The 71267-nt window shown below is 46.1% G+C and overlaps 5 protein-coding genes, 2 long non-coding RNA genes and 2 pseudogenes across 7 annotated transcripts; 3 read left to right on the forward strand and 6 right to left on the reverse strand.

The window, feature by feature from the left end:
* Nucleotides 1–1773: 1773 nt before the first annotated feature.
* Nucleotides 1774–22872, reverse strand: LOC136538061 (uncharacterized). Its single transcript, XR_010779190.1, has 3 exons — nucleotides 22735–22872; nucleotides 8748–8872; nucleotides 1774–2144 (listed from the first exon to the last, which is right to left on the reverse strand). It is a non-coding gene; the product is annotated as an uncharacterized lncRNA (long non-coding RNA).
* LOC136538060 (uncharacterized) lies at nucleotides 21873–23484 on the forward strand. Its single transcript, XR_010779189.1, has 2 exons — nucleotides 21873–22404; nucleotides 22805–23484. It is a non-coding gene; the product is annotated as an uncharacterized lncRNA (long non-coding RNA).
* A 2463-nt stretch (nucleotides 23485–25947) lies between these two features.
* LOC136538062 (uncharacterized) lies at nucleotides 25948–28654 on the forward strand. The gene is given in 8 exon segments (XM_066530051.1): nucleotides 25948–26099; nucleotides 26856–27172; nucleotides 27248–27322; nucleotides 27324–27371; nucleotides 27460–27615; nucleotides 27980–28152; nucleotides 28229–28334; nucleotides 28419–28654. Coding segments are annotated over 7 exon segments (828 nt in total). The 5' UTR covers nucleotides 25948–26099; nucleotides 26856–26932; the 3' UTR covers nucleotides 28449–28654.
* Nucleotides 28655–29992: 1338 nt separating this feature from the next.
* LOC136518723 (transmembrane emp24 domain-containing protein p24beta3) lies at nucleotides 29993–34144 on the reverse strand. Its single transcript, XM_066512414.1, has 4 exons — nucleotides 33749–34144; nucleotides 31205–31391; nucleotides 30893–31000; nucleotides 29993–30327 (listed from the first exon to the last, which is right to left on the reverse strand). The coding sequence occupies exons 1-4, from the start codon at nucleotides 33959–33961 to the stop codon at nucleotides 30194–30196; spliced, it is 642 nt and encodes a 213-aa protein (XP_066368511.1). The 5' UTR covers nucleotides 33962–34144; the 3' UTR covers nucleotides 29993–30193.
* Nucleotides 34145–38113: 3969 nt separating this feature from the next.
* On the reverse strand, nucleotides 38114–39447 carry LOC136538063 (heat stress transcription factor A-2a-like; annotated as a pseudogene).
* A 5808-nt stretch (nucleotides 39448–45255) lies between these two features.
* Nucleotides 45256–46011, reverse strand: LOC136536161 (uncharacterized). Its single transcript, XM_066528544.1, has one exon. The coding sequence runs from the start codon at nucleotides 46009–46011 to the stop codon at nucleotides 45256–45258; it is 756 nt and encodes a 251-aa protein (XP_066384641.1).
* A 3203-nt stretch (nucleotides 46012–49214) lies between these two features.
* Nucleotides 49215–50901, reverse strand: LOC136538064 (probable UDP-glucosyl transferase 73B6). The gene has a single exon (XM_066530052.1). It carries the CDS (start codon nucleotides 50803–50805, stop codon nucleotides 49312–49314), a length of 1494 nt encoding a protein of 497 aa, XP_066386149.1. The 5' UTR covers nucleotides 50806–50901; the 3' UTR covers nucleotides 49215–49311.
* Nucleotides 50902–51239: 338 nt separating this feature from the next.
* Nucleotides 51240–52892, forward strand: LOC136536162 (uncharacterized). The gene has a single exon (XM_066528545.1). The coding sequence runs from the start codon at nucleotides 51240–51242 to the stop codon at nucleotides 52056–52058; it is 819 nt and encodes a 272-aa protein (XP_066384642.1). The 3' UTR covers nucleotides 52059–52892.
* Nucleotides 52893–55569: 2677 nt separating this feature from the next.
* On the reverse strand, nucleotides 55570–58744 carry LOC136536163 (hydroxycinnamoyltransferase-like; annotated as a pseudogene).
* Nucleotides 58745–71267: the final 12523 nt, after the last annotated feature.

Below are 71267 nucleotides of genomic sequence, written 5' to 3' on the forward strand. Positions count from 1 at the left end.
CAAAACACAAACAGATTTGGTCAAGAGCTAAGTTTTCAGGTGATTGCAAGGTTGACTATGTGAATAACAACATATTAAAAAGGGATGCCGTGAGCCCCCTACTGAACTTGCTGCTGAATTACCACCATCACTTCCTACCAAATCTAGGTAAGTTGCATGTTTTTACTAATATGGTTTTTCCCCACATGCAAAATGATTTGATTACATTGCTGTTCTGTAGTAAAAGAAAGGGAGGATGTGATACTTCAAAATACAAGAATGCTTCTAAAAAGTCCAAGAAGAATGCTACAGAAACCTCTACTTCTTGTGAGCCCCCTACTGAACTTGCTATTGAACCTGGATAAGTTGAACTTCAAGTTTCATGTTCTAGCTGAATTACCCTACATACAAAATGACTTGATTACATTGTTGTTATGTAGTAAAAGAATGGAAGGAGGTGGTACTTCAAAGAATTGTACAGGAATAACCTCTACTTCTTTAGTCACTCAATCACCTAGTACAACTACCGCTAGCCCCCTCAACTTCCTTAGCCATCCAAGCACCAGTTAGTCCAGGACCAACAACAAGAAGGATGGTAGCTTTTGTTTCTACACCAACAAGACTACCAGGCACACCAGTGAGTCCAGGGCCAATAACAAGACGAATGGCAGCGTAACCGGATACATCACCAGGAGGCATTGCTAGGAGGGTCATCATAAACTAGGCTAGTGTGATCCTGAATCATTTTATTGAACTGTTGTTGTATGAAAAAGTCATGTACTGAATCTATTTTGGGCATGTGTTGTTCTGCATGTGTTGGACCAGACCAATATGGTTCCTGTACAGTGAACCTATTTGGCCATGTGCTTGCAAGATGTGTTGGTCAATATTAGTCCATGTGTTGAACCAAAATATTTTTCATGTGCTTGTTCAATATTTAGTGCATACGGAGACTTGTATGTGTTGAAATGCTGTCAGTTGATGCCCAGTGCTTCATTCTTATGTTTTTAGAGCTCCTGCACCGGTTTGGGGCTTGATTCTTATGTTTTTAGAACTCCTGTACCGGTTTGGGGTATTTTGGTCTAAATTAACAGACCTAACGCTCAAATCTAACAAAATGATACTTTCAGTTCACGTGTACACCTTTTAATGGTATTTTACGGGGCCGATGTCTTTCAGTCGTATTTTACGGAAGTCGCGATCTTTCGATGCTCCCGAACCAATTTTCCTAAAAAAAATCGACTGGTTTCATTCGTATCCGTCGCCACCACATGACCTCAGCCCCCCACGACCACCCCTATGTGCTGGTCGTGGGAGAATCGGTTGCATCCGGCTCCGTCGCTCCCGTGGTCCGTGGAGGCCATGCTTCCCCACTGCCATCCTTCCCCACCGCCCGTGTGCCTCCGCCGGCAAAACTCCGGCGACACCTGGTTATATCTGCCGCCACCGCACCCGAGGCGACCATCCTCCTCGCACCACCGCCCTTCCGTTCCTTGCCTCGCTGTTGTTGTGGGCACATCCAGCACCACCGTCTTCACCTCACCCAATCAGCTTGTCGTCACCACGGACCGTGACCATTTCTGTTATTGTATGATTTGTTTTGGTTTTTTTTGCCTAAATCCAAGAGATTAGTTGGATGATCCCCTCCCAAATTCATCTATATGAAGTGTGTTGCATCCTTTATCGCGGAGGCAAGCTTACGACTCTTTCTTTCTTTTTTGTTTCCGTTAGAACCTAACATGATTATGCAACAATATGATTGGCTTGTTTTTTGTGCAGATCGCCTGTGAAACATCAACGCCAGGATGGCCCGTGAATTTCTCCCATCCTCCTGGCGCTGCAGGCCCGATCTGCATGTTGCTTGGCTGCGCTGGTCTTCTTTGCCAGATTCGAACCATGCATGAAGTTGATTTTTTACACAAATTTCTACATCCTCATGGCCTGCGCATAATGGATGTGCAAGCACCAAGGTTCAGGAATCATGCCCCTCTTTATTACACAAAATACAGATTTACAAATTGATCATGTTTCTGCATTCAACTACATTTGGAGTACGAATGCATGAGCTCGATCAAGCTGTTGTAGTACCGCCAGGCTCTCTCTTCTATTTTGGTTCTCAAGTGTCCAAGTGTCACCAACTTGATATGTTAGGCAAAACATATTAGCTGTAGACGGTCAAATAAACAATTGATGGTTAACCAATTAGCTATCACCATAAATATTCATTTCTAGAAACATATATTAGGAATTTAGGATTGTTCCAGAAAACAGGTGGTCATAGAAATCCTAGCCTACTAAATAATAATAAAAATTATTATTTAGAAACACAACAGTGCATACAGATTATGTGTCTCTGCTTATCACTGTTACCTAGGTCAATGTGAGTATTAGAGAGCATAGGTCCAGTTTTGCATTAGTAAATTTCATCAGTCAGCAAACTACAGTTCTAGCTTTCACTCCTTGTATGTATGTTTGTACATCACATGAATAAATAGTTCAGTCCCGATTTGGCAAGCCATTAATATAAACTGATGAGATTTCACCCATCACTAATACATGGGCAGTGTGCTTGCAGTAGTAGCTCATCTAAGGCACATATGCCTGAGAAAAACAGAACTTATAGAGTAGAAAACAAAGCAAGGCCATTAGAGTAACCTTGCTTGGTACCTTGACACTAGCAAATCACTTTTTAAACCTGATTTTTATGCTTTGGCACTAACTTTAAACATGATTTTTGTGCTTGTAAAATTGTACTATGATTTAGCATGATAGCTAATACTTTATTCAGTATGGCAGGAAATCGGCAAGCAGAGAACTCTAACAAGGGAAGACTAAGTGCACTACAGAGGTCAGTTCCACTGCACTTCAACAACTGTAAAGTATCTTTTTAAACCTGTGTTTTCCAAGTTTTTGCATGTCACTAACGATGGTTCCAGACTTCCAGTTGATCCATTTATATGAGTATAAGTATAATACTTTAATTCGGTGACTATGTTTATCTTTCACCTTTTTCTATAGTATGTAGAATGTATCATGTGCTTACTGAATTATTTTTGCATACTTATTTCTCATTTATGTCAGCTTGAAGGTCCTATAATCGTATCATATTTGAATGGTTAGTGGATGTTGTACCCTTCATTTACTATGTATTCAATAATGGATTAGAAGTCAGGAAAAAGTATTTATTCTATATCAGATAATTCATACTCATTAATTTTTTTTATTTGACAAGAGAAATTAATTTTATTGTGTTCAGCACATAGGTAATTCAATATAGCCTATAGCTCTTTGAGATGAAAGCATCAAATGCATTAGCTAATTTTGATTTCAGCTATTTTGAAATAGTTCAATACTCAGCAATGGGACCGCTTGTTAGGCAAAGCAGTGATGTTTTTGTTTTTGTTGGGGAAGCATGATTGCCTGTTTGGCATGGTGGCCTATGGTGGTGTTTGGTCCAACTTTGTAACACCTCGGTATTAAGCATGCATTAACATTTGGCAAATCATGAACATAATACATCATCAAGCATCATAATCATACATGCATAATCATGTTAAATAATAACTGAAACAATGCTTTGAAACATATGAAACATGCTCGTGAAACATGTATGTTGCATTACTGTTTAAATGAATCTGGGTCGTGTTTGTGCTTGTAATGATGTTTAACATGATTGTTTGAGAGTACAAATGACTTAGAAATGTTTCACGTGCATTTTGGAGCAAGGTTGGTATTCAAATTTTCCCAAAATTTGCTTTTAAAAATATTATTAAAAAATGGTCAAAATACCCTTTATTTAGCTTTTAACTTCCATCTCAAAATCTGTTTGGATTTAGACCTTGCACCTTTTGACAAAGTTGTAGAGTTTAAATTTCTAAACAACTTTTATTTTGGGTCCAACTTTTGAAACTGCTTTGAAAAGGTTCAAAATTTCATTTGAATGAATTTGAAGAAAATAAAAAGGAAAAATCGGTTTTACCTTAGTTGGGCCGCCGCTCCGCTTCTGGCCCACTCGCACAAGCCGGCCTGGCCTGCCTCTGCGCCCGCTGCTCGCTCGCCCACGCCAGCTCGCTCGCCAGCGCCGCCTGCCGTGGCAGAACTCGGCCGTCGCGTGGCCGCCGCTCGCCGGCAACAGCGTACGGGTGGCACCCCGGCGGGCCCCGCCACTCCACATGCTCGCCTTCACCTGCCCGACCGCGCCGCGCTCCCCACTCGCCTCTCCACTTCGCCAGCCGCAGCAGCAGCAGCTCCCGCGCGAGCAGCGAGCTCTGCCACCGCGCGCCGCGCCTTGCCGGAGTTGGCTTGCCTGGCCACCCCAGCTCGCTGTCGATCGCTCCGTCTCGCCCTGAGCTCCGCCTCCACCTCACGCACCCCGTGCTCACGTCCTTTCGCTTTGGTAAGCCTTCACCGCCCGGGAATCGCTCATCAGAGTTGAGCTCCTCCTCGCTGGAGTGCTCCGCTCTGTGGACCTCGCCCCTCCGTCCTCCTTCTCGCTCTCTTTTCACACGCACCAGCACCGCACTGACGCGGTGGAGCTCGTCAGCCATTCCCCGCGCCACATCTTGGCCGAAGATGGCCGGCCGGCGTTGGGCCACGCCACCACGCTGCCATGGACGCCGGTGAGCTTGCTCCCGAGCTCCACTAGCCACGGTAGATGTACCAGTAGGTCCGCCTTATCACGGGGAAGCCTCCGGTGGTGACCTCACCGCCGGCGAGCTCACCGGCGGCGAGAACCGCCACGGCCGAGCGCCTCCCCTACCGTAGTGACTGACCGGTGGGGCCAGGGGGCCCACTGTCAGCCGCTGGGGTGCACATCTGCGTGCAGATCTAGGTGGATCTAGCATTTTTGAACCGGGATTTTCAGAAAGAATAAAAGAAATGATTTACAGATTTTGTTTAAATGCTTTGGAAATTCATAAATTGACAAATATTGCTCCAAATTTAATGAAATAAATTTTGCTAGGTTTCTTGTGACTAGATCTATCTGTTAAAAATGTTGCATGTCAGCTTTGTGATACTTTTGTATAGGGTTTTATTTAATTCTTGTATTTGCTGTTATCTTAGAAAATGTCTAGTAAATAGAATAATTATCAGAAAAATATGGTTCTAGTTTTGTTAATCTCCTTTAGTGATGTACTTTATAGGAAAAATATATGTCATGCATGTTCTGTAGAGAAATATTGATGTGTAGTTCAAGTGCCTTTAATTGATGATTTTTGTTATTTTAATAGGGAGCAAAAATTGTATAAAACATGTGTATGATAATTTTTGTGTAGTGATTGTTTACTGTGTAGAACATAGGAAAAATACCAAATCTGTTGTTTGACACTTTTCATAGTACAAAGTATTTTCATGCTCATATTTATGCCATAGCTTGTCATTTTTATGTAGGCTATTTTACTTATCCAAATGCCATGAAAATTTTATGGTAGTCTACTTAGAGTAGTACTATGCTACTGTAATTTTCTCAGATGTTTATGAGCACTAGAAATATATGTTGCTGTTGTAGCCCTAGTTTAAAATAAAATAAAATAATCTTCTTTAATGCATGTTTAGTTAATAATGTTTGCTTTGGTGTATCTTTGAAGCATCTTAGCTTGCTATGGTGACTTGGCATGTTAGTACAGTGGTTGTAGTAGTAGTATAGTAGTACATGTTCTTGGATGATGTTGGCTACCTTGTAGAAGAGCTTTACTTCTACTATGTTCAATAAAGTTAAACATGTTCATCTATATTCCATGCATCATGATCATTACATGTCATCTCTCTGATGCACCTATGCATGAGCACTTATATATCTGCATCATACAGGATCGCTGGAGGAGTTGCTAGTAGCAGTTCAGAAAGAGCAGACCGGGACAGATCCACAAGAAACCTAGGCACATGAGGTGCCAGAGGAAGAGGAGCAAGGAGAGGACTTGCCCGAGTGCGTGGATCATCAACCTAGTTCGTTTGAATGAGGCAAGCCCCAGAGCATTCTAAGTCTCCTACTTTATAAAAGCAACTCTTTCTATATATGAGTTTATATATTGTTGCATTAAGTTGTAGGAGTTGATTGAAACCGTTAATGCATTTATTACTATCCTTGCCTACCCTATTACCTTTTCACCCTGTTAGGTTGGGATCGAATAACTGCTTAGCCTTGCTTAGACCGGTAGCGATCGGTGATTTACGGTCACCTACATTTATAGGTGGTTACTGGAAGAATTTAGCTATGGAAAGAATGATATCCTGGAATTAACCATGTGTGATGGATAATTGGAGATCGGACAGAAAAGTTGGAGGCAACCAGACAGGGTTCTGGGGTGCTGTTAGTTTTCCGTCTGTGTCGATTAAGGACCGATCGTTGCTCGTCCCTCTTGTCATGTTGAACGTATAACTCACATTTAGCTGGCTGAATAAAGTACCTTTCGACCGCGAAGCTAGTGACACTATTCGAGCCGGGATAAACTCGGATTGGCAGACTAGTGCTGAAGGGGGTATGACGGGGACGCGAAGAGTGAGCCCAAGGTGCGTCCTGGCTGTCGGGCGGTCCCTAGGTAGTGCGGTCCATGACTGTTATCCCGCGGCTATTTGGAAAGTGTCATTAGTGATCTGTAGCTCACTTGATCGGTGAGTGTGGTTTGTGTGAGGAATAAATCATCAGCTGGTTAGGAATCGATTCGAATCGCCATCGCTCCTGGATAGTGAGCACTTGACTCGAGTTACAACATCGTAGTAATTATGATGGAACACTGATGGTTATTTGGATGGTATGGGATATGCTAAATCTAAGTGGGTAACTGGATGTTATTGGTTAATCAAGTGATTGCTATAGTATAGGTGCTTACCTAGATGGATAGGTCATAATAAAGATGATGCAAAGTACTTAAAAATGGTTTCTTTATGATAGCTTATGCTTTTCGCAAACGAGTTAGCTAGCCCACTAAAGAAAGCCTTGCATAATCCTTGGTGTCGCTTTATTTTGGTTTAAGACGGGTAAGTCTAGCTGAGTACCTTCTCGTACTCAGGGCGTTGTTTCCATTGTTGTTGCAGATGGTCAAATGTACTACGGTTATTGCATTAACTGCCTGTACCCGGCGATGGGTGACAACTAGGACCAAGGGCAATGGTCACTCCGTATCTCTCATTTGATGCTTTTGTTGGAGATGACTACCTACTGGCACTGTATATGAACCAAAAGTGTGCGTGTGGCTTTAAAACTATTTGCTTCCGCTATTTCAGTTTGAACTTGGGTTGTAATAACTTTATGTTCTAAACTCTGATGTATCCAACTGTCATTGCGAACTTTATGTAACATGTGACGGTAATTGCTAAACTTGTACGCTCTTGGTTTGTATGTCGATTGGTTTGAAATCCTTCGTGGTTTCACGGACTACCGGGTTATACGGGCTTAAGTTTGCTAAATTATCTGCTTCGGCGGAAGATTTCCTTACTTAATGTCGTATAATTGGTCGGTTCGGTTATAAACTTTCTCTCCCTGGAGAATATGGAGTAGTACGTGCCCAGTACTATCGAATTTGCCTGGGTGTTCTAGTTCTTTACTCGGCTTGGATCTTGTATTTGTTGATTTTAACTCATATAACTAAAATTGATTTCTGTATCACATCACTTGACCTTTTGCTGGTATAGTTTTCTCAAATTGGTTTGTGATTTTGTTTCACTGAAACTATTCCTATTAATTTAGTCATTCTGCAAGGTATGTGTTGCATGGAAAATGTGCATATCTCTTTACCGCATTTTAAAACCTTCATCGAACAACTTCATAAATTCCCATGGTAAAATCTTATACGTTATTGTTCTAATAGTTTTTTATGCTCACGCTACCTCTAGATCACAAATATTCCCACTCTATTTAAATATGCATATCTCAAGTTAGTTGATGCTGTATGTTGCCCCATGTACCAGATATGTTGTTCCTTTCATTACTCAATAGGCATTAGCTAGGACTAGGACTATATTTTCATTATACACGATAGAGTCATTGATTTCTGCACCATAGTCAAAATGTTTACAACGATCTGATTTGGTACTCATTCCTTGCAGAAATTGATCTTTCTAAGAAACAAGAGTTTTAGTTTGCTTATATGTGTACCAAATCTGTTTGCTCATATTTATTTGACAAAGATAATTGCTTGGTCCGTTTGGTGCTGCTTATAAGCATTGTAGTTTGTCCAGTAGAGATCTTTAGTTGGTTGCTGTTCATTGTAGCACAAAGGTAGCAGTGATTGTAAGTAGCTTTCTCATGAATTGTGAAGTGGGTGTCTTTTGGAATCAGAATCAGAAAGGACTAATAGTTTTTATGCTCACGCCACAATCACCATACTTCGCTTATAAAAATATGTTACTGCTTCTCGTATACAGTTATACAATTCAGATATTTACTATCTTTTGCCGATTGATATGCATGACGTGTACAAACAAGCATGCTGCTGGGACACATGTTGCAGGTCTGAGGGAAGATTATTTGAGATAGCATGTATGACACATTTAAGATATACTCAATTGAAAGAGATATTTTGTATATATATTCTTCTCTCTGAAAAAGACAAGACATTCTCCATGGATAGCACGCTTTTTTTACCATATTCATCTAAAAGAAAAAATATAAATATTTGTAGTTTTCACAATCTTAAGCAGATATTAGGGGGAGATTGCTCTACAATGAATAGTTTATATTTTGTTTGCTATTTTTGTACTTAATTAACTAATTGTATTATTACTTATAATGGTTTTGATCAAGCAGGATACATTCGGGGTTGTCTAACCTGTGCTTGCAGTAGGGTGGTTCTTCCTGTTTCATGCCCTGCTCTGCTTCTGCTCCCTATACAGTGCTACTGCTGCAGCATGTCCTCCTCACGGTGCTCCTGGATACCGATAATGGTTCTTGCAGCTGTATATTATTCATACATGGCATGTTACAAAGAGCAGTCAAGTAGCCACTAGAATTGTATTAAGTTTACAAATTTCCAAGTCACTTTGGTTAACAAATAATGTTTGTCACCAACTTACTTTTATGCTTTGATCCTAGACGAGCATAAAAAATGCTGCACATACTTTGATTTGACAATTTTATTGTTAACAATTTTATATTTAACTATAAAAAGCCATTCTTGACGGGGATTAACAATTAAAAGCATATCTCAATTTTATACTGATAACAAAAATTCATTGTTCTTGACGGCGATATAGCGTGAGCACTGCCAAGAAAAATGCAAAAAAAGATGCAATAAAGAACATGAAAAGTCCACGCAAAAGAGATGCAAAAAAAAAAAGAATGTGAAAAGTTCACGACAAGAAAGTGAAAAGTCAACGCAAATAAGGAACAGAAACTCAGTCAACACAAAACAAAACAGAAAAACGGGTCCATGTGTGGAAAAAAACACGGCCACAGGAGGAAAAAAAGCCACGGAAAAAAACCACACCTGAGGGCGTACAGGAGGGTGGTGGAGCGGAGGGGCTCGGGTACTAAATATTATTTAGTACCTGGGTACCAACTAGCGCAGTCATACACACACACACACACACACACACACATATATATATATATATATATATATATATATATATATATATATATATATATATATATATATATATATATTATCTTGCTGTTCAAAATAACATTTGTAGAAAAAGTCAAGTTTAATTTAAAAACACTATCACTTGTATTTTGAGAAAGAGTCACCCATAGGTTCTCGTAGCCTCTAATCCAAGAGACATGACATGAATTCATGATTTAACCATGCGCAGGTTTGTATCACTTTAGCCATAATTACCTCGATCAATTATCTATCGCACTCCCTTTGGTGCGACTCATGGTCAAGATACCAAACTTTTCCCATTTCGTATAATTATACATCCACATCTATCCACGTGCGCTAATATATGCGCCTAGGTGTTCTTCATCGACACGTGATTGGGGATTTCATCACACAACCCTCTTCTCACTTATCATAGGGATTATACAACAACTCTATGGGTACTAAAATCGGTCCGTCCCAAACGAGTTCAGGGTTGACACGAATTTATACGGCCCAATAACACAAGTGAGAGTTGGTTATTAGTCCTACCAAACTTTTCCATCCAAATATACAGTAGCGAATTAGCTACTCCATCAGCTAACCCCATGTCATCAAATTCACATATCATCCATACACAATCAATTTCAGAAAATAATATTTAATGCAGGTTACTTTTATTTTTCTCAAACTTTGTATAAAAACTCAAGGAGAGAATGATCAAGAATTCTTGCCCGAGTTGTTAGGATTCAACACCTGACTTTACTCGCTTCCTGTAATTAGTATAAATATATATATTGGTATTTAGTAAGATGAAAAAGAGTATATATACTTAGCACATACGTAGCCATGTGTGGCAGAACTGCCCGAAAATAGCATACTTACAGAGGCGCTCATCTTCCACCAGACACTAAGCATCCCGAAAGCAAGCTACAACGAGCGGTGTCCGTCAAGCACACCCCGAGAGAGAACCCGAAAGATCCACGTTTTTTCCAAGGATCCAATAATGAGAACGAGTTACAACACAAGTACATTTCATACATTAGAGTTTCTTAAAAAGTACATTATTACAATACCAAATACCAGAGTGCAGAATGAATAACAGCGGAATTTAAAAAGACAATGTCTAGCGATACGGGGTGAGGATTCCGTCTGAGCCCACTAGAAGGATCCTCCACACAAGCTACTCTTCAAGCATCACCTGCAACAGGAGTAAATAAACCCTGAGTACACAATGTACTCGCAAGACTTACCCGAATAGTGAGAATAATTTCCCGACTCTAAGGAATATGCTAGGTTTTATGGTTTGCTAGTTTTCTTTAGCAGAAAGTAATATTAATAGTGGGTCCTTATTTATGTATTATTATTATCAGCCGCATTAAGTGTTCATCTAATCAATCTATATAAGCACATGTTTTACTTTTAAGCAAGGGTTGAGCAATCAGTTCTGTTCCTTCTCTCTTTTCATTTTCAGTTCTTACTACGGTGCTAAACCGTAGACAAGCCGTATCGGATAGCCCGGCGATTCGTGAATCAATGTGCCCAGGTGGGTGCCCCGAAGACACACGTCCCACTTGTACCCTAGACACAAGCCGGACTAACCCGCCACTCTCCTGTCCCGGATGTCCAGGTCCCCGTCTAAACTTAGACTCTAAGCCCCCACCCCTGAGTCCCGGACTCAGTGTGGTGCAAGGACCTCCACCACCTCTTCTTCCCATCAGTTGATCAGGAAAGAGCAGGATCCACGACAAAAGAGCAATAAGTCTTTCCTGCGCTCATACCCAAGTATGTGTTCGGGATAATATTCTGTGACTTACCTAGAGTCATATGCAACGACCGGTCCTTAATCGACACATACAGGAAAAAAGTGTAACCGGCTATGCCCTGTTGGCCGCAGGACACAACCCCTCACACCCACCAGTACCAAATCCATATCCCTGCCCGATCACCATTTTCCTTTCCATTATTTCATGATGAGATCATAGTTTAATCACCTATTTGCGAGTAACGGTAGGTTACTCACGCTACCGTTATCCTGAGCATAACAGCTACTCGACCTGTACTAGTAGGACTCATGGGTAGATATACTTATACATGTAGTTTCCATAAAGTGCCTGTAACGTGTATATATATATATATATATATATATATATATATATATATATATATATATATATATGGGTTATGCACCGGGGCTTGCCTTGGGCAGGCGCTGGGTCAGCAGGGTCAGCACCAATAGGCTCCTAAGTGTCCTCCTGTGCGAAGATCTCCTCCTCGTACTCCTAAATCACCTCGTCGTACTCAGGCTCGCCAACGGGCACGAAGTCTACCAGTTCGTGATCTACATAAAATGATGATGCAATGACTAACAATATGACAACAACTCTTAAAATAATAGTACATCGATTTACCTACTAAGCTAGTGCTACCGACCACGGTGCTAAGCTATTTGATAACAAGTTTGAAATATGACATTCATTATTATTATAGCAACTACAAATATTCTTACTCCTGACGCTGATTTACGATATATATGATAAAGCAAGGGTAATAGCTACTTTATTTAGCACCTCCTTCTAAGGCTACAAAATTTACAGTAAATACATAATAACCTAGTTAACCTACTGTAAAGTTTTCATAGCTATAGCTATTACCGATTTACCACAAAAATTCCTACAAATATTAATTTACATAAAGCTAAGCTTTCTAATTAGAATTTATGAGTCTACCATCATAACAGCTAACGGCGAACTAACTACACTAATAGATAGATTGTATTTTTGTGAACCTAACAAACTTGATTTCACTATTTTTGGACCACTACATAATTTACTATAAATTATCAAAGTTCAGCTTGAAAACTAAATTGAATAAGCCTTAATACATTACAGGAAAAATGAACAAACCAATTTCTACTCGCGGCCCACATGGTCCGGTTTGGCCCAGCAACGGCGACGCGGACGCGGCGCAGGCCCAGCACGGCAACGCGGCCCAGCAGCGCGCGGGCGTGAGCGAGCGCGCGGGGGCCCGAGCGAGCGGGCACATGGGTGCGGCAGGCGCGCGCACGACGCGGGTAGGCGCGAGCAGGCTGAGCGCGGCGCGGCAGGCCGGCCGACGGCGGGACGTAGCACGAAAGCGAGCGAACGCGCGGACACGAGCGAGCGTGCGGCAGCGGTGGCAGCAGCGGCAGCGGGCCGAGCGCGCGCGACAGGCCGGCCCACGGTAGGGGCGCGGCGCCAGCGCGGGCAGGCCCAGCAGTGGAGGCGCGGGCCAGCTAGCCCAGGCGCTGCGGCGCGGCAGCAAGCGCGGCGAGCACGGAAAGCTGGCCCAGCGGCTCCTGCACGGTCGCAAGCCGAGGAGGCGTATTCCTACATATTTGAGATTTATTTTCCTACACGAAACTGGCCATAAAACGGGTGTGACATAGGGAGGACGTCATGCTGATGTCAACAAGCTAACATCAACAGTACGCACCTCCGGCTGCTCTGCCTTCTTGCTCGGACGCGGTGCGGTGGAGTTCGTCGGCGCTGCTACTAGCTCGACGCAGAATAACGTGATAGTGTGGATGAGTATGGCTAACTAGAAAATGGTGGAGTGCTGCTAGGCCGAAATGCAGAGGCGACGCCGTTCGGAACTTAAAGCGGCTGGTGATGACGAAAACTTGAATTGCCTCCCCGACATCGTACTACCGCACAGTGACGAGTTAGGCACCGATCTGTACTCCCATTCATCCTTCACACGTGCACAAAAATAAGGATGGGCCAGCACAATGGTTTGGCTAGCCACAGTCCAAGACAACGTGACGACAACTTTGTGTGGCTTTGCGTGCAAACATGAAGCAAGAGTAAATTCACATGCATGCGTTCATTAGCCTTTTTGTTTAATAAAAATTCGTTCAGGACCTCAAGTATTATAACGTGATATGCAATGTAACATTCATTTTGTGTTTCAAATAAACGTTTCAAGTTCCATAAATTGATTTATACCATATATTACATACATGTACACACAAGTAGAATGTTCATGCAATATTTTAGGAAAAAGCAGTACAATGTAACACCGAGGGTGTTACAAATCTACCCCCCTAAAATAAAATCTCAACTCGAGATTTATGTGCCTAGTGTGGGAAAAAGATAGGAAATACATTTTGCGCAATAACTAACTATCCGACCCAGAGAGGAGATGAGGGTAATGCTTTGAAATATAGCTCTCTTGCTCCCAGGTGGCTTCATCTTCTGAATGATTTTGCCATTGCACCTTGTAAAATTTTATCACACTATTCCTGGTCACTCTCTCCTTCTCATCCAAAATTTTTATAGGATGCTCCACATAAGTCAGATCAGGTTAGAGCGGAAGTCCTTCTATTTCCACAGATTCTTTAGAAACTCGTAGGCATTTCTTCAATTGCGAGACGTGAAACACATTATGAACTGTGGAGAGAATTTTAGGAAGCTGAAGATGATAAGCAATGGGGCCACACTGCTGCAACACCTTGTATGGACCCACATACCGAGGGGCTAACTTGCCACGGACACCAAACCGATGTACCCCTCTCATAGGAGATACCTTGAGATACACATAATCCCCAGCTACAAATTCCAAAGGCCTTCTTCGCTTGTCTGCGTAAGCCTTCTGTCGGCTCTGAGCTGCTTTCAAGTGGCTGCGAATAACACTTACTTTCTCTCGAGCCTCCTTTATGAAATCAGGCCTGAAGTACCCACGGTCTCCTACTTCAACCCAGTTCAGTGGCGTCCTACACTTCTGTTCATATAAAGCTTTAAATGGTGCCATGAGGATACTCTCTTGGTAGCTGTTATTATATGAGAATTCAGCTAGCTTCAAACACTTATCCCACTTCTCAGGAAAAGAGATGGTGCAAGCCCTCAACATATCCTCGAGCACCTGGTTCACCCTTTCAGTTTGACCATCAGTTTGTGGGTGGTATGCTGAGTTTCTGAGAAGATGAGTACCCAGACATTCCTGGAGTTTCTTCCAGAAACGAGAGACAAAAACTGACCCTCTATCAGAGATGATAGTGAGAGAAACTCCATGTAGGGTCATAATCTAGTCAAAGTATATCTCCGCATACTTCTTGGCAGTATATCTAGTATCTACCGAAAGGAAGTGGGTAGACTTGGTGAGACGGTCCACAATGACCCAAATAGAATCAAAGCTCGTGGAGGTGTAGGGTAAACCCACAATGAAATCCAAGGAAATATCCTCCCATTTCCAAACAGGAATGGGCAAAGGTTGCAGATATCTAGGAGCACGCATATGATCTGCCTTGACTCTACCGCAAGTGTCACACTCCACAATAAACTGGGTGATATCTTGCTTCATGTAGGACCACCAGTATAGTTGGCGCAGGTTATGGTACATCTTGTTGCTACCAGGGTGGATAGACAGCTTTGAATGATGGGCTTCATTCAAAATCTTTCTTTTCAGCTCTTCATTGGATGGAACCACCAGTCTATCCTTGTATCTCATGACCCCCTGCTCATCAATGCTAAAATGAGGTCCACGTTCTTCAGTTAGCAACTTCCTGATGTGAGGAATCTCTTCGGGGTCTTCCTTCTGCTCCTGAATAATTTGCTCCAGCAATTCTGAGGTCAATGCAATCTGAGCTAGAACCTCTATGTGGTGGAGTGACAAGGGTATTTCCTCAACCTGATGCGACTTACGACTCAAAGCATCAGCTACCACATTGGCTTTTCCTGGATGATAATGAACTTCCAAATTATAATCCTTTATCAACTCTAACCATCTCATTTGCCTCATGTTCAACTCAGACTGAGTGAAAATATACTTAAGGCTCTTGTGGTCAGTAAAGATATGCACTTTGTTGCCCAACAGATAATGCCTCCAATTCTTTAGAGAGTGAACTACAACAGCTAGCTCTAAATCATGGGTGGGGTAGTTCACCTTGTGCTTCTTCAGTTGGCGCGAAGCATAAGCTATCACATGCCCATCTTGCATAAGCACACACCCCAATCCCATCTTTGAGGCATCACAATAAACATCAAAGGGCCTATCAATATTTGGTTGGGCCAACATAGGAGCAGTGGTCAGAAAAGTCTTCAAAGACTAAAAAGCTTCTTCACAGGCTAGACCCCACTCAAACTTAGCTTCTTTCTGGAGTAGCTTGGTCATGGGCTAGGCTATCTTGGAGAAATCAGGGATGAAACACCAATAGTATCTAGCTAGCCCAAGGAACTGACGGATCTGGTGCATAGACCTAGGAGACTTCCAATCTAATACATCTTGCACCTTGCTGGAATCTATAGAAATGCCTTCAGGTGTCAACACATGCCCCAAAAACTGCACTCGATCTAACCAAAACTCGCACTTGCTGAATTTAGCATACAACTGGTGCTCCCTCAGTCGAGTCAGTACTATCCAGAGGTGACGGGCATGCTCTTCATCATTCTTGGAATAGATCAAGATGTCATCAATGAAAACCACCACAAACTTATCCAACTCCAGCATAAAAACTGAATTCATCAGGTACATGAAGAAGGCCGGGGCATTGGTGAGACCGAAAGACATCACTAGGTACTCATACAACCCATACCTAGTAGAGAAAGCTGTCTTTGGTATATCCTGTGGCCTGATCTTGATCTGATGATAGCCCGATCGGAGATCTATCTTTGAGAACACCTTGGCACCAGCTAACTAATCAAACAAAGTATCTATGCGGGGCAAATGATACTTGTTCTTAACTATTACCGCATTGAGGGGGCAGTAATCCACACACATCCACAGAGTACCATCCTTCTTCTTTACAAAAATAGCTGGGCAACCCTATGGTGAAGAACTCAGGTGGATGAAACCTCTGTCCATCAATTCTTCTAGCTACTTCTTCATTTCTGCTAGTTCTTTTGGAGCCATGCGGTACGGACGTTTGGAGATGGGGGCAGTACCAGGCTCAAGCTTAATGGAAAATTCTACCTCACGGTCCGGTGGCAACCCAGGAAGATCTTTAGGGAAAACTTCTGGGAACTCACATACTACCGGAATAGAGGTAAGATCAGGAACGACTTTAGCACGGGCAGCAATAGGTAAGACTGGTTCTAAGGGTATGATGAGAGACATCCTATCCTCAGAAGAAGGAAGCCGTAACTCCACACTTCTCCTCTTCATATCCAATACTACCCCATACACTCGCAACCAGTTCATTCCAAGAATAGCATCAATGCCTTGCCTAGGCATTATCATGAACTGTAGACGATAAGTGTGGGTGGCTAATACCAAACTTACTGTATCCGTACGGGTATTGATGAACATCTGTGAACCCACAGTATGGATCTTATAGGCATACAGTATAGCCAATAGTGATAAGTTGTGCCGCTCTACAAACCCCATGCTCATAAAGGAATGCGATGCACCAGAATCAAACAACACCAAAGCTGGATGGGAGTTGATGGTAAACATACCAGCCATAACTGTCTCCTGCTGCACAACCTATTGGGCATCCATGAAGTGCACCTGACTGGATTTGCTGGGCACCTTCCTCTTGATGATAGTCCTCTTAATAAGCCTGGAATTTGCAGATGGCTAAGATGACTGAGTTGCCTGCTGTTGAGGACACTCCCTGGCATAGTAGCCATCCTTGCCACACTTGAAACAAGCACTAGGCTTGTTCTCGAACCCCTGATGAGGTGGGACCTACTGTCCCTGAGTCTGCTGGGGCTGCACCTACTGTGGAGGTGCCTTGTACTAGGTAGAGGAAGTTTGCGACGTCTGCTGGGGTGACTGGAATGGAGGCCCGCCGGATGGTTGATAGGGCCCCTGCCTAACAATTTATACCTTCTATGTATAAGGGTGGCTAGAGGATCCAGCTGCCACTCGCTTCCTCTTCCAATCTGCCTGCAATGCTCGCTGAAAACTCTCAAGAGCAATGGCGGCGTTCATCAAAGCCCCAAAGTTCTGATAGTTCCCCAGATACAGTTTCTCCTGAAGAGCAGGAGTGAGACCACGAAAGAAGTGGTCCCTCTTCTTGTCATTCGTATCCACCTGACTGCCAGCATACTGAGCCAAGTGGTTGAACTTGTTCACATACTCCATCATAGTCTTGTTTCCTTGGCGCAGCTCTAGGAACTCGGTCACCTTCTGGTTGATAACACCAGCAGGGATGAAGAACTCTCTAAAGGTGGTGGAGAACTCCTGCCATGTTACCGAATGATCTGGCAGCTCCGTAGCCTAGAAAGTTTCCCACCAGGCACCTGCGGACCCCAATAGCTGCTGAGACGCAAAGTGCACCTTCTACTCATCGGCCACTCCGAGCAGCCGAAACTTCTGCTCCTGTGTGCGAAGCCAGTGCTCCACCTCTAGAGGCTTGTCCGACGGCGTGAATGTGGGTGGGTGAGTCTTGAGGAAGTCCTGGTAAGAGGACTGTCCCTCAGGACGGCGAGCACCACCCTCATTCCCACCGTTGCCCCCAGGGCCTCCGCGGGCAAGTCCCGCGATAGCCTGTGCCATAATCTCCATGGCACGAGCAGTCTCCTGGTGAGCAGCGGCTGACTCCCGGTGAGCAGCCAACAACTCTGCCATAATCTCTGCGGGGGTCATCGGCGACGGCGGTGGCGGCGGTGGAAAAGGATGAGGAACTAGAGGTGGAACCTCCTGAGCTCCCCCGTTGCCACGCTCAAAGGCCCGAGCACTGTCACCTTGGCCCTCGTTGGCCGCCCTTGAACTGGTGCTCCCACGTCCAGACCTCAGATTCATCTGTAAGAGAGATGAACCATCCATTAGAACACCTTTTCGATCAGAATCCAGGGATTAAAGAGATGACAGCACCAATTTTAAAGCATTCATTTAGTTAGTCCTACCAATTTACTACTCACTTATACATGAAGGGGAATTTTTAGTTCAAGTAAGATGCTATTATATGATGCATGCTTCGACCTATATGTTCACTCAAGCCGGAATATAGCGGCATTCGTAAAATTTTTGGCACACCGTACGCTCACTTTCCGTGTTCTAAACGATTTCTTACGCAACGTAAGTCAGTGTACCTATAGAAAACTGATTAGATAAAACCAGTGTCGCTATCCTAGATAGACCATATAGCTAGGGCTTAAACTTATGTAACTTAACTTAACCACATCCTACTTTTTGTAATACTTTTGTTGATCAAATTTTTAGTTTTGGAAAAGAGTGAGGAAACTCGTGACCATTATTGGCTCTAGTACCAACTATGGCAGAACTGCCCAAAATAGCATACTTACGGAGGCGCTCATCTTCCACCAGACACTAAGCACCCCGAAAGCAAGCTACAACGAGCGGTGTCCGTCGGGCACACCCCGAGGGAGAACCCGAAAGATTCACATTTTTCTCAAAGATCCAATAATGAGAATGAGTTACAACACAAGTACATTTCATACATTAGAGTTTCTTAAAAAGTACAATATTATAATACCAAATACCAGAGTGCGGAATGAATAACAGCGGAATTTAAAAAGACAACGTCTAGCGATACGGGGCGAGGATTCTGTCTGAGCCCACCAGAAGGATCCTCCACATAAGGTACTCTTCAAGCATCACCTGCAACAGGGGTAAATAAACCCTGAGTACACAATATACTCGTAGGACTTATCCGAATAGTGGGAATAATTTCCTAACTCCAAGGAATATGCTAGGCTTTATGGTTTGCTGGTTTTCTTTAGCAGAAAGCAATACTAATAGTGGGTCCTTATTTATGTATTATTATTATCAGCCATATTAAGTGTTCATCTAATCAATCTATATAAGCACCTGTTCTACTTTCAAGCAAGGGTTGAGCAATTAGTTCTGTTCCTTCTCCTTTTCCACTTCCAGTTCTTACTACGGTGCTAAACCGCAGACAAGCCGTACCGGATAGCCTGGCGATTCGCGAATCAATGTGCCCAGCTAGGTGCCCCAAAGACACACTCCCCGCTTGTACCCCAGGCACAAGCAGGACTAACCCACCACTCTCCTGTCCCGGGTGTCTAGGTCCCCGTCCAAACTTGGACTCCAAGCCCCCACCCCTGAGTCCCAGACTCAGTGTGGTGCAAGAACCTCCACCACCTCCTCTTCCCATCAGTCAGTCCGGAATGAGCCGAATCTGCGACAAGAGAGCAGCAAGTCTTTCCTACGCCCATACCCAAGTATGTGCTCGGAACAATATTCTGTGACTTGCCTAGAGTCATATGCAACGACCGGTCCTTAATCGACACAGACAGGGAAAAAGTGTAATCGGGCTATGCCCTGTTGGCTGCAGGACACAACCCCTCACACCCACCAGTACCAAATCCATATCCTTGCCCCGTCACCATTTTCCTTTTTATAATTTCATCATGAGATCATAGTTTAATCACCTATTTGCGAGTAACGGCAAGTTACCCACGCTACCGATATCCTGAGCATAGCAGCTACTCGACCTGTACTAGTAGGACTCATTGGTAGATATACTTATGCATGTAGTTTCCATAAAGTGCCTGTAACGTAAATGCATACCATATATATATATATTCAGTGATCATTTAAAAATAGGGGTTATGTATCGGGGCTTGCCTTGGGTCAGCAGGGTCAGCACCAACAGGCTCCTGAGCGTCCTCCTGTGCGAAGATCTCCTCCTCGTACTCCTCGAATACCTTGTCATACTTAGGCTCACCAACGGGCACGAAGTCTACCAGTTCATGATCTACATGAAATGATGATGCAATGACTAACAATATGACAACAACAACAACTCTTAAAATAATAGTACATCGATTTACCTACTAAGCTAGTGCTACCGACCACGGTGCTAAGCTATCTGATAACAAGTTTGAAATATGACATTCATTATTATTATAGCAACTACAGATATTCTTACTCCTGACGATGATTTACGATATATATGATAAAGCAAGGGTAATAGCTACTTTATTTAGCACCTCCTTCTAAGGCTACAAAATTTACAGTAAATACATAATAACCTAGTTAACCTACTGTAAAGTTTTCATAGCTATAGCTATTACCGATTTACCACAAAAATTCCTACAAATATTAATTTATATAAAGCTAAGCTTTCTAATTAGAATTTATGAGTCTATCATTATAACAGCTAACAGCGAACTAACTACACTAACAGATAGATTGTATTTTTGTGAACCTAACAAACTTGATTTCAATATTTTTGGACCACTACATAATTTACTACAAATTATCAAAGTTCAGCTTGAAAACTAAATTGAATAAGCTATAATACATTACTGGAAAAATGAAGAAACCAATTTCTACTCGCGGCCCACACGGTCCGGTTCGGCCCAGCAACGGCGACACGGACGCGGCGCAGGCCCAGCAGCGCGCGGCACGCGGGCTCGAGCGAGAGCGCGGGCGCGGGCGAGCGGGCATGCAGGCGCGGCTTGGCCCAGCAGCGGCAGGCACGCACGTGACGCGGGCAGGCGCGAGTGGGCCGAGCGCGGCGTGGCAGGCTGGCCCACGGCGGGACGCGGCACGGACGCGAGCGAACGCGCGGACGCGAGTGAGCGTGCGGCAGGCCGGCCCACGGCGGGGGCGCGGCGCCAGCGCGGACAGGCCCAGCAGTGGAGGCGCGGGCGCAGCTGGCCCAGGCGCTGCGGCGCGGCAGCAAGCGCGGCGAGCGCGGGAAGCTGGCCCAGCGGCTGTTGCACGGACGCAAGCCGAGGAGGCGTATTCCTACGTATTCGAGATTTATTTTTCTACACGAAAGTGGCCATAAAACGGGTGTGACGCAGGGAGGACGTCATGTTGATGTCAACAAGCTAACAGCAACAGTACGCACCTCCGGCTGCTCTGCCTTCTTGCTCGGACGCGGTGAGGTGGAGTTCGTCGGTGCTGCTACTAGCTCGACGCAGAATAGCGTGATAGTGCGGATGAGTATGGCTAACTAGAAAATGGTGGAGTGCTGCTAGGCCGAAATGAAGAGGCGACGCCGTTCGGAACTTAAAGCAGCTGGTGATGACGAAAACTTGAATTGCCTCCCCGACATCATACTACCGCACAGTGACGAGTTAGGCACCGATCTGTACTCCCATTCGTCCTTCACACGTGCACAAAAATAAGGATGGGCCAGCACAATGGTTTGGCCGGCCACCGTCCAAAACAACGTGACGACAACTTTATGTGGCTTTGCGTGCAAACATGAAGCAAGAGCAAATTCACATGCATGCGTTCATTAGCCTTTTTGTTTAATAAAAATTCGTTCAGGACCTCAAGTAATATAACATGACATGCAATTTAACATTCATTTCGTGTTTCAAATAAACATTTCAAGTTCCATAAATTGATTTATACCATATATTACATACATGTACACACAAGTAGAATGTTCATGCAATATTTTAGGAAAAAGTAGTACAATGTAACACCGAGAGTGTTACACCATGTATCCATCCTGCAGTCAAGAAATAGCTTTCAGGCAATTAGTATCCATTGTGCTATGATTTATAAAATAGGGATTGCGTAGCTGTTCTTAGTAAATTATTAAATTAATTTAGTATTGTTAAGCTCTTTTCATCCTCACGTGAGTTGAACCTGAAGCCCTCCACCGCACAGTACTAGTACTACTACTTTGCCTTGGAGCGCAAAAGCACTAGCAGTCAACAGACCCAGTGACCAACGCACGCACTTCTCTCTCCCTTTCTTCCTCTCTGCTTCCTTCCCCTTCCTCCATATCGATGACCATGGCTGCTGGGCTCTCCAAGGATTCCTATCCAAGATAAATCCCTGTGGTTTCTAGCTGCTATGCACTGATTTTCCCTTTCGATTTCATTTCTCTCGCTCATGTGTGCAGGTCGACGGCGGTGGCGGCAACGTGCTTCACCGAGGTGCCGAGTTCGGCAACCATGGCGCCCAGCCAGAGCCACGATGCTGATGTGCGGAGATTTGGACTCGAGTAACAACCCTCTCCAACCTGACAGTGAGTTCTTTCCCCTCACATCTTCCCGTTCTTTTTTTTACCTAGCCTGCAACTCTGTAACTCAAAGATACATACCTGAGTGCTCTAGATGTATAGGTTCTTGTGTTAGTGTTTTAGCCAAGGCTCAAGTATTTTTATGTGTAGCTTTTTACTAAAGAAGGAATGCTTGTTCTTGTTTTGATAATAGTTGGCATATCTCTCTTGGCCCAAAATATTATTGAGCACCTAATTGTTGTGCTGCTCTAGAACAGATGGTTCTTCCCATGAAAGCTGCTTTGCGTTTTTGGTAGAGAGAAAAGAAATATTCTAAGATGTGCCTGTGAACTTCACCTTAATCTTGATGATGTTTAGCTCCAACCTTGGGCTTATTTCCCTCAGACACTTGCTCCTTCTCTTGCAGGTCTTGATTGCTTCAAATGTGCTTCTGATTTGCTTGCAGCACTTGGGCTCTCTGCTGACTTCCTCTCCTGGTCAGCCCCCCTTCTCAGCCCATGTCGCTCTCCATGGTGATCGAGTCACCATCTTGTGCTGGTAGAAGAGTTGGTGTTTTTCTCAAGCAAAGAGTGCACGAGGTGTTTTCTGGAGTCCTCAATCCTAAGTGGGGAGCTAGCATAGAACTGAGTGACTGCCACTTCCATGGAGACAAGGCCCCTTTCACCTATACTGAGCCCTCCTCTCCTCCTCCTCCTCCTCCTACTCTCCTAAGATATTTTAATCTCAGTCATGGGCTAGTCAAAGAAATTCACTATTGCTCTGTTCGTAAGCCATGACTGAAAGTACTGTTGGCTGATTTATTGTGAGAGAAAAATATTGTTCGTTGACTGAAAAAATACGGCTTAAAAGCAAAGCTAACAGGGCTACGTTGATGGGCTGCTGCAAGTTGATTGGTTGGTTCCCTTCTATAGAAGGGCATGGCTACACCTCATATGTACCAACTGTAAACTGTAGGCATAGTGTTGAGTGTACTAGAGTATTTTAATATGTAAAAGAACCGTGGCCTGAGTTCTTTTTTGGAGTGAACTTGGTCTACCAGTGTATATAAACACCACCATGGATTAATATTTGATTTATGTATTTTAATATTAGAGTGTACTAAATTGTCCAACTTGTTGTAATTGATTTTTGTTTACTGTGCACTTAGCTGTCATTAACTATGAGCTAAAATGGTGGGCCGTTACCGTCACTGGGTCAGGGCCATAGTAATGCATGACAGAAGCCAGAAAAAGGCCGGTGGTTGGGGGTTTGGGTTTCAGCCTTTCAGGAGCTGGGTTGCTGAATCCGGCGGAGGAAGTCCATTTCAGCGTCGGTGGCGGGCGCTAGAGCGAGGCAAAGGCAAGGTGGGACGCCGTTAGTCGAGAGGTGGAGGAGCACAATCTTTATTTGGTTGCTCATGGTCTTGCTCTTGCTGCACTAGCGGCTCGTTTGGTTTGGGGTAATAGGAAACAGAGAATGGGAGTTTAGATATAGGAGTTTACAAATCTTTTGTTTGTTTTATGAAAATGAAAGTTCTGGTGGAAAGGGGAAGGGGAGTTTAGAGGGTCAACTTCCACTAATCAATTCCTTAGGAAAGGGGTGGGAATTGGATGAGAGTTGTGTTCTTAATTAAAGAAAAGTAGATCCGCACCGTCCATCATGATTTGCCTTTTAATTTTCCCCTCAAAACCCCCATACCAAACCTGGGATATGAATTCCCTCTTCATTTTCCCTTCTTATTTTCCTTCACGAACCAAACAAGGGATTGGGACTAAAAGTCAATTTCCCACCTTAATTCCCTCTAACAACTCCCACCACTAATTCCCATGCCTCTTCCCACGTAGTTGCCAAACACAACCTATGAGCCGAGCTTAGTCCGGATACGATCTCGGTATAAGAGACAATATCCTAGTTTGTATTCAGGTGGCCAAGGATTTGGCCTCAGTTGCTGAGTAATGGAGTTTACTTCCATGTTAAAAAAATAGAAAAAGGAGTGGGGAGGGTTTGGTCAGGATAGCCAGCGGTGAGATTGCTGTGGGCCAAGATGGTGGAGGCGGTGACATTGGAATTGGGGTTAGGATTTCAATTTTCCAGAGGAGCCTTCCATGATCATCGGGCTTAAAAATGGAGGGGGGGGGGGGGGGGGACATGGCGGGGGTGGAACGGTGGGGGTGGGCGACGACGACGGTGTGCCACTAACCGTCACCGTGACGTGGCCCCTGTGCCGCTCCGTCGAGGCTGCCCCTGCGCTGGCCCCATCAGTGCCGCTTGCCGCTGGCAGAGGCTCCGACCGAGCCACCGCCGCCGCCTCCTCAGTTGCTTGCAATTTTGTTCACCTTGCTCTATAGCACTACTTCAGCCGTATTTTTTTAGCGAAGAAATGATGTTTTTCTCTCACGACAAATCAGCATGAGCAGCAGCATCAGCCAAATTTCAACGAAATGAATAAGGCTGTTATATTTTAGTTCAATTGTCATTATTGTACTATTTGCTTGTCACGATGAATGGTGATTGACCTTTTATTTACTATCGTTAGCATTCAGCTGCTATGCAGCAACCTCGTCCATCCGCTGGGAATCTACTGTAGTAGTACCTTGATAAAGTAAGTGTTCAGCTGGGAAAGAAGCCGGCTTGTTTGGCTTATTTTTCCAGCCAGAACAGTGTTTTTCTCTCACAACATTCCAGTATAAACAATGTTTTTAGTATGAATAGTAAATAATCCATACCAGCCGAACACTCTCTAAATTGGATACTCAATTATCCAATGGATATGGGGAATAATTGGGTATGAGCAAAAATGGGGAGGGATAAACATGTGGATAAGCAACGTATGGGTGTGGATATAAGCATGCAACCCTCCCCAATGACATACTATATGCCAAAGCATTTTTCTCAAGCAACGACATCACACGATCGGGACCTGTTTGTTCTGTTGATACTTGATAATAGCACACCAATAGGACGCATCTGATCATTACTAGGCGAGTGAATACGAGGGGGTGAGTAACCTCGTTGACACATTAGCCTTTTGATTTGTTCGTTGGAGCGTTGCTGTTGGAAAGTAGCAACTGAAACTATTCAGGACCTCTCATCCAGATGCTTGGTTAATCAGTTACAATAATATCATTATTCCCGTGGTTGCTGGCATTTTAATGTCCATGAAACAATATGTTTTCATTTTCTCTACAAATACGCTTTATTTCAAAAAAAACGGAGTGGTCATTCCATGACTTATTTTTAGTAGACGCGACTAATGCTTTGATAATGAAAGAATAGGGAGACCAGATTTTAGTGCTGGAAAAGATATATTCCAGGGTGGAGCTTGTGTGTGACTGAGTTTCACAGGGTTTGTGGATGAGCGAGACGCCGAGACCCAGAAGTAACAAGGAAGAGCCCAGACGGCTTCCCTCTACGGGCCATAAGCAGCCAAACAGGCCATCTACGGGCCATAAACAGCCAAACAGGCCCATCTTGAAAGATTCAGCGACAGCTACAGCGACAGGCCGAGGGCTCCCATCCTCGCGCCTTGCCAGTCGTTTTTTATCGTGGCCCTCGAGAATTTCTTGTTCCCTTATTACATTTCGCTCGCCAAATTTTAGCCAACTAACCCCTCCACGTATCTATATATTTCCACGTCCCCACCTCTCCCGTCCCACTCCCACCTTCTTGGAGATACCACCAGTCCGCCAGGCGCCATCTTCCGGCCGCTGCCCCCCCGGGAGGTGAGGCCTGCTCCCCTTGCAGTTCGTTTCAGCTCAGTACCTGGTGATGTGATCTGGACATCAGGTACCCGTAGGCAGGTTGCTTGTTTGGGCTAGTATTCATGAGCCAGGATGGATCTTCAGTTTTATTTCCTTGGGTTGTTTGAAAGGGGAATACTGATTTGTTTTCTTCTTCCTATGGACTTTGGCTTGCTTCTTTATGCAACATAAACGCGCAGATTCTTACTGTTACATCGGTAGTCAAATGAGTGTTAATTGACATCAAGTATGCTGCCATGCTGGGTGGAATGATCCTAGTAGAGCTTTGTGGGGTGTTTCTTATTTTTTTTCATTTCTTTTTGTTTTTAAAATGTGTCATTTTGGGTCACTAAGGCAATCGTATTTTGAAGAGATGTAAAAGTCTGTTTTGAAACTTAAGCTGGCATGAAGATGAAGTTCGTTGTTGGAAGTTGGAACATGGTCTGTGAATTAGCTTTTGTTGCCGAGTAACATGGATATTTTCTGCTTCTCATGTATTCAGTATATTGATAGTAAAAAAATGTTTTGGTTGGTTCATTCAGCAACAGTTGCCATTGCTCATGCTTTTGCTTAGTATTCATTTTGCTTGATTTTAATCTTTGGACGCGTCCCTCATATGCCACTAAAGTTGGGAGATTAGCAGACTGCTTGTTATAATTGAGCATAGTTTAAGCTTGCAAGATCTGTGGTGCTCCTAGTTCTTCTTGGTGATTGATTAAAGTATATACTCTGTCGTAGGTTGAATTGCCTTCTGGAGTCCTCTCCTGTTTTCAGAGGAATGTGCAGATAGCTTGGAGTCTGATGAGTACTCAGTCATGCTGATGCTACATGAAACTGTTCCTTTTGTGAGGCCTAGTTCTTGCCGGGACCTAAAACTCTCTGAAAAGAGTGCCTCTGTTATTCATTGTAAATTAGGATGCAGTGCGGTTTGCAGTTCAGCAGAAGGCTATCATGTACAGAAGCCACACATTGTTCACAGCCACAAAGTTAACTTCACTAGAACCAGCCATCTTCTGTGTAAAAGCTTAAATGAAAGAACTACAAGGCACTTGCTGGTATTCCTTGCCCTCCTTTTTGCGATTTTGATCACTGTTTTTTCCCCTATTATTAAAGCATTTTGTTGTATGCAGCATCGATTCCATGTTAATGCTTCGCCCGATGATGACTTCCGCTCATCACGTAACATAGCGATCAGTTTATTCAAGCGAGTATAAGAAAGTTATTGATCGAGGAGGAGGTGGAGAAAACCTAAAAGTATTTATTCTTGTTGAATCTTCACCATACTTGCCAGAAGTTTTTCTGTGTGCTAATTAGTAATTACTGTGTCTGAGAATATATTCAGGAGTTTGTCAGTGCTGGAGTGACCGCATATGCACTAGGGTGTACAGATGAGGGGCTTAGAAAGGAACTTATGGATATTGAAGATTCTGGTCTAGAGATTGAAGGCTTAGGGTCCTTAGGGGGGACCAGCTCGAAGTTCCAAGTCCACTCATTTGAGGTCAGCATACTCTGACAATCATGTGTCGCATCATTTATTTTTTGATATTACTGTTCAATATCATCTTCTGTTATGCATTTACATTTTTATATTGCAGCTTTTGTAGTCAAGTCAAACTCAAACAGTTTTGCTTTGATCTTGTTGCTTTAGAAAAATATGCACTTTGATTTGTTTACGCAGTATCTTTATTTTTGTCAGTTTTTGTATTCAGTAGAGTAAGCCCACTCACTAGTTCTCATTGGCAAGATATGAAGCTTTTATAAGGTATCATGTAATTCAGTAGCGAGCATATTTGTGATGCAAATGTCCCCCATAAGATCTTCTCTAGTTTCATACTTTGCCTCAGTGACACTCTTTTATGCAGACTCGTGAGTGCATTCTGTGGCTCAGTATAGTGTTCATCACAATATTGTGCACACCACAACTAACAGTTACCAGGTGGTCTACTAACCCACCGGTGTCAGCTGACGTCTTGCATCAGTGGAAAGGATTTTGTGCTATAATCGCAAACGCTTACTATGTCAAAGGAATGGCATGGTAAGAGCAGTTTCTGCCAGCAGTGTTGTTCTTTTGTCTCAGAATTTCATACATGTTCCTAAAATTGACGCTGCAGGTTACCAGTGAAAACCTTGCAGCTGGAACAGATGGCTGTCACAGGAAATTCAGAGGAACCATCAGTAGTTGCTAGCCGCATGCAGTTAGTTTTCAGCACATTAGAGGTTTATAGCAGCACCGTCAATATGTACACGCTAAGTAAAATATGATATGCTCGTTAGTGATGACTTTGTTTATTTACTCTGCAGGTAGTCAGCCCACAGTGGCCAAGAGTGTGATTATATGAAAGCAATACGATCAAACAAAGGTCTGCAGTTTTATTCTGACCAAAAGATATGCATGTCCAAGTTCAAACCTCTGTCATGGTGCAACAAATTTGATACTTCCCTATGTCCATTTGAACTCAATTGTCAAATAAAAATGTCAATGTACTTGATTGGGAAGTATTTGATTTGATATACATATACAACAACTTCTACCTGCATCAGGAGTTCTAGGGGGTGTTAGTCGCTGTCCCATAAGATGTTTGGACACATGCATGGAGTATTAAATATAGACTAATTACGAAACTAATTGCACAGTTTACGACTAATTTGCGAGATGAATCTTTTAAGCCTAATTAGTCCATGATTTGATAATGTGGTGCTACAGTAACCATATGATAATGACAGATTAATTAGGCTTAATAAATTCGTCTCGTGGAGTACCGACGGATTCTGTAATTTGTTTTTTTATTAGTATCCGAACACAAACATACGACACCCTCACGTGACACCTTCTAAATTTTAGTCACTGGATCAAAACACCCCCTAAGTAAATAAGTATCCCCTACTGCTCCAATAGAGATAAAGTGGAAATTGGGGCATGGTACTGCTGTCTGTGATGTGGCACTGTGGCTAGGTATAAGCTGTGATTTGCACAGTTTTATTTGGCACAACGGGTGCGAGTTGGTGACCCAGTTTGGTTCAACAAATTGTACTGTTTTTTCAAAATATAAGTGTGGCGGAGACCCATTTTGAAAACGTCACCTTAGGGTCGCTAATTTGCACCCCTATTCTTATTGGAAAATTACTAAATTAGCATATTTTTTAGAAACTAAATTAGCACAGTTATGTCGACCATGCTTACCGATGACATTCTCATTCAGCCTGTTGTTGGTTTCAGCCAGGGCTTATCAGTCAGCCATAAGTATTTTCCTCTCACAACAAACCAGCACCAGACGGGCTTATCAGCTCAGAAACCAACCAGCGAACAGGCACATTGCCTCGCCAATTTGCCATTTCTTTATATAGGCCTTGTTCGGTTACCACAAATCCTAGCCAGAACGATTCCTTGCATGTGGTTTCTTTCAATCGTCCTGTTCGCTGGTTGGTGCTGGTACTGGTTTGAGCTGGTGCTGGTTTTTTATGAAAGAAAAATGCTGTTGACTGGTTGAATAAGCCTTACTAAAACTAACAAAAACCAATAAGTGAACAGCGTGAATATTTTCTATAGAGCGGGAACTATTATTCCTAGCCAAGAACGGCCAGGAATGACGTAACCGAACGCCGCCTTATTAAAAAGGCTTATCCCTCCTGTGCCAGATGCCAGGAAATGTGCACTGCAAGTGTGAGGTGGAATTCTGTTCAGGAATTTGGGAGTACAAATTTTCCATTAAACAACTTATTATGTTCAATCTAAGGCGTGAAATGGTGCACAATGTCGCCATGGTGCTACTGTCAGATGTAACACTCTTCTGCTCCAAACAATGGCATAGAGGCATAACCGTACTTAAAGACATCACAGAATTAACAATCAAAATCGGTAGCAGAACAATACTAACTTTCATAACGATCCTCTGAAGATTAATTATGGAACTATGTTCAGCATCAGATGCACTTAACATACCACAAGTGTTGCTAAAAGTACACGATGATAAATTAAAAAGTGTTTCTTATAAACTAACCCAAAAAAAAGAGAGGGTGCAGAGCTACAATTTGTCAAATTGGTGCTTCCACTGCCGCCTTTGAAGTAGAGTTGTATCCTAGACTCTGTTGTATCCCACATTTTTACTGAACAAGCGACGGATGTAGAGGACTTGCAACGCGCTAGCAGCCATGAAAGCTATGTACTCCGCCATTGTATAGAACATGACACGCTTTCTGGTGCTCTCATTAGCTGGATTGAATCAAAGCATGAAATTAACTCCGCATTGTCATAAAATGGTAGCAATAAATACATGAAAACACCAACAGAAGAAAATGTATTCATAATGTCCTGTCCCCTGCTACGTAATTAGTTGTTTGTTACCTAGATTTTATAGAGATCTCAGCACAAGGCATTTTTTTACTTCAAAGGAAACTGAAAGAGGCAGGCAAAACAGAACATGTTCAACAATTTAACTAAACAAAATCATCTGTTTGTCACTTTGTCCCCTCTACATTGAAGAACACATTGATTCGATAAGTAGGCTGTGATAAAACTAGATACAAACTTAGATAGGTGGAGAATAGATGGATGCTAATCTCTACATCAAGTCACAACATTAGTTGCGCTCTAACTCTAATGCATTCAGAAATGTTGGCATGAATGGGTTCTAACTTCTAACTGCTAGGGCCCTTCTTTCTGTTAGCATTGATGTTATTTTTCAAAAGAAAAATAAACTAGCATAAACGCTATAATGTGCTAAACATTCCAGAGATGTAATAAGAGCACATGCAAGTCCCAAGTCCATTGAGCTTACTGTGTCGGTGACGAGCTTCGCGTGCTTTTAGGTACTTCTGCTCGGCGGTGACGGATTCTAATGCTTCCTTCAGCTCCGCGATTTTAACGTTGATAGGGTCCAAGTGCTCTGCAACATAAATGAGACATTGCTTACACACATGGCAGTGCTAAAATGTTAACACTGGACGAATGACGCATAACTCTGAACAATAATGAAGGTAAAAAAAATAAAATCAATCGAATTGATGGTTGTTTAGTATTTGCAAAACGGTTAAGATTGACAGAGTAGACCGGTGCTGAGAAGCTTAAGATAGAAAGGCAGTAAACAAACCATCTTTCGCCAGATTGTGCTCATTGGGTATGTGCCCAACATGAATGTAGAAAGAAACAGTCTCAGGTGCTCCATATGGGTTATGGAAGCAGAACTTGTACATGCCACCCCTCGGAGCTTTAAACTCAAATTTGTCACCAGATTTTCCCTTCAATGTGTGTACAGTGTTTCCACCTGGAGACGTTACCTGTATTTACAGAAGCAAAAAGTTAATATAGAACATCATATCAAGTGTATAACGCAAATATATACTTTACTACCCACACATTACACAGAGCATATTGAAAAAACTATATGCAGGTACTTTTTTTCCACCACGGCCAAGCCGAATTTCATTACTTGACAGTAACGAAATTACAATAGTTCGTAACAAAGCAAAAACAAAGGCAGCGAACCTAAAGAAACCATGTTGAAATGAACACAGAGGGTTCACCCAACTGGCACAAACCGATCTACGAAAACGACAAGCGTTTTAATCACAGCGTATAACTTCACCCGCAGAACAAAGCATCCAACCATGGGAAAAAACTGTAATTGCATTAATTTTAGAAGTACTAATAATATTAATAGCACTTGTAATTGCACTAGGACCACTTTAGACATTTCCAAAAGTAACAAACATCATTGCTTTGTTGCCTTGTTGGGAATAAGAGGTGACCGGTAGTTGACTATAGATGGCATAGTGCCAAGGCCCTCAACCTCAATGTTGGTGACAGATTGGCCATAGGAGCACTCCAAGATGAAGAACAGGGCAACAAATGAAAACATCAGTAATGCAATAAGTGAAAAGGAAAATTAGTTCTAAAGCCCTGAAAGATCCCGAGAATTGTAAAATACCACCAAAATGTCATGCCAAGGTAAAATACCATTGAAACGTCCAAACTCTAACCGGATCCATTAGATTTTATTGACAGAAATCGTATTTTCATGTTTGCAACTAACACAACGGAACAGGATGACAATTGTACCCTTGTGCGTAAGTCCAACCAAACTTATCCTCATCTCCCAACCGCATGCACTGCAAAGAGCCTGCAACCGTATGACACCTCCTGCTTTGACACTACGACGCCGCTCCCACCAGCCAGCTTGGTCCCAGTCCACGCAGCGCCGGCCACCCACCGGCCTTTGGCCCAGTCCACGCTGCCACCACCGGCCTGGTCTGTGACACCACCTGATGCCAATGGCTTCCCTGCCGGCATGCGGTGGCGGCCGACTGTCCCGGGCGCTCAAGCTGCGGCTTGTTCCTCTGGCGCCATGGTGTTCAGGGGTATCTTTTGTCTTAGCTGACACCGCTGATAGCAAAATGTAACGGAGTGCTAGATTCAGTTGGAGTTTGGTTGTTTCAGTGGTATTTTACATTTGCGTGATCTTTCAATGGTATTTTACCATTCTCGTGATCATTTAAAGCTATAGAACCAATTTTCCGTAAGTAAAACCCATTATTTTCCCAAGTGCATTAGGTTTCATTCAGTGTAATGGATAAGAGTTTTCTGAGACATCAAAACATTGCTTCCTCTCAAACAGATATTTATTTTCAGCTGCGAAACTAAAAACTAAAAACTAAAATGTGTACCTTCTACAGAAACAATATGCTAACTTTAAAATCAGAGAGATAATTGGTTTCCACTCAAAAATGAATTATTCAGTGCTAAGCATGTGAAAGCACTGCACAGAAGGACACATCTGAAAGTCCAACAGAAAAAGGCCCAAACTGCCAAAAATATGGGGCAAGAGAGAAGGTTCCTTTCTACTCAGATAGGAACAGATGCATCTCCAAGCAAAGAATATAGCACAGTAAAACTACTAGCGCAAAACAAATGTCCAAACTATCAGAAAGGCACAACTGCCAGCTTATCTAGACAGGACCAGGAGGTATATGAATCAATTGCAGCATCCACGGTAGTGTTAACTCAATTGAACCATAAGACAGACTAGAAAATTGAACATCTATTAGCATCAATTGCAAGTTTGCAACAGAACCCAGCAAAGAGAGCCAACAACATAGAAACTGAATATGAAACTACAGTGAAATCGGCGTCAAATTTCACCAAAAAAAACTCCTTCCCGCAAGACCAAGAATCCAAACAACTGCAGGGGACAACTTTTGAGGTAACCAGCAGCGAAACAGAACATTATCATCCAACCATACCTGAACTAACAATACTGTGCACTCGCAAGACACCCGCAGCAGACAGTATACCAAAGCAGTGACAATCGGCTGAAATTCCCCAAAAGGTGCGAACTTTGCAAAACCCGTTACTGAATCAACTCCTAAGCAGCGAACACTACTTATTCATCAAGCTAAACTATATAAAGCATTGCGCGAATCATTAAAAACTATTTTAGATCGCTAAACTGATGCATAAACAAGAGATCGCGTCAGGGGATCACGAATCATGAAGGCACCCGATCCCCAATTCAATCCACCTGATGGCCAGATCCCCATCAAAACAACCCATAAACCCAATCGAACGACTATCCTCCCGTCAAATTTAACCGCGCAGGATTGGAGTACGGCTGGGGACAAGGGGATCGGTTGTGTACCGTGAGGTCGATGCCTGGGTGGTCGGAGCTCCAGAAGATGTCGTGGTCGACAACGACGAAGTTCCCGGACACGGTGTCACCCTCGTAGGGCACGAACTCGTGGATGCACTCGGTGTCGGTCACCGTCACCGAAAGCGCATCCGCCCGCCGCGCCGCCGACAGAACCGCCGCCAGCGCCACTACCAGCAGCGCCGCCGGCCGCCACCTCGCCATCGCTAATCTCCTGATACCACCGCCCTCAGCGCGAGATCAGGGCTCGGGCCTCTCGGAAGGGGGAGAGAGAAGCGGCGGGGAGCTCCGCTCCTGCACGGCGGTCGTCGGGAGGAGGAAGCCAAGCCGAGACGCGACGGGGTGGGTCACGGGAGCGAGATGGCAACGGAGGGTGATGCGTGTTTTTGCAATAAACCACCTTGCGAATCGCGTAATCGCGTGGGTACGAAACGGGGTCGTGCTCCTTGCGTGGCCATGTGGGTGCGATTGGCTCCCATGTGTTGACGTGGCGGTGGGATTTGGTGCGTTTAGCTCATCGGCACTGCTAGCAACCGGCGCTCGCGGGTGCAGTCTGTTTTCCGGCGTCCAGGGCTCGCGCCGTCCGAACATCCCTCGCCCGCGCCTGCGTGTCGCGGTCACGCAGGGGTCCACGCCACGCGCCTGCGGGGACTGCTCGTGCCCTCCTCGAGGTTCCCACAGTCCCACGCGTATCCACGTGCAACACTTAATTTACTTTTAAAACAGTCGTACGCAACATTTACAATATAAAAAAAGATAAATAAAATATTTAAAACATGCTTATGAAACACTAGCAAAAAAAAAAAACCTTGAAAAACACCACAATCATTACAAACATACACGACATCCAGATAAAACACTTACAATATATATGTGAAAACATATGCAACATCCAAATAAACACGTTTCTAACATAGGTGTAGAAAAATAGATGAAACATTAAAGACAGACTCCTGCAGCATACGTATATAACCATTGCAACATATTCCCTCCGTCCCATTAAAAATGTCATTTTTTACTTTTAGACTTTTTGTTTGACCGTTCGTCTTATTAAAAAAATTTTTATATAAATAATAAAATAAATAAATCATTATTAAAGTATATTTAATGATAAAATAAGTTATAACAAAATAAATAATACTTATACAAAATTTTTGGATAAAACAAAGGGTTAAAAGTAAAAAACGACACTTTCAATGGGACGGATGGAGTATGCAACATCTCGATCTACTTTTGCAACATCCATACGAAACACTTGCAACATACCTCTAAAACATTTGAAATATTTGAAATGTGAGCTTGCGACATGCATAATATCCTGGTGCGACCTCCTCCGCCGTCTCGGCGCCGCAGTCGTAGCAGCAGGCGAGGCCAGAGGGCTCCCGCGCCAGGGTTTGACGCCTCTGGCGCTGACGACGCCTGACGACGTCGTTGGGCCGAGCGGGTGGCAGAGCAGGAGCAGCAGGCGTGAACGATGGAGGAGCGAGACTGGAGCGTGGAGTAAGAGCAGCGAGGCAAGGAGGACAGGAGGAGCACGAGCAGCAGGAGGAACGGAAAGGGTGCGATGGAGAAGGAGAAAAAGATAAGCGCGAGGCAGGCGGCGGGAGCAACAAAGAGAAATATACAGGAGATTTATTGGGCCAGCTGGTGCACAGGCCCGCGGGCGTGGCATCCGGACGGAATCCCGCCCGCGTCCTATCATTTCCGTTAGCTCATTGCTGGACGGTACTAACGCGTTTCCTCTGCTATCTTACGTGGGTGGAAGTAGAAAATGTATTCTCTCTGAAGCCTAGAATCTGAGGGAAAGTGCATAGAAGCAAAAAGTGTTTTCTATACCTTTCCTAAACTTTCGCAGCCCTTCAAACTACCTTCCTTGGCTGGCTTAAAGTGATGATTTTGAAGACGTTTTAGTAAAAAAAAGTTAAGTAAACATGTGATAACATTTTTAATTCGCAAAAAATGTTTCTACAATTAGAAAGTTTTCAAGAAAAATGCTAGATATAGATTAGAACATGGACAATCCAAATAAAATATATAGAGCTCAGAAAAGCATCTTTAGAAGCTTCCAAAACTTAGATTTAGCTAACAAAAAAAGGAAAAGTATCCAGAAAAAAAACTGAAAAGCAACCACATATTTTTGTTACGAAATGTTTTCAAAATATATTTAGACATTAATTAGAATGTTTTGGGAAATTTTCAAATATTTTTATTTTCTACAATTAAATAAAAATTTTAAAACCTTTTAGAGATATTTGCACTAGCTCTAAATATTTTTAATTGGGTTTGTTGTGTCCTAGTCTATCTCTAGCATTTTTTGGAAATTTTAAGAAGTTAGAGAAAATTTTCATGGTTTAAGTTTTATCAAATATTTAAACTAAAAAAGATGAAACCGTCTTGAAAGCTACTCAAACCAGGGCAGAAAGTTAATTTGAACTTTTTTAAGAGTTGAGAAGATAAGATATCTGATTTTAAAGTTCAAGAGGTAAAATCAAACCATGTTGATAGTTGAGGGATTACAAACTCAAATAAAAATGTTATAAACTATGAAGTTATAGATATCATGTTAAGACTACAACTTTAATGTAGACCATGCCAACATTTGACGTCATTTGAAAAATAAAAGTTAATAGCAAAATAAAAGAACTTAAAATGAATATGTGGGCCGCTAAACGACACTAGATAAAAAAGTTGCCAACTAAAAAGGTGTGTACTTTTATTGGGAACTACTATGTACAATTTTTGATATAGACTATTATCAACTTCAAGGTTATTTGAAAAGAAAATAAAAAAAATAAAATATGGTAATTGAAAATAAATATTTAAGCCTGTAAAATATACTCGTATTAAATAAAAAATCTATCAAATATAAAGTTGTATATCATGTCGAACTCTATAATTTTAGTATACTGTTTATATCCATCTTTATATGAAGAAATTATGCTTTTTATGTAAGAGAAAGAGAAAGACCTTTATATGAAGAAATTATGCTTTTTGTATAAGAGAAAGAGAGAGACCAAGTATCAGGTGGCCTTCAGTGTCACGTCAGCAAAACATCCAATAAATCACTTTGAGATGTCAAGGGGGTATTTCATCTTGTTTTAAATGTTCAGATGTGTTTCTTGTCGAACTTTGCTCAATATAATAAATATGAGTTGTATGAAAAGCACTATGAAATTCTTTAAGGTCCGTTTGGATCCTTGAAATTGAATTCATTTTAATAATCACAATTTATACACATATTATTAAGCTAATATGATTGTATATGGATTATATTTGTATATTATTGTTGGCTATACAAGAGAGATACTTATATGTTATATTTCTACCATAGGGGAGCGGAGCGAGGTGAAGAGCGTGTTATAAGTTGCAAGAAACATGGTATGGTAATCTATGGAATTAGTTTTCATCTTCTACCCTATGAATTTAAGATAGGCTTACATATGAACTTTAAAAAGTAGTAGAATATTTAATTCCAAGCCAAATAGCCTAGTTTATTAAATAGACCTCAATTCCTGAAAGGATCCAAACGGAATATTTTGGTTCCACAAGCTTATATCAACATCTAATGTCGTTATACTACTTCAATCCGTTCTTATTGTTGACACCGGGTGACACATATACTGTTCCGTGTGATGCTTTGTCCGCAAAAAATTGTCAGCACTCGGAGGCGGAACGACAGTTATAGACAGGACAGACATCCTTTCAGAACTTCAGAAAATATATGCACATCAGGTACCACTGAAGAATGGCACCATCAGCCACATTTGGAAAGTGTCCGTCTTAGTTTCCAATTTTTTTTCCCTCCTACGGTAAAAGAGCATGTTTGGACACATGCATGAAGTACTAAATATAGACGAAAAAAACTAATTACACAGTTCTCAGCAAAATCACGAGACGAATCTTTTAAGCCTAATTAGTCCATGAAAAGCCTTAAGTGCTACAGTAACCCGCTAATGACTGATTAATTAGTATCATTAGGTTCGTCTCGCAGTTTTCTGATGGGTTCTGTAATTTGTTTTTTTATTAGTATCCAAAAATCCCTCCCGACATCCATCCGACACATCCGATGTGACACTAGAAATTTTTCACCTCCCCAACTAAACACATCCTAAAAGGGCATGTTCGCTCGGAGGAATTATGGAGAAATTTGGATGATTTAGAGGAATACGGAAAGAATTTATGAGAGAAAATACTGTTTAAAAAAACGGAGAAGCCCGGGTTTAAGTCACGCGAACTGGGCCGAAGCTTCGTACTCCGACGAACATCCTGAACATTCATTCCTTGGCAACCGGCCAACCGCAAGCACTTTTGCAACTTGCGCCGCCCGCGACAAAAAGTCAAGCTCCGGATAAAAACCATCGCCTACTTGCAATGCCCGCTGGGAGCTTCCATAGACCATATTGGGTTCTGGAATATGGAACGTTCTGGAAGTTTCACTTGCCCCTGGGGCTGCCCGGGTTGGGGTTCAAGTGGTAGATGCTCTGCACCAGCACATCCACGTTGTCGTCCAAGTCGTTGTCCACGTCAGCTCCGCTCCCCTCCTCGCCGGGACCGCCGCCGCCTCCCTCCCGGTGATTCTACTCCAGGCCGAGACTGAGCAACTCCACCCAGAAGCTCTCCGTGTCCTCGCCGCCGCCGACGACACCGCTCCCCTACCGCTTGCTCTCGTCGTCGTCCGCCTCCGCCACGCCGTTGACGCCGATCGGAAGGCCGGAAATGTAGTCGCTCACCGCCGCCTCCGTGGCGGTGCCGCTGCTCTCGCCGTCGCGCGGGAGGTGGTACTCGATGGGGCGGCGGCGCTTCTTGGAGAGCGCGTCCTCGAGCTCCCTGCGGCGGCCGCCAAGGCCCTGCCGGTCGACCAGCATCCGGATGAAGCTCGGGTTCTTCATGGCGCGCGCCAGGAACACCGTCATCTGCTGCTGCTTCTGCTCCGCCGTGGTGATGCGCTCCTCCATGGCCTGCATCTGCGCGCGCGTCGCCTGCTGCTCCTGCCGCAGCTTCACCACCTCCGCGAGCAGGATCCCCTTGTCTCGCTGCAGCCGGTGCACCTCGCCGTCGAGCCCGAACTGCCCCACCTCCAGGCACGCCGACGGCACCTGCCCCTGCTGCGCCGACGACGGGCTCGACGGCGGGCGCCGGCGCTTGATCGTCTTCAGGAGCTCCCTCTGGCCACGCTGGAACCCCTCGTTCGCGAACTCCCACCTGTCCGGGTCAACCTTCCTGAACCCCTGCAATGCAATGCAAAGAACGAACGAGTTCAGCGTCACATGCCGGCGATCGACCGCCATTGACGGCTCAAGCATTGAACACCGAATTGAAACCCAAGAACAGAGAGTGGACAGGACTTACGTAGGTGTTGAGCTGGCGGACGAAGCTGGAGAAGTTGCTGTGCTTCAAGTAGCGCGGGAGGATCACCGTGGCGAAGGCGTTGGCGTCCCAGACGATGAAGCTGTTGCCGGCGAACCCCCAGGAGACGACGGTGTCGGTGTTGGGGTCATCCACGACGTCGTAGGTCTTGGTCAGGAACGGAGTGGGGCCACCTCGCCGAGTCCTTCCATCGGCCGGGGCAGCTCCGGCAAGGTGACGGCCCACTAGGACGCCGCTGCCGCCGTCGGCGCGTCCCCCGCATACGCGCCGGTGAAGTCGAAGTCGAATTCCTCCTCCTTCACAATGCCGTGGAAGGGATCCATGGCCACACCAACAACCGAACAAACAAACAAACGGTAAGCGGGAGAAAGAACAACGAGGACAACTCAATTGTATTGATCAGAGGCTTACGCCTTTATACAAGTACATCACGGTCAGATAACTAATGAAGCTGGCTACATTCAAGAAGAGCCTTAGGACGTGTGAACGTGCACTGAAACTTCTCGCTAACACCCCCCACAGTGTGAGCGTCGTTGCTGGCGACACACAGACTGTCTCTAAACTCCTTGAAGCTTGTCGTCGGTAGTCCTTTGGTCATGACGTCGGCGAGCTGCTGTGTCGTGGGTACTTGAAGAACTTGGCATTGTCCAACAGCGACTTTCTCTCGTACAAAGTGCACATCGAGCTCAATGTGTTTTGTGCGTTTGTGGTGCACTGGATTAGAGCTCATGTAGTAAGCAGAGACATTGTCGCAGAAGACGATCGTGACCTTGGACAATGGACAGTCAAGCTCGCTCAAGAGCTGCCGGAGCCAGGTGCACTCAGCCACAGCGTTGGCAACGCCGCGGTATTCAGCTTCTGTGCTTGAACGGGAGACCGTGGTCTGTCGTTTCGATGACCACGAAAGGAGAGAGTCCCCATGAACACACATAAGCCTGAAGTTGAGCGCCGGGTGTCCGGGCATCCAGCCCAGTCTGCATTGGAATAGGCGACGAGGTCTGAGTTGTTGGAGCGCCGGAGATGAAGGCCGAGCGCTAAGGTGCATAGCGGAGAATTCGCTTGACGAGGCCTTGATGCGCCGTTGTGGGTGCGTGCATGTGAAGACATGCTTGCTGGACGGCGTACTACAAGTCGGGGCGAGTCATCGTCAGGTATTGAAGAGCGCCGACGAGGCTCCGATAGTCCGAGGCGTCTGAGGTGGACAGAGGAGAGCCAACATCACTTGATAGCTTCTCGGCGGTGTCGACGGGTGTGTCGCAGGGGCGGCAGTCGGTCATGCCGACGCGTTCCAGCAAGTCGAGGGCGTACTGCTGTTGTTGGAGGAAGAATCCGTCGTCGTTGCACTGAACTTGAATGCCAAGGAAGTAGTGGACTGGTCCCATGTCTTTGAGCGTGAACTCGGCGTTGATGGTGTTGACGACCCAACGCAGGAGGTCGCTGGAGGAGGCTGTCAGCAGGGTGTCGTCCACGTAGAGTAGTAGGTACACGGACTCCTTGCCCTGCCGCAGAACGAAGAGGGAGCTGTCAGAGCGGGTGGGCTAAAATCCCATCGAGCCGAGGAAAGTCGCCAGGCACAGGTACCATGCCCTGGGCGCCTGCTTCAAGCCGTAGAGGCTCTTGGAGAGGCAGCACACCAGGTTCGGGTTGTCGGTGAAGCCTGCAGGTTGTCGAGCGTAGACCTGATCGTTGAGCACGTCGTGAAGGAAGGCGTTGTTGACGTCGAGTTGGTGGATCGGCCAGTGGCGCTGAACGACGAGAGTGAGCACCATGCGCACTGTTGCCGGTTTGACGGCCGGGCAGTATGTCTCGCCATAGTCGACACCCGCTCGCTGTGTGAAGCCACGGACGACCCAACAGGCCTTGTACCGATCGAAGCTCCCATCTTCCTTGAATTTGTGACGGAAGATCCACTTGTCGCTGACTACCGTGGGTGCCGTGGGGACGAGGAACGAGCTCCCACGTGTCGTTGGCGATCAAGGCATCGAATTCTAACTGCGTTGCCTTGCTCCAGTTGGGATCTTTGAGGGCCTGATTCACCGTGTGCGGGATGGGCGAGATGGCCGCCGTGGTTGCTGTCTTGGCATAGCGGGGGTTGGGCTTGAACGTCCCCACCCATGCCCTGGTCACCATGGGGTGGGGCGTTGGAGCGGCGACCAAGGCTGGTGATGAAGTAGAAGCCGCGGTCAATGACGGGGTCCTGTGCGCCGAGGTTGTCGATGATGAGGATGGACCTGGCGACGGTGATCGTGGCGAGGCGGGCGGAGAGCCGGTGCCACCTTGGTCGTGCGGCGCAGGGGGCGCACTCGGTGGTGCCTCATCGGTTGTGCTGAGATCTGGACGCCATGGATCATAGGCGCAGGTTGTTGGAGAGGTGGTCGATGGCCCTGATCGAAAGGGGAAGATAGCTTCGTCGAAGTAGACGTGTCACGATGTGATCACTTTCCACGTCATCAAGTTGTAGCATCGGTAGCCACGATGATCCTACGAGTATCCAATAAACACACAAGCCGTAGACCGTGGTGAAAGTTTGTTAGAGCTGGTGGATTCGGTGTTTGGGTAACACAGGCAACCAAATACCCGCAGGGACATGTAGTCTGGATCAGTGTGGTAGAGTAGGGAAAAAGGCGTAGACAGCGATCGGGGTTTGCAGGGTTTGCGATTCAGAAGGTATGTCGAGGTGTGCAGAGCTTCGACCCAGAAAATCGGTGGAAGAGCGGCATGAAGAAGCAGTGCACGTACGCCCTCGTTCAAGGTGCGCAAGGCGCGTTCGGCTTTGTCGTTCTGTTGAGAAGTGTAGGGGCACGAGAGTCTGAGCAGGATGCCATGCTCAGAGTAAAACTATCGAAGGACAGAGTTATCAAACTCGCGTCCATTGTCTGTTTGAAATGCGCGTACTGGACTGGCGAACTGCATGCGAGCATAAGCATGAAAAGACATGATATGTTTGGCAACATCAGATTTGTGACGCAGTGGGAAGGTCTAGACAAAGTGCGTAAAATCATCTAAGAGCACAAGATAGTACTGAAATCCGGTAAAAGCTTGAGACAGGTGATGTCCAAACGTCACAATGGATCAATTCAAATGGAACAGTAGTTTTGTGTTGAGATGAATGAAACAGGAGACGTACATGTTTGCCTATACGGCAAGCATGACAAGTATGTGATGGCTCCTTATTACAATTGAATTCAAAAGACTGAAGAAGACGACGGAAGGATTCATTCCCGGGGTGTCGAAGCCGTTGGTGCCACAGGTCTGCAGAGATGGTGGTGAGGCAGTGGGTGGATGCAGTGGCCATCTGAAAGGTCCTTGTTTGGTTTTGGTAATTGAGTGACAACTTAGGTGGACTAATTGTGTTTATGTGAGATACACAGGTGATTAGTCCACAGGTACATGTGTGTGAGCAACATATGCCATGGAGGTGAAAATTGCTTGGAGATGTTGCAAAGCTCACACATGTGATGATGAAGGAGCTTAAATGCACATGAGACATGACATTGAGTCATGTGATCAAGGTGGAGAAGATCAAGACAAGACTTGGCTTGATGGACCGGTTGCAAGCGTGAAGGGCAAGTCGAAGGCTTTGGAGTGATGGACCGCGTGGCGGTGAAGCTTGAGCAAAACTTGGCGCCGATGGACGATGGCAACGGTGAAGAGCAAGTAAAGTCAAGATCGATGAACCAATATGATCATGTGATGATATGAAGTGGATCATATCATTGTTGATCGTGTTGGTGCATGTGTTGCATCAACATTGAAGGAGATGGAATGGAATGCGCAAGGCAAAGGTATAACCTAGGGCATTTCATTTCACCGGTCATAGGTGTGTAGAGAAGTTTATGACCGGGTTTAGGATAGATGGCCGTACTATCAAGAGGGGCAAACTTGTTTGCATATCGGTCATCTAGTGCCACTCGAGTGATCTAACTTTGCATTGTCGCTAGGATCGAGTGGCGTGGCAAGTTGAGTGGCTAATATCCTTTGGGAAATGATTGTGAAATTGCTAACACACATACACATGTTGGTGTACACTTGGTGGTGTTGGCACATTTACAAAGGAGATGGTGTTTGCAGGGGTGAGATGGGTTTGGGTCCCTCTCTCCCTCCCGCCGAGCTTGTGAGGCGGGATTCGGCGTTTTCGGGAAAATGGAATGCCTATTTTCTATTGCGCCGGATGCAAATTCTTGTGGTTAGCACACTTGAGCAAGGGTGAAGAGAATGGAGAAGATGCTGGCATCGGTCAACTGACCGGACGCTGGATCTGAATGCACCGGACGCTGGCAGGCTGCGTCCGGTCGCGCTGACGTACGGTGACGCAGTAGCTGGAGAGTGACCGGACGCTGGCTGCGTCCGATCGTGTTCGACCGGACGCGTCCGGTCATGCTCGGGAGCTTACTGGAAACGACCAGACGCTGGGGGTTCAGCGTCCGGTCAGTTGTGTGCTGCTGCGTCCGGTCAGGTCAAGTGACCGTTGGAACCGGGACACGTGGTCGTCTGTGGGCGACCGGACGCTGAGGTCCAGCGTCCGGTCAACACGACAGGAGCGTCCGGTCGGCCCGACCGTTGCCCAGTGAAGGGGTAACGGCTAGTTTAGCCCTTGGGGCTATAAATAGAAGTGGTCCTCGGCCATGGCTGGTGTGGAGCACCTCAAGGGACTTAGTGTCCATGCTTGTGAGTGCTTGAGAGCCCTCCATCACACATATACTTGATAGTGATCATTCGATTGTGTGAGTGAGCGATTCTAGTGCGATTGCATCGTGAGGTTGCATCGAGTGGCACTAGGTGATCGAGTTGCAAGCCGGTGGTGCTTGTTACTCTTGGAGGTTGCCACCTCCTAGACGGCTTGGTGGTGGTCTCCGTCGAAGCGCGCAAGAAGCTTGTGCGGTGCTCCGGAGAAGTGCTTGTGAGGGGCATTGTGCTCGCCCCGCGGGAGCCGCGAAGAGCAACTCTAGTAAAGCGTGTCATTGAGCTACCCTCACTCAAGGGGTAGGTTCTTGCGGCGCCCGACGTGCGGGCTTAGCGGGTGATGCTAATTAGCTGCCGAACCACCAAGTGAGCGGTCGACACAACGGGGACTAGCGTGTTGGCAAACACGTGAACCTCGGGAGAAAAATCATCGTGTCAACCTTGTTCTTCCCGTTGGTTTGCATCCCTATTACACAAGCTTGCAATTACTTTTATACATATTAAGCTTGTGTAGTTGCTCTTGTAATTAGATAGCTTGTGTAGCTTGCTAATTACCTTCTTGCTTGTGTAGCATAGAAGTAGCTCCCTTGCGTGGCTAATTTGGTTTTAGTAACCTTGTTAGTCACATTGCTTAGTTTGTGTAGCTAAGTATTTACACTCTCTAATTAGGCATTGGTTGCCTTGTTATTGAGCATTGCTAGTGAGCTTAGTTAGCTTTGTGCTTTTGCTTACTAGCATGTGTAGGAGCTCCCTTGTTGCTTAAAGTACTAGTGGCATAGGTTTGTGTGACCTTGCTCCTAGAATTGTTTAGGAGAGCTCTAGCTAGCCCAGCACCTTTGTTGCATAATTGTTATCTTTGCAAGGTGCTAGTGAACATATATAGTGGGGTATAGTCTTGGCTAGACCGATAGTTTTAATTCCGCATTTATATCGGTTAGCCGACGCGATTGAATTATTAGAAAAGACTATTCACCCCCCCTCTAGTCGCCATCTCGACCCTTCACCGTCGGGTGCAGTGGATAGAGATCGCCCTTGCTATCACTGTGGAGAATCACCTCCCGGGTTTGCCGATCCTTAATAGAGAAACCACAATCGTCAAATTCAACTGTGATAGGATTGTCACATGTAAGAGCGCGAACTGAAACAAGGTTTTTGATTAACGAGGGAGAGCCAAGAACATTGTTCAGGGAGAGAGGATTGGAGGTGGTGGGTATAGAGGAAGAACCAGTGTGTGTAATGGGGAGAGAGGTGCCATTACCGACAATGATTCTGGTGGAGGAAGAGTTTGGAGATAGAGAAGAGATGTTACCGGAGCCTCGGGACATGTGCAAAGCGGCGTCGGTGTCGAAGAACCAGTCGCCGGTGGACTGAGGCTGGTGCAGGGAGATGTTGTTGAGTGTGGCGAGCAGCTGTGGATCTAGCTGGGAGGAAGCGCCGGCGACGTGAGCCTAGGGTGCCGGGGCTGAGGGTCGCGCGCCGAGAACGCCGACCGTCGTAGCGCGTGGTGGCACCTGGAATGGCCACGCCTGAACCATGCCCGTCCACGGGTTCATTGTCGGCCAAAAGCCAGGCAGTGGCGTCCGGTTTGATGGCGCGCCTTTCTTCTTCTTTTTGTTGGTGGAGGAGGAAGGCGTGGAAGGGAGATCGTTGTTGTAGGGTGCTGAGGGAGGGGACGTCATGGCCGGCAGTTTGCCGGTAGCGCCCTGAGACGTGGGCGCGCCGGGTACGGTGTGGGCGACGAGGGCAGCCGCGGCTTGAAGATGTGCAGCCGATGGCGCCGCGGATGGAGTAGCAGACAAGGATGATCCGGTGTTCGTGGCCTTGGCGACCATTGCCGCCTCAGCCTGCATCTTGTCGGACTCGGCGATGCGGTGTTCTTCGAGCTGCAGCATGGATCGTGTCTTGAGGAACGATGGCAGACGACAGCGAAGGGTGATGTGTGGAATCGCATGATGGAGACGAGGGTTGAGGCCGCGGACAATGTTGTAGATGAGGTCTTTGTCGTTCATCGGAGCACCGAGGCCGGCGAGGCGGTCTGCCATGACCTTCATGCGGGAGCAGTAGTCGAGGACGGGGTGGTCGCCTTGGTAGAAGTTGCGGAACTCGGCGCCGAGGTAGACGGCGCGGGTGTCCTTGTTGTCGCGGAAGAGGTTGCGGACGCCGCGCCAGATGGAGTAGGCGGTGTCGGTGTCCTCCGAGACCATGGAGAGGAGCTCGGGGGAGATACGGTTGTAGAACCAGGAAACGACCCTTAGCCGCAGTGCCGTCGACGTGATCACGGAGCCCGTACTGACCGAAGATGGCGGAGAAGGAGCGAGCCCAGGCGACGTAGTTCGCGTCATTGAAATCGAGGACGATCGGCACGCGGTTCAGGATGTTGATGCCGTGGACGACCGACGGGGCAGCGGGCTCGGTCTGGACGCGGAGCGTGCGTGGGAGCAGCGACTCGGCGTCGGAGTTGTCGGCGGAGCCCGGCGAGGAAGTGGAAGAAGAGCTCATCGCGGCGGCGAGAGGAAAGCAGAGAGTTAGGCAGCCGAAATTGTGGATCGTGAACCGTCTGATACCATGTAAGCGGGAGAAAGAACGTGAGGACAACTCAATTATATTAATAAGAGGCTTACGCCTTTATACAAGTACAGAGCCTTAGGACGTGTGAACGTGCACCGAAACTTCTCGCTAACACAAACAAACAAACGCGATGCAGCAATGGCAGAAGAACAGAGGAGGTCCGCTTGACGGAGCAGAGGAGCGAAGGAAAGTCGAAACGAATCAAACAATCCAAACGAACGAATCAAGAGCAGGTCCAAAAGATGGCGATCTCTGGCTGAAAAAACGGCTCGGCTGAACTAGCTCGATCTGAAAATGGCCTTCCTGAATGTCAAAAGAGCACGAGAATTCAAGAAGCACCAAAGGTTGGTTGAAAACGGAAAAAAGTTGTGAGTAGACTGCAAATGCTACCAAAAACTTAGCTATCGACGTTAGCCGCCGACCCGATTAGAGAATCTCTGAACTGAAGCCTCTGCGAATCGAAAGGGAAAGAAATTAGTGAAACTGCAGCGGAAAGACGCAGAGCTGGGCAGAGAAGGGGAGGACCAGAGGAAGAAGAAAGCGAGTGAGAGCAACACTGCATGAACGTACAGAGGGTGAAGGACGACCAGAGACCGGAAAGTAGGAAGTACACGCGGCCGTCGGGCGAGTAGCTTTCCCTTTGTACTTGAGCCCTCGAGGCGTGGCGACACTGCGTCGCCGGGGACCTTACCAGTAGGCAAGTACACGCGGGCCGCCACGACGACTTATACGGCCGGGCGCGAGGCCCCCGCGTACCCCGGGCGGCGTCCGGCGTCGGCGCCGAACATTCCAGACGGTTCTGGAAGAGCTGGCCGCGAGGCCTTCTGTGGGGGACGTTGTTTAATCCGGAGCGGGTGGTGATGTGGCGACGAACTTTCGCGAAGGCGCGGGCGAGAGTTCTGGAAACGTCCGCCCATCCTCCACCCGTTCAAAAAAAAATCAGTTTAAACAGTGAAAATCAGTATAAACGATACAAACACCTCTCGCCGGAGAGTGGAAACGGGGACGCTGGTTGGCTGCGCCGTCGCGGGAGCATGCGCGCAGATTGGACCTGGATGTGGACGAGAGGTGTGGGATGTGACGTGACACCGCAGACGTAGAGCAAGCGGGGTCTTGTCTGCGGGACATGGCAGACGGAAATGGTACCGCTCGTAATGGATCATCACGGCTTACCTCATATTTAATTTGTATAACTTATTTTAACTGGAATGATGTTTTTCTCTCACAACAATTCAACTAAAATAATATTTTTTAGTTAATTTCAACCAAATTTCAGACCGACGAGCGAAACCCAGCCTGCGGGCCGTGCGACCTGCATAGTGCCTAGATAGTCAACGGGCCAGTTTTGTAGAGTGCTTGTATATTGGCCAAAGTTTGAATCAAAATATCTGTAGTGCTCCAGCATTCGTTTCTGCTGAAAGCCTGAAACTTGGATTTAGATATCTGTATTAGCATTCGTTTTTTATATTGATACAGATACGTTAGGTGTCTGGTTTAGGTATCTCTATCTGATGTACACCGTTGTTGTATGCATAAATAAATGCATGGTTCTAATTCGTATGATCATAGGTCGTGAGTCCAAAGTCAAATACTCCCTATGTTCTAAATTATTTGTTGTTTTTTTTTGTTTTCGTGTCGTAAGTTTGTCTCGATTTATAAAAAATACATGCAACATTTGTATCTCTAAATAAATTTATTAAAAAATTAGATTCAAAAATCTTTCCAATGATACCATTTATGTACCATAAATATTAATATTTTTTAATATATATTTTGTCAAAGTTGTTTTTTGGGAAGCGAAAGCGACAAATATTTTGGGACGGATGGAGTACATATCAAAAGAACACGAGCCACTATGATAAGTAAAAAAGACAAATGGAAGAATCATTTGACTCTTTAGTATTTGCATAGAGTAGCTGATAAGTTTGTTGCTTAAAAATAGTGTTAACCAAATATAAGAGCAAGACATAGCTTTTGCAAATTGTGGTGGTGTACCACCAACTACTTCGATAAAAAAAACATTGGTCAAGTCATATATCTTCTTTGTGAGGAAGAAAGAGCTCTATTAATCACTCAGAGGAAGTATTACATTCCCTAGTAAGTATAAGCTCTACACATAAAACGGCAGATTGCAAAATGTCATGTTCTATTCGCCAATTGCGCGAGTTCATGGGCGGCGCTATTCTATTCTCTTCGTATGGCAATTGTCCATTCCTGCACAAGGCCACTTGCTTCCACCGCCTCTTTCACTATGAATCGTGGATGAGATCTCAACCCACTATTTTCCTTCAAAAGTTTGATAATTGAGGAGCAATCTGATTCAAGGATGCATTTATGCCTACACCATTCAGTCATATATTCGACCCTGAGACACTAGAGTGAAACATAAAACCGGTCTCATTAGGGGTTTTATGTACATTATTAAATAAGTTGACATGATATAGTGTAAATAGGGAGAGATGATGAAAAATCTTATGGGTATGAAACTTGTTAACACTGTTTGTAACACATGTCAGTCTTGTGAACAGGGAATGAAAACCTTGGTGGGTCCCGTCTAAGATGACAATGTAATTGTGTCGTACTAGGGTTGAACCGTATGTTAACAGGATAATTTGCAGGGACCATTTCACTAGTTAGGACAAGGATGTCCTAAAAATTACTGTCGGCCTGTTTGGGTTCCTTGAATGGCATCAGCCTTTCCATTTTTTAGCTATGAATCTTACTTAGGTGTGTTGTGCTTCACTGGAATTTCTTAGAATTGTCATTCCTAGTTCTAAGCATACTATGATTTAGATTCAATTCAATTCTAGAGATCCAAACGGGCTGTGAGAGTAAAACATGTCCTTCCCAAAATAGAATCACATTCTGCCTTGCCGAAATGTCACCTTTTTAATTCTGTTTTCTAGCCTTACATACAATGTATGCGCAAAAACAAATTAAACTTGGACGGAATTCCCTTGTGCCAACCCTGAGGCTCTCGCCTGCAGGAGATCATCGATGAGGCGGTTTATGTCACGCCAGGACAACCCATCCTCACTGACAGCGGCGCGCGCGCGCTCCGCTAGTTCCTCGGCCCTGGCCTTCAACCTGTCGCGCTGCTCTCCGCCTTCCATGAAGCCGGCCACGGCCCGCGCGATCGCCTCCGCCGGCACGGTCTCCGCATCCTCGGGCCTCTCGCTGCGCCTGCCGCCGTCCCACACGCGCGCGCCGAACGCGGCCACCTCGGTGACCAGCCGCTCGTTGATGAACTGCTCGAACACCAGCGGCCACGTTAACACTGGCACGCCGGCGGACGCGGCTTCGAGGACTGAGTTCCAACCGCAGTGCGTCACGAACGCGCCCACCGACGGGTGGGCCAGCACGGCCAGCTGCGGGGCCCATCCGCGGACGACCAAGCCACGGTTGGCGACGCGCTGCTCCCAGCCCTCCGGTGCCCACTGGTCACTGGAGTCATGGGAGCGGACAACCCACAGGAATGGCTGGTCCAACGCCTCGAGCCCCAGGGCGAGCTCTCTGGTCTGAGTCACTGAGAAGTCGGCCCAGCTCCCGAAGCAGACGAACACTACCGACCGGATCGGTTTGGTGGACAACCAGCTCAGGCAGTCCACGTTGCCGTCGCCACCGCGGTGCAGGGTGGAGCGCGATGGCTGTCCCAGGGGCCCGACGAAGTAGGCGCGGCGCGCCTCCACGCGTCTGAACTCCTCGCAGTAGGGCTGCTCTAGGTCGACGAAGGTGTTGACGATGACGCCGAAGCCAGCGATCTGGCACGCCCTCACCCGCTCCCACCCCTTGGAGAGGTGGTCGTCCTGGACCAAGAAGTTCGGGAGCTCGGACACCGGGATCGCGATCTCCTTCCCGGGCAAGCCCGGCACGGACAGCACCGTCCCAGCGGCGGCGGAGCTGGTCCGCATGATGTCGGAGCGTATGGTGAACAGGCTGTTCATGGCAAGCAGCGCTAAGATGCCGACAGGGTGGAACGTGAGGCGCGGCACCCCGAGCTCGGCGGCGACCTCGTTGGTCCACCAGAACGGCGCGTCGGCGACGATGGCATCGGGGCGGTGGCCCCGGAGCAGCGACTCGTGGGACGGCTGCACGATCTCCATGGCGCGGTACAGACGCCAGGAGCCGTGCGCGGGGGCGGTGGTGAGGCACTCGACGCCCTCCCCGAGGCCGACGTCCGGAAACGGGTAGCAGAGCACGCGCACGACGTGGCCGGCGGCCACGGCGCGCGCCACGGTGGGCGCGATGAGGGCCGCGTTGGCCGGCGTCACGACCATGGTTGCCTCCACCTCCGCGGGCCTTGCCGCAGCGACGCGGCACGCCAGGTCGGTCTGCGGGATGAGGTGGCCCCGGATGAAGGAGGGTAGGAAGAACACCCTCAGCCTCCTGCCCGCACCCGCCACGGCAGCGGTGTCGACTGCGGCGGCCATGGAGACTGCACTGCAGGACGCTCTGCAGCGCGACACTGGTGGAAAGGCTACGACGAGCGCTGTTTTCTAGATCCCTTTCTTTCGGGTCTCGGCACCCGTCCTCCCTGTCAGCGGACCAGCCTCAACAACGGCTAGAGCCCGCCTATCTTTAGCATACATGCCTTGTAACGTCTGTACCGCACTCGCTGCGTCAAGATCCGCAGAGCGTGCTCCGCACGCCGCATGCGCGCCCGGTCACCGCGGCACCCACGCTCCTGCGCTAAGCCCGCTCGCGCATGAGCTGGAGTGGCCACGGCCACTGATTGTATACTATATATGTACACACACAAGATCAATGCAACTCGCCTAGTTGATCCACATACTCTTTCATGGTATCATCGTCCACGGTCTCTCTCTAGAATCCCTCAGCCACATCTTCTTCTTCCGCTGCTCCGATGGCGCCTGCCTCCAACCAATCCGGCGTCTCCAACTCCTCGTCATCCGATGGGGGCTTCTCCGTCGCGCCTGCTTCGTCCTCCGCCATCCAAGGGATCTCGATCCACCATCACATCCTTGTCATCCTCGACATGGACGAGGGAAATTACGGCCAATGGCGGCACTTCTTCGACTCCACTCTCGGCAAGTTCGGGCTCGAGAGCCACATCTACTCCACCACCCCTGATGATGACCACGATGGCGAGTGGCGCAGGGTGGATCACTGCGTCGTCAACTGGATCCTCGCCACCGTCTCCAAAGGCGTGTTCGACATCGTCCGCCACGATCGCCACGATGCGTTCTCGCTGTGGCACGCCGTCGAGGGGCTGTTCCAGGACAACGAGATGCAGCGCGCCGTCTACCTGGAAACCGAACTGCGTTCCCTACAGCAAGGGGACATGTCCATCAACGCCTACTGCACCAAGCTCAAGCGGATCGCCGACCAACTCCGTGACATCGGCCATCCTGTCTCCGAGCCAAGCCAGGTGCTCAATCTTCTCCACGGCCTCAATCCCCGGTACCGCTACGTCAAGCCGGTGATCACGTCGAAGTACCCGCCGCACACCTTCCAGACCGTGCGCTCCTTCCTCATCCTCGAGGAGCTCAACGCGGAACACGACGCCAACACGGAGTCTAGCCAGGCACTTGCTGCGACTCATGGCGACATCAGCAACGCCTCCTCCAACCCGGCGTCCAGCGGCCACAAGGACGGATCCTCCTACTCCACCAACAACGGCCGCTCCAACAACAGCGGCAATGGCCGTTCCAACAACCGTTAGGACCGGCGGCGTGGGCGTGGGCGTGGGCGTGGCAACGGCGGCACGCAGCGCTCCGGGAACTCCAACAACCCCAACGCACAGTCCGCTCCATGGGCCGCGGGCTACAACCCTTGGCAAGGCATGGTGCAAGCCTGACCCATGCCTTTCCGCGCCCCAGGAGCAGGCGTTCTGGGCCCCCGTCCACCGTTCCTTCCTCAGCAGGCGATGACGGCGACACACATGACCGTGGCTCCACCCGACAGCGCATTCGACCCCAGCGCCCTCTACGCCGCCCTTCCGAACGTCGGCGTCCCACACCACCCACCGAACACGTCGGAGTGGTACTTCGACACCGGCGCGTCCTCCCACATGTCGTCATCCCCTAGTAATTTTCCTTCCTCCTCTCTTCGACCATCATCTTCATCCATCACAGTAGGTAATGGTGCGCGGTTTCCTGTCAAACACCAAGCGCACTCCATCATTCCTACTGCCACCTCTCCTCTACACTTAAATGATGTTCTTGTTTCCCCTCATCTCATCAAAAATTTGATCAGTGTGCTCCGCTTAACTCGTGATAACAATGTTTCAATCGAGTTTGACCCCTCTGGTTTTTCTATCAAGGCTCTTCCTTCCAGGGCGGAGATGCTCCGATGTGAGAGCGGTGGCGACCTCTATCCCCTCCGTCTTCCCCAACATCAAGCATTCACCGCATCATCAACAACTCCCTTGTGGCATCAACGGCTGGGACACCCTGGACACCCCATCACCGATTAGATTTTGAGTTCTTTTCCATTTCATTGTAATAAGTCTGATGCTCACTCTTGTTCTGCATGCCGGCTTGGGAAACATGTTCGTCTTCCCTTTGCTGAATCTACATCACAAAGCTTTTTCCCTTTTCAATTAATCCATTCCGACATTTGGACATCTCCTGTTTTGAGTCATTCTGGATATAAATACTATGTCATTTTCTTAGATGATTACAAACACTACTTGTGGACAGTTCCACTCCGAAACAAGTCTGACATTCTTCCTACTATCCGTGCTTTCATTTCATACGTACACACTCAATTCCGTTTACCTATTGTTGCATTTCAAACAGACAATGGTCGTGAATATGACTCCACGGCCTCGCATCTCCTTTTCTCCTCCCTTGGCATTCACCTACGCCTCTCATGTCCATATACTTCACAGCAAAATGGGAAGGCCGAACGCATTTTACGCACTGTGAATGATTGTATACGAACTCTACTAATCCATAGTGCAGCACCACTTGCCTTCTGGGCCAAGGCGTTGGCCACGGCGACGCACCTGATCAATCGATGTCCATGCCGAGCTACTGGCACCATGACGCCGTACAACCTGCTCTTCGGTGTGTCGCCCTCCTACGATGAACTCCGGGTCTTTGGCTGCCTCTGCTTCCCCAACATGATCGCCACATCACCGCACAAGCTCGCCGCGCGTTCCACAAAGTGCGTCTTCATCGGGTATCCTGCAGACCACAGAGGCTATCGCTGCTTCGAGCTCGCCACCGACCGGGTGATCACTTCGCGCCACGTGATCTTCGACGAGTCTGTCTACCTATTCCGCGAAGCGCCTACGCCATCAACTGCTGTGTCATCAGCAGTCGAGAACGACCAGATGATTGCGCACCACGGCAACGACACGACACGGCAACTGAGTCCACCGCCTTCGCCGACACATCTACCTCAGCACCCACGGCATGCCCGGACTGTGCGCCATGTGCAGGCACCCACGGTGACCACCGCACAGACGACTCCCGGCACGATGTCGCCCATCGCAGTACAGGGCACGCCGTCACCCACCGTGGCGCGTTCTACGTCGACTACGTCCCCAAGCTCGACGTCGTCCACTGCTATGCTGTCCACGCGAACGACGTCGCCTAGCTTGACGCCGTCCACGACGACTGCAGTGCCCGTCATCACCACTGCAGCGCCGACAGCTCCTGGTCACCACATGGTCACTCGAGCTCGGGCTGGCATTCACAAACCAAACCCGAAGTACGCCATGGCGGCTACATCGACGATCTCAGCGATGCCCAAGAGCATACGCAGCGCAATCAAGGATCCCAATTGGTATGCTGCGATGAAACAAGAATTTCATGCATTACAGGCGAACAGGACCTGGAAGCTTGTTCCTCGTCCACCCGACGCCCGGATCATCACCGGAAAATGGGTTTTCAGGCACAAGTTGAATCCTGACGGCACCCTCGAGCGCTACAAAGCTCGATGGGTTGTCCGTGGGTTCAATCAACGCCCTGGAATCGACTTCGGCGAGACATTTTCGCCGGTGATCAAGCCGGCCACGATCAGAATCGTCCTCACGCTCATCGCCACCTTCAACTGGCCAGCTCACCAGCTTGATGTGTCAAATGCCTTTCTTCACGACAATCTGCAGGAACAGGTGTACAGCCAACAACCCACCGGCTTCGTTGATCCGCAGCGCCGGACGACGTGTGTCTTCTGTCGCGCTCCCTCTACGGCCTCCGACAAGCACCACGGGCGTGGTTCGAGCGTTTCGTCAGTCATGTGACAACACTGGGCTTCGTTCAGTCCAAGGTGGACACGTCGCTCTTCGTGTACCACCGCCATGGCGCCACGGCTTACCTCCTACTGTACGTGGATGACATGATCCTGTCTGCGTCCTCCACGAGTCTCCTCCAGCACATCATCAAGCGACTCCGTGACGCCTTCGCCGTGAAGGACATGGGGCCGGTGCGCCACTTCCTCGGCATCAGCATGTGCCGCACTCGCCGCATGCGCGCCCGGTCACCGCGGCGCCCACGCTCCTGCGCTAAGCCCGCTCGCGCATGTGCTGGAGTGGCCACGACCACTGATTGTATACTATATATGTACACACACAAGATCAATGCAACTCAGTTGATGCACGTACTCTTTCACTCCCGTCCCTGGTGCATGCGGAGCTTCCTGACTCCTGTGTGCAAGAGCGTGCCGTTGTGAGAATAGCTGTTGGAAGCCATCCACACATCAGCAGACATGCAAGCCGCACCAAGAATAGCTGGTGTTGGGGCAGGGGATCCGATCCGCGCATCCATGGTAAAGGTGAATGGTTTCGTGATCCATGTGGGACGCCAGCGACATGCACTGAGAAACTTGAGACCATATGTACACGTCCGCCGATCCGATGCAACGCCGCCGCCAATGAATTCGTTTGTGGAGCCCAGAGGTTCCTTAACTTGCAAACAATGGTGGTTTGGGGTGGATAACAAATTAGCGCCTCAATCGCATAGTCAGGATGCAGACATGGTTTTCAATCCAAACAGATGAAGTATTCAAACCTACCAGTACTCTGCACATGGGCGGATTGGAGGTATGGTTGCGAACAGCAGGGCAGCAATGCGATCATCCATCCACACATGGCGACAGGGCACATGAAAACCAAATGAAGGGCTAGAGAGTATGCAAGACAGGTAGAGAGCATGGATTTTTAAGTTCAGGGGGACCAGCAACAGCAGCACAGCAATTCTTGTTGCTCCGTCGTGGCACTGGTGGGCCTACTCCTCCTTTCCGGCCTTCGCCCCGAACACCACCTCGGCTCCGTGCCGGAGCACCTCGGCGTCGCGGCAGATCCTGGCCATCGCCTCCGCGGGCCGCGTCACCACCATGTCCCTCGCCTCGCCGCCCTCGGCCGCAGGCAGGACGAGCACCAGCCCCTCGCCGGCGGCCCCGCCCACGCGGCACGACACGCGCGCCAGGGCACCCCGGTCTCGAACTCAGCGCCGTACATGAGCACGTGGTCCAGCGCCGCGCACGTCAGCTCCAGCCCGTACATCTGGAACGGCGTGGCCGCACCGCCCTCCTGCGGTTGCTGCTGCCGCGCGTGGAGCCATTCCAGGGCGCGCCACAGCTCGTCTTCCGGCACGCCGGCGACGTGGCGGTCCAGCGCCGCGGCCACGGCGGGCAGCCCGGACGCGAGGTCGGCGCGCGCGCGTGAAGTGGACGGTGCTGCCGTAGTAGCCCAATGGCAGCGGTGCGTACATCCGCTTGCGGAAGTCCAGCGCCAGCGTGAGCTCCCGCTCCCTGTCGGCGGCGCCGGTGATCCGGAGCCAGAAGAACGCGGCGAACGCCGCGAACGGGGTGGTGCCAGGCTCTAGGGAGGAGAGCAGCGCGCACACCGCGGAGGCGGGGAAGTGGAACATGGCGGAGGACATGGCGGTGGCATCGGTGCTGGCGGGGGAGGCGGCGCTGGCCTTCTCGGCGAGCAGAGGCGGGGAGGGGGCGGCGAGGTCGGGGACACCGCCAACGCCGGCGCGTGGAGGAAGGGCGGGTACGGGCTGGTGGTCCGGCGTTGCGCAGCAGCCCAGGCGTGGAAGAAGAGCGCGGCGGCGGTGGGGTCGTTGTGGATGTGGGTGCAGCTCAGCCCCAGCGCGTAAGACTTGTCGGCGAACTCCGTCAGCTGTGTCCATACACATGGTCACCAACGAGATTTTTTTTATTAACACTTTTTGAAACTAATTTTAAATTTAACATTGTTTTAATTTTTTTTTTCCAAAACTAACACTTTTGACCGCGCCTATTTACTTGGCTCGGCGAAACACCTGTGCTGCGCCATGCATGGTGGCGCGACGAGGGGATGACGTGGCAACGAACCGGGCGCTGACCGGTGACGTGGCAGGTTCTACCGCGTCACCGATCTTGGCGCGGCACTGACGCGCCAAGGCCGACGGCGCGACAGGACCTGGACGCAGACAGAAGCTGACCAGCCTCAATTGCAATTTAACAGGAGCTAAACAACTACAAGTGCCGCAACGCATTCAAACGAATATGAAGCAAATAAATGAAGTCCGTGCGCAAGTTGACAAGTTGTCACATAACATTTTCATTGGTTTAACATAAGTTCGACAATATTCGTCAGACATAGGTTCGGACGACAGTATTCTTCTGACATAAGTTCGATAATATTCGGCTAAGCATATAACCAACTAAGTCTGTAAGTTTCGGACGACAATATTCGTTCGACATAACCAACTAAGTCCCAGGAGTGTAAGGATCCCTCGGACGCCTCTGTCTCTTTGGATTTATAGGTAATATGTTGTGAGTGTAGCCAACGTCGGTGTGGTCGCGTTACCGGTGCGTACGGCTCGTACCCTACAAGTATATGATATGCACGATTACTTATAATCTTTATGATCGTTAGTTCATGGAGCCTACGTATTTTAAAAAACTACCTTTGTTACTACCTGTGAGGCTCCTTGTGTACCAAGCGGGGCACCACCTAGCTGACACATGTCGATCTCGTCCTGCTGCCAATCGTCCCATTGGTGGTGCTGTATGCGGAAGCCCGGGGGATCATCGTCGTCGTCCTCGTTTGCAGGGTCCTTCCCAGTGCTATGATTGGTGGTGTACGCATTGCGGAAGTGGCATCTGTCACCGGCTGAGAAGAGCCGGCTGGTGTCCTCGATGTGCCACCCGACCGCGCCGGGTAATCGGGTTCCACCTAAAGAGTGTCCATGTAGCTCAACTTTTGAAATAGCTTTCTGCAGCTCCGCTTCACCTTCTGTATGAATAGACATTAAAGTTAGTGCATTTCCCAAACGCATATACACTAAAGAAACATTTTCGAAATGAACAAGTTTATGTTTACCTTCACAAAAGCCTCGAGAACGCCTGGCCCCTGCCCACTAGACTCGTGAAGCCGAAACGCTGCTTCATTGGACAACCTTGACAATTGTGTCGTCTGGGTACAGAAACGTGGTTGGACAGTCTTAGTACACATACTTAATACCAAATGGATAATAAATTGTACCATTCGACTATCTTACCACGTATCTTTAAAGCGGGGCTCTCTGTAGTTGTGTGTCGACCCTAGTGACAATGTCATACACATCTTCGATCACATCTTCCTCATCGTCCTCGTCAATCGCCTCCTAAGTGTACAGAGGCTTGATATGTGTCCTCATAGACCTGTGAAGCCACCGTAGGTACTCATCGAAGGTGTGCTGGTCGTGTGGGGGACCCGCATTGATCGGCTGCCGGTCCCTATTCTGCCACAACTAGATGTACGCGTTGTGTGTCACGCGCCAATCCTTGGTCTTGTACCTCTTCCTGCGGTCATACCTGCAATAAAATAATTGTTAGTTGTACCATACACACCTCTAAATTATAGCTTTATTATTAATTGATAACACACCCGTGTAATTCTTGGTTGGTGGAGTAAAGCGGTGGTGGGTAGCCTGTCATTCTTCTAAACTGCCTGCAAACCCTGATGGGTAAGTGAATCTCGACCACGTGGAAGAAAATAAGAGGGACATTGCAGCGATACTCATCTGACTCATCCCTAGTGACAAGACTCAGATAGTACTGGAGCTCTAGAGCATCCCAAGGACACCAATGCACTTGAACATTTCATAATTAAGTTAGATTGTGATATAGTGTACATCGAACAAGACATATGTATGATAGTAAAGAGAGTGTAACATGGTGCTGTGTCAGGACGTCGAGATAGTCCGTGTACTCTCTGTACTTGCGCCTCGCATTGCCTCTAACTAACTCTAGTTGCGTCTAGATATACAGAGCTATAGGGAGTGTATCCTGCCCGTTCTAATGCTGCATTGAACACGATAATGAATTAGCCATTAATAATTTCATCATATGTAACTGCCTCGGAGAATATAGTGAACCGAAGTACTTACCGGTAAACCAGTAACAAGGGGCCTCCCAACGTGCCATCGTGCCTAACACCAAACCTAGAGTAGGTAGGAGCAACCCCCAAGGTTCGCATACCTTGAGGTGCGATGGCAGGCAACACATAGTTGTCGATACGTCCATGCCAGGACTGTGCTACCCTAGCTGTACGCCGCTATGTTATCCCACGGCTGACATAGTATGTCAAGAAAGATCCAGCTGATGATGTTGCCCGAGGCGTCTAGAATAGGAAAGCACCAAGAAAGTGCTAGAGCCACACTCTAGCGAACCTATTGATCTAAGTCTCATTAGCCTGTGGGTCCAAGTAATCAAAGCGCTCTGTGATCCACGACGACGAAACACCGAAGCTTTTCCTGAAATTCACCAAAGAAAATGAGACCCGATGGCTGCAAGAAAGCAATGCAAGTATTAAATAGGCTTGAATTGCTCACTTATTTTTCTTGGAAACCTCATCGTCCGGTGGAAGAAAGCTAGTGAACTGAGCCACCATCTCCCTCTAGTGATCGTTGTCAACTATACCTGTCACTGGAAGTTCCTCCAACCGAAGGCCAAAGATAGCCTTCACGTCCTGCATGGTCAAGGTCATCTCGCCGCAAGGTAGGTGGAACGTGTGGGTCTCAGGCCTCCACCTATTATAAGAATAGAACGACTGTTAAGAATGGGCAGGTGGGCACTGCCAGGGGGGCGGGCGGGCGGGCATGGCGGCGAGCAAGCAGAGGGAGGGTGGCGGCTCATGGGCGATATTTACCTAGGCCTACCGCGCCATTAGGGATGGCGCGGCACTGCCGCGCCAAGAACGGTGGCACGGCAGACCATGCCACGTCACCGGTCAGCGTCCCGATCGTCACCACATCATCCCCTCGCCACATCACCAAACACCTTAGGAGGCTGCTGATTCTGCTTATATACATACACGTTTTTGAGCCTTGCCAACTCTCTAAAAATCCTCTCTTAGGGAGTGTGTGATCCAAATCGCAAAATCTATTTGTGGGTTAAGAGAGAATTTGAAAAAGAGAGCAAGCCACCACTTGAGCACTTGTACATATTGTCTATTTCGTGATTTGCATTTGTTACTCTTGGACTCTTTGGTTCTAGATGGCTAGGCATCGCCGGAGAGCACCCGAGAGATTGTGGTGTGCCTCAGAAAGTTTGTAACGGTCGATTCCGCCGCCTCGGAATCAACTAGTGGAAGGAGAAAAATGAGTTGGAAAAGACTTCGGCTAGAGTGACCTTCATGGTACCCTCTAGGGCTGACCTTCGCTGGGTCGCCCTCAACCTCCTCAATAGAGAGTAGGACTCGAACGAGTTTGAACTTTGGTAAAACAAATATCGTGTCTCAATTCATATTTCATTTGATATTTGTGTCACTCTAGCTCTTGTGCAGGTTCTCTGTGTATCTTGTCATCTCTATTAGATACCTATAGTTTGTTTGGAAGATGGAAATTAAAAGGAGCAAGTTTGAGGCTGTTCCACTGAAACCGTGTATACCGGACACGCCCGGTATTGGTTCATGTGTCAGTCTGTTCTGCAGAACACGTGTGTACCGGACATGTCCGGTATACCTACCGAACACGTCCGATATTAGAGCTCAGTGCTGAATTTATTTGATCCCTGTTCTAACACTTGTGTTGCAGGTTCTAGGCTCCTAGATTTATTTAATATCTTTTACATATTCTGTGGCTAACTTGTGAGGGATGGTATTACTCTTATTTGGAGTTTCCATTTTAGAAACTCCCTTTACTAATCGTTTTCGCATTTAAAGGTGTTAATTTTTAGAAATGCCTATTCACCCCCTCTAGGCGACATCCTAGGTCCTTTCAATTGGTATCAGAGCAAGATTCTCACCTAAAGCTTCACCGCCGTGAGAAAAGGATGTTGATGCCTATCAAGTTGGAGCCGGTGCTTCTCTAAAATGATGGTTCAAACTTTCTACCTTGGCCAATTCATGTACTCAATGCTTTTAGGAATATTAGTCCTCTTGTTGAGCATATTGTGGATGCAAGCATACCTCTTTCTATAGTTGATTGGAGCAACTACAAAAAATTGTTAAAAGAGGAAGAGATATGCGTGCAACTCAATGCTCAAGCTATTAATGTCATTTTGAGTACATTGAGTGTAGAGGTTCAAGATAAGGCAATCTTCAATGGACAACCACCTCCGGAGAGTGCTCATCTCATTTGGACTAGACTTGTTGAATTATATGGAAAATCTAAATGTGATGATGCTATTGAGTGCAATTCAATGGAAAGTATGCCCATTGTGTCTTCATGCAGTGAAGAAGCCTCACAATACCTCAAGAGCGCCGAGCCGAAGCAAGAAGTGCAAGCAACGCATGACATGTTGTCTTCCTGCATATACCAGACATGTTTGGTATACCTACTGGGCGTGTCTGGTATGGCCGTGGCAGCTGGACAGCAGGCAGTATGTGATGATGAGGCTCAAGCCCGATGGCGACCAAGTAATGAGTCAACCTCAGTATCTCATGATACTCATCACTTGTGTCTCGTGGCCAAGAAAAGCAAGAAGAAGAGTAATAAGAAAGATCAAGAAAAGGAGAAAGCACAAGTGGATGATCAAGATAAGAGTGAAGTTGAAGTTGAAGACAACTACAACCTTGATCATCTCAATTGTAAGGACAAGTTCATCATCATGAAGATAGTTGAAAAGAATGATGAGCTTGAAGAAGAGATTGAGAAGCATGAGCAATCACTTCAAAAGCAAGAATTGTTTCTCATCTCCAAGATGGAAAAACTAAAGGCTCTAAGTGAAAGGTATGAAAAATTATCAATTGAGCATGCTTTAGTTACTAACTCCTCTTCTAGTGTCTCAAAACTAGAGAAGGAAAACTTTGAGCTCAAGACAAGGCTAGATGAACTATCAAGCAAGTATAATGTGCTACAAGCAAACTATGTTCATCTAAAGTGCTCTCAAGAGGAAGTAGTAGAATCAAGCATCATGCTTGAGGTGGCTCATGAGGTTGTGATCACATCGGTAAAATTTTCTCAACCTCTCACACATTCACTCACTAGTACACCATCTCAATTGAATATTTCTTGTACTAATGAGTATGCTCCTCAAGCAAGCCAATCTTTGATTGAGCTAAATCTCATAGAAAACATAGAGCTCAAAGAAGAGGTGGACGGATTAAAGAAAGATGTGATTCAGTTGAAGGATAAGGAGAAAGCACAACCTTCTCAAGATAACCGTGATAACATGGTGAAGAAGCTTGAGAAGGGTTCAAACCTTGTTTCCTCCAAAGCCCAACAAAAGAATCACATTTCAAGCAAGGCCAACACAACCAAGAGCAAGAAACATGGAAAAAGGATGTGCTATGGTTGTGGATTATATGGATATGAGTAGGCTATGTGTCCACACAAGAGTTGGGCCGACAAGTGTGAAGCGGCCGAACAAAAGGCCTCAAACAAGTTGGCCAACCAAAAGAAAAGTGATGGACAAAGCGCTTGTCTCATGAGCAAGAAATTGGGGCATCCTACCAAGAAATGCCCAATGTACAAAGAGGCAAGAAAGGAAGCCCAAGTTGCAACAATAAGATGCTATGGATGCAATGAGATGGGCCACAAGGTTGATAGATGTCCATACAAGCAAAATAAGCATAGAGCAAACAAAGACCGCATATGCTATGCTTGTAGAAGAAAAGGGCATTTAAGCTATGAATGCCCAAATGGTAACACTCCTAAGCCAAACACATTTGTTTATAATGATATGTTTAGGAAGACCACAAATGGAGTTAACATTAGCAAGGTGATGTGTTCACCACAAACTAGTGCTAAAGTCATTTGGGTGCCTAAGCACTTGTTGACTAACCCAAAAGGACCCAACAAAAGTTGGGTAACAAAGTGTGCTTAGGTTAATGAAGTAGGTACTTTGTGATGAGATAAAGGCTTCGGGGTGGTTGAGCAAGTAAATTGAAAATATTCACTCAATCTATCAACTAATTCTTATCATAATCTATTATATGGTTGACCCGAAGATAATTCAATGAATATATCATCTATTTCATCCTCACCATTGGTAACAAGTACCTAAACCTTATAGGATAGCCATTTTGTTCGTTTTGTGTTCAATAGTTCACAAATAGGCATATTTGTGAAATATTGAAAGTGGCTAATTAGATTCAATTAAAAAGTATTTTATTTTGCTATATGATACTTTTAATGGCTCTCTAGTAGAGCAATTTATTTGTTGAGATGCAGGGCATAAAATAAATACTATAGCTAAAATAAAGAATCACAAGCAGTGGGTTATTTGTTTCTGTCCTGCACCTATCGGACTTGTTCGGTATTACTATCGGACGTGTTCGGTATGACTGGGGACAGAAAGAAAGTGTTTCTGTTCTGCGTATTCCGGACGTGTCTGATATACCTACCGGACATGTCCGGTATTGCAGGAACCAGAACACTAATTGGATTGTAACTGAGTCTTTGATCCATATATTTTCATATATCCTTAATTTACTCAGAAGCTTGTGATTTACCAAATCTTAATGGATTGTCAGCATCTCTTGAACTCAAATTTAAATATGGCAAATTATTTGGTTGTGGTTCAAAATAGAAAATCGACTCCCAAATTCTTAATAGAATAAAGTGCTAGTTGAAAGTCATTCAAATTATTTAAAGCACTTATTTAGGGGGAGCTCAGTTTCTGTTTTGCACATTGTGGACTAACAAATTTATCTAGCATTCTTTGTAGTCCTTTGGATGAAAAATTGATTTCGTATCTAGCATGATTATTTGGTAATTAAGGTCAACATAAAGATTATCATGCTATGTATCTTCTTAGTGGTATTCTTGTGGGCTCAAGGCAAAGGTATGTATTTACATACATGCATTGTAAGTGCATCTAAGGCCCTTTATATGTTAGAATGTGCATTTGTGTGACATAGGAGAGATGTTTTTTAAAACCCATAACTAGCATGTGTAGGTGGTGTGAATTTGAAAAACTATTTGAATCTTAGTCTTTGTGACCTAGCCTTGTCATGTGATAATTATAGCTCTCCTTGATTGTTTGATTGGCTAATTACACATGACATGGCTTTCTTAAGTCCACACTCTACTATGTCTCACTATATCTCTCTCAAATAAGCAAAATCATGTTTATGCCATATATTTGGAAAAGTGAAAATCTATTAATGGCATTGGATAAGAATATTGATGATTCTCAGCTTGGGTCAAGATTGTATACCTTTTTGGACTGAGTAATGATAGAGAAGGGGATTGGAATCAAGAGAATGAATTTTTGGAACAAAAATAACCAGCCCACAAATACCAGACATGTTCGGTATGCCTACCGGACGTGTCCGGTATGCCTACCAAACGTGTCCGGTATGGGCGGGGTTATAAAATGACCGGTACCCCTTCGGCCCTAGTCCTCTATCTCTCTTTTCTCTTCTCCAAGCCGACACAACCACCGCTGTTCCACTGAATTGGCGATCGAGTGATTCCATCGAGAAAAAGAAGAGAGGGAGATTGGATCGGAGGAGATTTGCATCAAGATCGAAGGCTTTGGAACTTGGTTTTCCAATCGCATCTTTATTCACTCTCTCAAGGTACCCTAATCCCAGACCTCTTCTGATCTAAGTGGTTAGGGCATGATTTTGAAATCCCTTTGGTAGAGATGCTACATTACCTGTCTAGAAGCAATGCCCAAAGTTTGGATTGAATTGGAGATAAGATTGAGCGTGAGCCCCTGATTAGGGTTGCTGTGTACATATACCGGGCATGTCCGGTATGAGCGAGCAGTGCAGGTTCAGCTACAGCCTCAACTCAATACTCATTGATTATTGTCCCTTTATGTATGATTGTTTGTCTAAATTAATTTTGCAAACCTTGACCATGGTTGGGATAGGTGATTGTGAGATTTTGGATAAATAATTGTATATATATATGGATGATGATATAAGAAATATTGTTTGGGCATGTATCTAAGATTCTTTGCAAATCTTTTTGGATATAGGGCAACAACCATGAGTGGAAGACAGGAGCCCAAATCCTAGCATAGGCATGATCTAGCACTAGAGAAATACAAGAAGGCAAGGTAGGACATGCATCCCAGATACAGTCAGTAAGAGCAGGGCAGTAGTAGGGGACTCTCTAGAGCTACTAGGGGTGCTCCATAGTACAAAGAGGGAGATAGGAGTTCTTCCTCTAACATAGATATAAAGGAGTATAGAGTGGAGCCTAGTACCAGAAAGAGGAAGAGCACTAACAGAGGTTCAGATGGGGACAACTCAGATGATGAACAAGAGATTGAGGAGGAGCAACCAGTACCTCTAGCTCAGCACCAGCCAGGCCAGGGTATGCACTATGGATTACTTGAGACACATCCACCTAGTGTATCCTCTTATGTGTCCAGAGTTGACTATCAAGGGAAAGGCATGACCAGAAGAGCCAGAGATGAGAGGAGAATTGATCCAAGGGGCTTGCCTAGGATTTAGTTTAATCATCGATTTTAGACAGTCTTTCATATGGACTTTCTACACTAGTGTGATCCACACCAGGAACCCAGTGATTGCTAGGTCTTAGTGGATTGACTGGCAGTATGTTAGAGATTTGTTGAAGGCCTCCATTGATCATGCTATTGTCATTTGCCAGCATATAGGGGTTTATGAGATTATGGAGTTCTAGCATGACTGGAAGACAGAGGTGGTAGCTCAGTTCTATGCCACCCTGTATGTTGAGGAGGATGAGAGGTGCATGCACTAGATGCTTGAGGGCCAGTGGTACAGTGTGGATTATGATGCTTTCACCGCCCTATTTGTTTTTTTAGAGGAGGATCTTCAGAGAGACAAGATCCATACAGAGTAGGTACTCCCTCTAGAGCAGCTGGCCTACATGTACCCACCAGGGTGTGAGAGAGGAGCCATGGGGAAGGTTTTAGGTCTTCACCCTACTTATAGATACCTGGATAGGATGTTCAGGAAGACCATTGATTGCAAGGGTGGAGACACGAGAAACATTGCAGATTATTCTAGGAACCTGCTCCATAGGATGGCACCTGATGCACGACCTTTCAGTGTCTTTGACTTCATATGGTGCGAGATCAGGAGCATTGGCGAGAGGCCCCTCAAGGGCTGTGGTATTGCTCCCTACATTATGCACATGATTGAGCAGGTCACATGGCATACCTTTGAGTATGACAAGGTACATAAGACCCTGAAGATTGTTGTAGACTTGCCTAAGATTGGGGTACCTCCAGTAGGACTAGGAGGAGGAGCAGCAGCACCAGAGGTAGATGCACCTGCAGGTGGTGCAGTAGTAGGAGGAGCTTCCCCTCTACCACATGCTCCTTCATGTTCTTCTTCACGTTGCCGCAGTCCTCCTTCTCCTATTTGTAAGATGTTCAGTGCTATCTTTGGGATGTGTAAGGACATTCAGGTCAGGCAGCAGATGTAACACCTTTGGTGTTTTAAACCTTAAAAGATGCCATGTCATCATATGCATTGCACATCATTTGTGTGTTAGTGAAAACTTTGATATGCACTCACTAAAACAAGTTTATTTTATGATTATATGTGTTCACTTGTATGGATGAATCAAGTTCAAAACTTTAGCATTGAATTGGAATTTCCGAAAACCCTAATTTCCAGCATTTAATATTACCCTGGAAAACCTAATTCAAAATCTAAGCACATTTTGGGGTTGAGCCTAAAAGGAAAAGTGTAGAGCTTGTCAATGTGTACAAAGTTGGTTTTTAGAGTTTTTAAAGTTGTTATATAAAATTTGAAGTAATTTGAAAGGGGATAAATTCTTAAAGTGTCCCCTTTTGATTTCAAACTTGCATTTTCAAATCTAGATAGAATTTGGGTATGGTTATTAAAGCAAAGTTGTAGAACTTTGAATTTGGAACAACTTTTATCTTTGGAGATTTTTGAGTTACCATGCAAATTTGAGAGTAATTTGGGAATTAAAGCGAGTGGCAATTTGGTAATTAGTTGGAACAGTGGAAGCAGGCAGACTCTCACCGCCGGCCATGCTTCCACCGGCTTCTACTCACGCCCGCAAGTGCCACCTCTGGCTTTGACGTGTCCGCGGTGCCATGGCGTGTCAAGCACACCGTTCACCGCTGCTCTTCGCCCATCGGTTAAGTCTAGAACGTCGTCGTCGCTCTTTCTTCCTTCCTCTATTTTTCCCGACGTCACCGCTCAGCTCCGTCGAGCTCGCACCATCGCCGTAGCACCCTCCTAGTCTCTACAAAGCATACCACAGCTCTGCCTACTCCTTGCGAACCCAGCCGACCGGTCTTAGGCGTCTGTTTTCGCCGAGAAACGCTGCGCGTCGTTGTTCTTCCTCGTGGCTGGCCGCAATGCCGTCGAGCTCGCCTCTCCGTGGCCAGCGCTCTACGGTGCGTCTCTGTCCTTGCTTAACATAGTTCCATCTTCTCCGTGTTATCGTGGTGCTCTATGTCTTGTTTATTGATCTGTTCCTCCACTACAGATGTCGGAACGCCGCCGTCGACGACAGCTTGCGCCGCCGTGTCTGCGGTGATCGACGACAAGCCTTTCTGTTGCTCCTCTGGTTCAGCCATCAGCTCGAGCGTGTTTGGGGTGAGCTGCTGAGTCTTCCCAAGCATTTTGTTTAACCGCTACCGACCTCACTTCGCTAGTGTAATGCAGCCGCACCGCCGTGGCCGCCATGGCCGGCGTCGAGCTCGGACCAAGCTGTAATTGGCTTAGCTAGTACCACTAACCGAACCGCCGTGAGATGGGGAACATGGTAGTGCCTCGGTTGTGGCCGGAGACCTCACCGTCGGCAAGAAATCATCGGTCAGAGGGCTCGCCACCGTGGTCAGCGCGGGCTGACAGTGGGGTCGCCCTGTCAGTGACCGTTGAAGTGAAAATGAAATTTTTTCTATTTTGCAGAATTGATTAAATAGTGCTGTAATTTGTTTATTTTGTGTAGAATTAAATAGGGCTCCAAAAATTATAAAATTTTTTGTGTGACCTCTATGAAATATAAACTATTTAGGAAAAGTATTAAATGTTATTTTTCAGTACATTTTGAATGTGATAAAAATTGCTCAAATTAATTAATAAATAGGTTTCCATAATTTTTCTAGGCTTAAATAATTATCCAAAAATTATGAAAATTGTTTTGCCACTTAGCTATCATATGATGAGTCTTCACAAAAAATTTGAGCTCATTTGGAGAAAGTTGATTTATTTCATAATTATTAATTAGTTATTAATTAATAAAAACAAATAGTAAACCCTAATGATTTAGGTTTTGTTTGAATTTGGGATTGAGTGATGATCTTGGGTCATTAGCATATAATAATCCTTGGCAATTAAAGTAAGTGTTTGAGTTTATGAAAAGATTTATTCAGTTGTTGGATTGCAACTATACCACGAAGGAAAGTTGTATTCGAGTTATTAACTTTTGCATCCATCGTCAAGCATCATGTTTATATCTCGCATCATTTTAAATATGGCATTATTACTACGTGTAGTGAATGAAAGAGAGAATGTGGTAGTCAACCAAGTTGTCGAGGAAGTTAATCCACCTGTTGAGGTCGGGTTTGATATCTATGGAACATCTCCTGGACCGGACTTTTCCGACAATCAAGGCAAGCCCCGGATGCATTTAAACCTACCTTATGTTTTATAAAATTTATATCGCTTTTGCTTTTATATATTGCATTATGTGATTAGGAGTTGAGTGTAAACCTAATTGATGCATTACCAACCTTGTTTTTCCATATCAACCTTGTTACCAGTTCTAATTAGGGAAGGTCTAGTTATGCTTAGCCATGCTTAGACAGATAACAGTCGGGTGATTACCGATCACCTACGAGGTATAAATGGATTTTTGGATATGATTGGTTATTTATGCTATCATGAGGTATAATCATGTAGAGTAATAAATCTAGACCAGGCAGACTCGGTGTATGAGAGCCACAAGACATGAATGTCTTGTGAGCGGGTTCTTTCCACCTATGTCGATTAAGAACCGTCCGTTGTTGAATTACATGAGGTGAGACTTTGTAGTACTAGCCACATACTTTGGTAAGCCTTAACTCGGCTATTCTATTACGAGAATGGCTACTCGCGCACTGGGAGTGGAGAGATGGCGAGAGTAGCGTGTACCCACATGGTAATGGGCTGGATTGGTGGAGTACTGTATTCTCAGGTGGCGTGGACCCGTTCTTGTTTTAGAGAATCTGAGGGTAGGTTGGTATATGTAGGTCAGGGACCTACATATGTCATGTGGTTGGGAATCCCCAGCTGGGTTATAATCGGTTTGAATCGTCGTTGCTCCTCGGTTATGGAGACTCAACTCACTGTTCATCATCGTAGTTAATAAATGAAACTTGAGGAAGATTTGAGAAAGGGTTTGATATGAAGTTCATGATCTCAATATGGATCATGGCAGATTCATATATGATCTTGATAAGGGTTATATGTTGAAAGAAAGAATCTTGTTAGAGAGCCTTTACGCAAAAAAACTTTGATTCTTGCTAAAGCATTACCTTGAATCCCCGAGCCTGCATTCCTGAGTTTTCTCCATTTATACATCGGTTTAGTCTTGTTGAGTACTTTTGTACTTAGGGTTCTTTAACCCTTGTTGCAGGTGAGCCTCATGGGTAGGTCTGCCTTGGACCATGCTACATGACGGTTGTTCAAATCGAAGATGTCGAGTAAATGTGTGGCCCTTGGGTAGGGCACTTTAATTGCGTGTTTTGTTTCATGTTACTTAGCCTATTCCACTACTATGGTTTTTAATAATAATCGTACTTAGTTTGTGAAACAACTATTTTGTAACTAAGTTATTGTAAGACTTCCGCTATTTTACTCTGATATATATTAATGAATAAACTATTGTAATACTGCAATGACTCTGTAATGGATCCTGCTCAGAAAAATCGTGGATGATTCGGGGTTCCCTGGGGACACCCGACAATCTTCTTAAGTTACCGAGAATATATGCATAGTTGTTAGAGGTCATTAGACAGTGACAGGTACATGTGGGCCCTATAATTTAGGAGGTTCTGCCACATAATGGTATCAGAGCACCATTACAAAGTTTTTGTAGTATTGTTTTACAAAAACTTCAAAATGATTTGGGGCAAATAAATTTAATCTGTTAATTTAGTCCAAATTTGCTTCTGACTTATCTTAATTCATTCTCACCATTCCTTATTTGATTAAAAAGGCTTTGTATGGTGGAGTAGTAATTTTATTATGCCATATATAATAAGAACTATTGTTTATGTACCTTATGAGCTTTGATGTTTAAGTTTCGTAAGGACGATTCATGCATCATGATTAATCCACTTGTAAATTACTTTCCTTCTTAGTTTGGGTTGAGTAGTATAAGTCCCATTCCTTGCTACTCTTTAGACTTTTCTCAGATTGTCTTACTATTATTAAATCTTGCTTTCTACAGTATGGCTCGTACCAAGGTAACGCCCTGTAAGTCCATTGGACCCAAAGGAGTCCCTCGTCACCAGCTTGCCCCTAGGAGTGATGGTGCTAGCAGTAGCAGCTTGAGGCCTGATCCCCAGGCTAAGGTACAGAGGCTTTCAACAGAGTTAGCGTAGGCTACTAGAGATAGGGCCTTGGATGCCATCCAGGTGGGCAAGTTATAGGATCAATTGATGCATCGCACCACCGCTCATAAGAACTGTGAGCATATGTTAGTTCGTATGGTGGAAGGAAGAAATGAAGCTTGGCATAGAGAAGATATAGCTAGAGCCCGAGTTCATGAGTTAGAGTTTTATGTAGAAGACTTAGAAGAATATTATACCAATCTGCATGAAGAAGTCCATAGGTTGAACAATCTTTTGAATCCAAATCATGAGCCTTAAGCAGATGCAATGGACCCAGGTGTCGTCATAGCAGATGATGATGAGCCTGAAGAGGAAGAAGAAGAGGATCCAGAAGAAGTAGTGGCAGTCAATGAAAGTGATGATGAAGGCGGAAATGTTTCTGGAATGGATACCGATCCCGAGGTTTGATGTGATCAAGGAGAAGAGTAGAGTTGTAATATAGTGAGTTCTATTCTAGCTGGGTAGTCTTGCTTAAGTGCAGACTTGTATATAAATAAGTAAACCCAATGTAATGTGTTTGTAGTAAGCTCTTTTAATATTTCAATAAATGCTTGTGAGTAAAGTTTGGTTTGTCATGAACAGATGCCTTGTACTCAGGCTTCGGATATTCCTGGTTCTTCGCAAGACGAGGGTGGTGTTCCTGATCCACCACTAGTTCTGCCAACTTTGGCTGATGCTATCGCGGCACTGGTCCATGTGACCATAGATAATGCTCGGTTGCTTTGGGAGTTAGCTCAAAGCAATCAGAATATGATGCAAGGGAATCGTGGTCGTAATCATCAAAGGCAGGAAGCTACGTATGTTGACTTCATGGATACATGACCACCAGTATTTACCAAGGCTGATGAACCACTTGAAGCTGATGATTGGCTTCGTACCATAGAGCAGAAGTTTGACCTCATTCCATGCACTGAGTTCTAGAAGCCTATTTTTACTGCCCAACAGCTTAGAGGTGCAGCAGGTGCTTGGTGGGTGAACCTTG

This window comes from Miscanthus floridulus, chromosome 2 (genome assembly GCF_019320115.1).
Source record: "Miscanthus floridulus cultivar M001 chromosome 2, ASM1932011v1, whole genome shotgun sequence".
NCBI classification, from domain to species: Eukaryota; Viridiplantae; Streptophyta; class Magnoliopsida; order Poales; family Poaceae; genus Miscanthus; species Miscanthus floridulus.

What these genes read in the sequence shown, in the direction of transcription:
- LOC136518723 (XM_066512414.1), bottom strand. Translation starts at nt 33,961, where the DNA reads ATGGCGAGGTGGCGGCCGGCGGCGCTGCTGGTAGTGGCGCTGGCGGCG. An exon ending in ACCCAGGCATCGACCTCACG is followed by an intron (nt 31,392 to 33,748) that starts GTACACAACCGA and finishes CTGTAAATACAG; the next exon opens with GTAACGTCTCCAGGTGGAAA. An exon ending in GCACAATCTGGCGAAAGATG is followed by an intron (nt 31,001 to 31,204) that starts GTTTGTTTACTG and finishes TTTATGTTGCAG; the next exon opens with AGCACTTGGACCCTATCAAC.
- LOC136536161 (XM_066528544.1), bottom strand. Translation starts at nt 46,011, where the DNA reads ATGGTCTCGGAGGACACCGACACCGCCTACTCCATCTGGCGCGGCGTC.
- LOC136538064 (XM_066530052.1), bottom strand. Translation starts at nt 50,805, where the DNA reads ATGGCCGCCGCAGTCGACACCGCTGCCGTGGCGGGTGCGGGCAGGAGG.
- LOC136536162 (XM_066528545.1), top strand. Translation starts at nt 51,240, where the DNA reads ATGGCGCCTGCCTCCAACCAATCCGGCGTCTCCAACTCCTCGTCATCC.